We start from the raw sequence: 72,089 nt of genomic DNA on the forward strand, positions 1-72,089 counted from the left end.
GTGTGCATTTACATAGTAATTAATGTTCTGTGATGAGCTGTTACACACATGTTCCAGATCAATACGGTAAAAATATTTGTAATAAAGCTTTTCTGAATGAATCCTGAGATCCAAGGCTGTCAGGATAGCTGATGATTACTTGAATTGCAGTGATGAAGACATACCTTGTTCTTATACACAAACATTAGCAATTTTACGAAACCGGACAAGAGGAGAATATATAATGTTAAGTATATTAAAGTATCTGAAATCAGCAAAGAATTTCTTTTCACTCAGAGCAGAGGTAGAGAAGCCTCACAGGCAGTCGATCAGCGAGCAGTTAGCCGGTGCCCTGTCTCCCCCTGGTGAAGCTCTCAGGCACCACTTTCAACTTCTTTCCTATTTTAGTCTGAGAGCTGTGTGGAATGTGCAAACCCTACCAGAGAGCCCACACCAACACACTCAAGTCTCTCACGCGAACCTGTCGCTCTTCTTTCCTCCTCAGACTTCAACCGGCTGCTGTTCAATCGGTAAGTAGTCTAATAACGCCTTTTCCTCTCGTTAAGCAGTGAGAAGTTGTAGCTATGAGACATTTCTCTTTAACTACAGGACTGTCCCTAAATCTATTTTTACATATGAGCTCTCCCTGGAACGGAAAACAAAGCAGCTGATACTGTTACTGGACAATTCTGTGCCATTTTTAGTTTTGAATAATGTGAATATTCTGAGAGCAGGAGTTACTCTGTGTGGACAACATATCCAGCTAAGTGCACGTATAGCTGCTGACCCACATAATGTATTTAGATTACCTTTAAATGTCCAAGCGGTTAAAGCCATTTAAATCACCTTCATTGTTGTAGGTTCAAGCTGGAGATGTAAGCTCTCCCTGACAGCTGAGGTTTATCCCAGTTGTCCATTTAAAGTTAGAGAGATGCATTAGACTCAATATACTCCACTGGTTTTAGTTGTTAACAAAACCTCAAATGTGTAGCAGTGTAACAATTTTTGCATTTTTCCTAATAATTGTTTAAAATTTATTTTTAATAGTCTGTAAGCCCAGAACAATTCATCATGTTCCACTCACATTTCTCCAACCATGCCCCTGTGCTCAAGGTGACTCTGCAGCAGGATGTCTTCAACTCCAGAGCCACCCCTCCTATTCTCTACATTGCCCTTGTTCCCTTCATCCACTCCACTAGTCTCGACTGTGGAACCCAACGGCACCTCTTGCCATGAGTGGGAGCAGACCCACCACCTGCTCTTCCATCTGGGGTACTTGTCTCTGCTGCTGGGCCTGATCATCCCTACCACCCTGGGTCTGCACATGATTCTGCTGCGCCTCCTCCTGATGACAGGTCCGTTTATGGCATTCATGCTGATGGCATTCCTTAGATAACACTGCCACACAGAACAGTGGGGGAAATGAAAGTTATCATAGCTCAAACAGATCTTTACTCTAATCGAAAATGCCCTGTATATTAAAATTATTAGTAAACTATTAGCAAAAGTTAGTAGAGGATTTGGTTCAGTATAGTTCACCTTTAAAAGATTATTTTAAAAGCTGGTCTGTATAAAGAAGGATCTCATCAACAGAGCTGAGGCCCTAAAAGGCTCTGATAAAAGCAGGAGGATGGGGGATGGAAAAAGCACTTCCAACATGTTTATCTTCTGCTTGGAAGGAGAGTGGAGACAGGAAGCAGCAGGCATTATGGGAAATGTGGTTGTTCTTTGGACAATTCATTTGTTTATATTGCCCTTTGGTTTAAGCCAAGCTAATCTCAGAGGAAAAGAAAGGAAGAAGAGGGGAAGTAAACTAGTAGATCTACAGCAGTTGAGCTTGTAGAGCAACTTTTGTACACATAAATACTGCAAGCATATGATTCACATCACTTTCATACTCAAATCATTCGCTCACTACAGTGATCCAGGGTTCATAATTTCCCTTTAATTTGTCCAGTGTTGTTCAGATGCAACATTTGAACCACTGTCAAGTGAGTGAACAGAAGTGATCATCTTGATATAATGCAATGTGTAACAAACTCTGTGAAAATTGGTTTTGTACAGGTTTCCATATATTCTGTTGCCTTTTTATGCACTCTGTATTGTGAACGGAATTTGTACTCGTTTTTATAGGACATTGCATTTGTTAGTTGTTGCTTTAAAAAAAGAAATCAGAAGTTGTAAATAAGTTGCATTATGATTTATTTCTGTTGTAAAAGTTCCAGAATAAAGGTTCCACCAGTTTTTTTTAAAAAAAGATCTAATTCTGAAGTAATTTAAAATTCTGTTTACAGAGAAATAAGTCCTGTTTGTACTGAGGTGCAAGACTGCATCCTTATTTTAAGTTTATATATGTTTTAGTTTGCTGCACAGTGCAGTAGTGGTTAACAATTTTGCCTTGCAGCAAGAAGATCCCTGGTTCAAATCCCGGCCTGAGCCTGGGATCTTTCTGCATGGAGTTTGCATGTTCTCCCTGTGCATGCGTGGGTTTTCTCCGGGTACTCCGGCTTCCTCCCACAGTCCAAAAATATGCTGAGGTTAATTGATCACTCTAAATTGCCCGTAGGTGTGAATGTGAGTGTGATTGTGTGTCTGTATATGTAGCCCTGCGACAGACTGGTGACCTGTCCAGGGTGTCCCCTGCCTTCGCCCGAGTCAGCTGGGATAGACTCCAGCACCCTCCATGACCCGAGTGAGGATAAAGCGGTGTATAGAGAATGGATGGATGGATGTTTTAGTTTTCCAATTGTCATCACTTAGAAGCAAACAACAGTATCATACATTATAATACATGGTTTCCTTAACATGGTAAGAAATGGCAAACACATAAATATCCATCCTTTATCTATACACCGCTTAATCCTCATTAGGGTCATGGGGGAGCTGGAGCTATCCCAGCTGACTTAGGGTGAAGACAGGGGACACCCTGGACAGGTCACCAGTCTATCACACGACCACACAAAGAGACAAACAATCACTCTCACATTCACACCTACAGACAATTTAGAGTCACCAATTATCCTCAGCATGTTTTTGGACTGTAGGAGGAAGCCGGAGTATCCAGTGAGAACCCACGCATGCACAGAGAGAACATGCAAACTCCATGCAGAAAGATCCCAGGCTGATATTCGAACCCAGGACCTTTTAGTTGTGAGGTATCATTTCAGTATACATTCCTGCCCTTATTCCATCTCTTTGCCTTTAACCCTGATAGGATGCGGTCTCTTCATTGCCTGGGCAACTCTGTACAGGTGCAACATGGATGTGATGGTTTGGAACGTGGTATTTCTTGTGGTAAACTTCATGCACTTGTTCTTCCTTCTGTACAAGCGTAGACCGGTGAGTTCCGCTTCAGCCTGCCCTTATTCACATTCTGCCAGTCACTATAGATTCAGGTCATTTATGTGTGCTTCAGGCTTTAGGGAATCAGCATGTATATTTATGCTGAGACTCAGTGTTGAGTTTTCCCACCATTGTCTCTAGCAGAAACTCACATAATTCTCCTGGGGTTGGTCCTGCTGTATGGTAATGAGATGTACTGTATGTAATGGGCCTACATCCAGTCGATAGAATCAGGCCAGGATTTTTTGCAATGTAGCAGGAGACCTGTCCTCGACCCCTGCTCATTCACTGATTCACAAACTCCTTAGTGTATGCTTTCAAAACAGCAACATTACTGAAATTAGCTTTAGCTTCTTGGATTTTCATAGAAATGATGAATTATGGCTGTGATTGCGCTCCATCAGATTAAGATCGACAGAGAGCTGCGGTCAGTCTACAAGCGGATGTTTGAGCCTCTCCACGTGCAGGAGGCTTTATTTCAGAGGCTCACTGGACAGTTCTGCACCATTCAGACCCTGAAGAAAGGTCAGGCGTATGCTGCTGAGGACAAGACCTCTGTGGACGAACGACTCAGCATTCTCCTGAAAGGAAAGTATGTGTTTGTTTGACTTTGGGTGCAACTGCTGTTCTGTGTCATCCACCTGCATGGATTAGTCTCAGTGTCTCACAGACTTAATCTGAATCATCCTGACAGTTAATTTGAGACATTTGGGAATAATTAGAAGGATTTTTAAGATAATTTTCAAGCTGATTTTCGAATAGAATGAAAACAAGTCACTACCATGTTTTTTGAAAATGATTTAAAATTATGTTCAAAAGGAATTGCAACCTTACGGCAACTATTATGAGATTGTATGTTCATCAATATGCACTGTCTCGTCCAAATAAATAAAGACTAAATTGCTTTTTATTTTTAAGAATCAGAATTTTGACTTTAAATTTCTATGAGACAGGATGAAGGTGTCATACCGGGGCCATTTCCTTCACAACATCTATACCAATTCATTCATCGACTCGCCAGAATTCAGGTCAACTGAGATGCACAAAGGAGAGAAGTTTCAGGTAAAGATCAGATGGATAAAAAATAGAACAAACAGTTTTTGCTTAACTGCAGATAGATAGATAGATAGGTAGATAGATAGATGGATGGATGGATGGATGGATAGATAGATACATAGATAGATCGATAGATAGATAGATAGATAGATAGATAGATAGATAGATAGATAGATAGATAGATAGATAGATAGATAGATAGATAGATAGATAGATAGATAGATAGATGGATAGATAGATAGATGGATAGATGGATAGATAAATGGTTTCGTGTCTGACTGACAGGTGACCATCATGGCAGAAGAGAACTGCAAATTCCTGTGTTGGTCTCGAGAGAGGCTCACCTACTTCCTGGAATCAGACACTTTTTTAAATGAAGTGTTCAGATATCTCATCGGCAAAGACATCACCAACAAACTGTACTCTCTGAATGATCCAACACTCAGTGACAAGGTGAGTCTAACTTTGGTCATTTTATGATTTTTTTTTTTTTTTTTTGCTTTGCAACTGCTGAAAGTATTATTGCATTAAGGTCATACTCAGCCATAACAGTCCTGATGACATTGATGAGGATTTTGAATGTGGATGTATTTTAGGCAGTGAAGAAGATGGACCGTCAGCCCAGCCTGTGCTCTCAGCTGTCTATGATGCAGATGAGAAACAGCATGGCGAGCACCAGTGACACTGATGACGTACTTAACCAGATCCTACGTGGAGGATCGGCTGGGTCATGTCGTAAGTCATATACCTCGCAACAAGATGTTTTCATCTGTTTGCATGTCACTGTACCGTTGAGTAGCTTGCAGCAGGAGACCAGAGATTTCACAATGTTCTAATGTGCCCCCATAATAAATACTCATTAGTGTTGAGGTGAGGTGACTGGAGTAAGGTTCTGCTTTGTTGTACTTTGACCTTCAACTAGTTTTTCAAAGCTTTGAGGTGTGTTTTGGCTCATCCTGCTGCAGCATGAATCCTTCTCCATAAAAGATATGTACCAGAGGGTGTAGCACATCCCTGAAGGGTGCTATTTCTTATTGTTCAGTCAATTTAGTGCAGGTGTGCAATTCTACTTGGATCACTACTAAAGGGGCCGTTTTGTCAGGGGTCTTTCTGACTGTAGTTGTGACAAGTGTATGTGGTAATTGGTGAGGCTTGAAGTATGCAGGTTTAAATATCATCCTGGGAATTTTACACAAGGAATTGTTTTACTTCTGGGCAGTACCAGTAACAAAGAAGGCATACAGATTTGCCATTTCATGAAGCAAGAAAAATGGAACTGTAAAGAAAATTCTTTGTACTTTATTATCAATTTATCTAAATCAAGTAAAACAGCCATTAAAACATTGGTTACAAAATACTTTAAAGGGGGAGGTAAACCAAATCAGTGTCAAGCCTACCAGTGGAGAGATGTGGAAGCCAGGGATGTGGGGAATCCCAGGGACAAGTCGCCTCAAATCACGTGAACACAGACACGCACTGGTGAAAATGCCATCATCAGTGGTGCACAGCATTGTACACATTAGATACTACCACCCAGAGACACCACCCCCATCACCTTAAGCTCCCAGATTCTAGTGGTACAAGATGAGACAGTTAGTGAGGATGTAGTATATACAATAAAACACACTACAAAATGACAAAAAAACAACCTATTAAGATGTAACAGCCTTGAATGGTGTTATGCATAACGCAAAGAAGACGCTAAGATAAGACAGATGCAGCATGTCTTCCTTTACCTGTAATGGCAGCAGTGAGGTGCAGGAAGTAGAGGGGTCACTCGGCTTCAGAGAGAAAGTGTTCAGAGAACACCTACCCACTTTTATAGAATACCAACCCATAACAATTGACATCACCTCAAACTTTTTGATGAATTTCTATGTTTATATGAAAATATGACTATGATTTCTGATGAGGTCTCAGACTTTGGAGCTGTACTGTATAGTACATCATAATAATCATTTAGCAGTCTAAAAATGTAAGCATGTGCTGTGTAAGTTGTACATGATTATAGATGCATTTTCTATATTTTATTTATTCATGTTTTGAACATTTTTTTAAAAATTATTTTACACATTTACTGAGCTTCACTGTTGGCTAAATGACAAGACAGTTGCATCATCGGTGTACTTGTTAGGAGGCTATGTTATTAGTAAGACTGTCCTGTAAATAATCTACTAACAGTGTCAGCAACACAAATGAAAGTCACCAGTAAATACAACTTATGAATCTGCATCAGTTTTGATAGGATTAGCTGTAGTATTTGCTCTTCACGTAGACCTAGGAGTAGTAGGGTTGTCTTTCTCTAACAGTCTTCCTCCTGTCCTGCCTCCAGTTGTGACTACTCCCTCAAAATGAGCCATTACCTGACAAATACTGTAAGACCACTTCTTTTATTTCACCCTACTCTCACTTCCTCTACCCCAACTCAAACTGACAGTCCTGATTATATTTTTAATTTCATGTTTTCAAACTGGTTGTGGAAGATTTAACTTTATAAACTCCAAATTCTACCTGTTCTAACAGGGTGTTCCTCTAACCTGCCTGGTCCTGGTAACATCTGATGTAATTATTTCATTTATAAGAGTGACACTGATACAGTGATTAGCTGCTTTACTGCTCTAATATTGGCCTTTTAAGGAGTAGCTTAACACCTGACTGACCCAGGTTTTTCCTCTGTCCTCCATGTATGAAAACATCAATTTTGACCAAAGTCAGCATGCCACTCATGTATATGTCACTGTGGTAAGAAAAGGAGTTACATGCAACAAAGACACATCTATGCTCGTTTCTAAAGATTGTTGTACAAAACAAAAATCCTAATAACGATTTTGCCTACAGTGTAATGCCAACATCAGAACACACAATGTTTTACACGATCTGCATTATAATTCTTTACAGTCATGATTATAACTATTTGCAGTAGTGGACAAAAGTTTACATACATTTGTAGCAACCATGTACAGTATCTTTATATACAACTTTCCTTTGCATGGCCCTGTGCGGAGAGGCAGCATGTTGCAGTTGCTCCTGTCGACTGTTGGCGTTTTTCATATTTTTTAAGACTCCTTTGAACTTGTTTTGTCTCTGTTTTTTTCCAAGTATTCATTGCAAATATTTTTTGCACTTTTCTACAAGCTTTGTTCTGGTTCATCTGTGTACCAGAGAGCCACACAGGCAGGGGTAGGACCGTTGTTTACACCCATGAACAGCTGATGGCAATACTACAGCCTGGCACAAGGCCCGAAATCCCAGAGGAGCTGCACAGGATGTGTCGAGCTTGCAGGGCTGGAGCTTAGCGGAGAACAAAGAAGAGGGAATACAAGCCCTCTGTCCCAGCAGTTATGGGAAATGTGATGTCTCTTGGGAATAAGATGGATGAGCTCTGCATACTTGTAAAGATCCAGAGTGAATACTGTGAGTGTTGTGGTTTTTGTTTCACAGAGACAGGGTGAAAAAGACTCAGCAATGTGTGATTACAGCATGGCTGATCCAGCAGAATTACTACTGCAACAACACACCATCAGTAGGGTAAAACTAACCTGTCTCACGACGGTCTAAACCCAGCTCACGTTCCCTATTAGTGGGTGAACAATCCAATGCTTGGTGAATTCTGCTTCACAATGATAGGAAGAGCCGACATCAAAGGAGGGCTGTTCAGGCTGACAGGAACGTTATTCAGAGTGGTAAGAAGAAGGAAGGTGGCATTGCACTGTTGGTGAATGAGAGGTAGTGTAATCCTATGATTATGTGACTGAACGTTTTTGTGGCCCGGACATTGAATTTTCTCCCATGGTAGTTCACCTCCGCCACTGTTGTTGCTGTTTACATTCCCCTGTCAGCTGATGTGGATGTGGCCTGTGACACTATCCACTCCACTGTGGCAAAACTTCAGGATTAACATCCGAATGCCTTTGTGCTCATAACTGGAGATAACTGGGAAAACAGAAAAGGAAAGAGTCGAACTCTTCTGCAGGAGTTTGGTTCCACAACCCTTGCTGTGTGTAAAGATGAGTTCAGCTACATCTAGCTGGCATCCCTCCACCTCCTGCACCATCTCAGGTTCCTTCACCTTCAGTAAGATGACATTCTGCATCCCCACAACCAATTTACACCACTGGTGGTGGTATTCCTTGGTGCCCGCTCCTGCCTACTGCCTGGTGTGCATAGCACCCAACCCCGATTTTCGGCCCTGCGGGTGGTGAACCCACTGGTCGGTGCTCCGTGTTACTTCTTCAGGCTGTGCCTGACGGAGTTCCACAGGGCCCCAAGACCCTGGCGAGTTCCCCTCCCATGCCTCTAGCAGGAAGCCCCAGTTTCCCTGACCTGCGTGAGGTGGCGACTTCCCTTTCGTCAAGGTTTTTTGGTAATCCTCCTTTTTCACTATCCCATTTACTTCATGTAAAGCACCAGAACAGCACCAGAGCATAACACTATAACCACCATACTTGATATAGGTGCTGGTAGTAGGTTTGGTTAACTTGTGGGTTCAGGCCTCTCCTTATCTCCTCCAAACACATTGTTTGTCACTGTAGCCAAATAGCTGAATTTTTGTTTCATCCACAGAAATTTTGGTTTCATCCACAGAAATTTCCTCCTGAAAGTCTTTTTGTAGTCCATCAGTGATCAGCAACAAACTTTAGTCAGGCTAGTCCTAGCCTGTGGTGATGTAAAACACACTTGACTGTGGACACTGACACCTGTGTTTCAGCAGCTTTCAATTCAATGCAGACTTGCTTCTTGTCAATTCTTGACTGACTCTTGACCATCCTGAACCAGTTGTCTCTCAGCAGCTTTTGCTTTCTTCCTGACTGAGGTAATGGCACAACTGTACCATGCACTTTATATTTAGAGAAGTCATACCACTAGGAATGTTTGATTAACACAATTTTCTACATCACCAAAACTGATAATTGAAGATGCTGTATGTAAATTTTTAATCCAACAGATTTTGTCATATTTCCAGAGGACTTGTAATAAATCAACAGTTGTAGGAGTTACTGGAAACTCGACTGCCTTGATATACCTTTTTATAGGTACAGTATGTGTAAACTTTTTTCCTGATGGTAGGTTAGTCGTTGTCAAATCATCAAAGGTCTTCTGCTCGACCATTTCTGATTTGCTTAAAATTTAAACTGCGGCTATTTAAAATGGTACCTGTGAATTTTAGACTGATGTATTCAGTATTTTCAAAGATAATTAAAAAATAATAATAAAATGCCCGGCAAGTCACATTTAGTGGGGTTTTTTGCGCATGGAAATTTGAAGGTACTTTCCAACAACAATGTCTCTGAAACTATTAAATATAATACCCTAAAATGTTCACTGTTATTTCATTTAATGGCATTGATGTAAAATTAGAAATCCTGGACAAGTAGTTCAAATAGTCTATGACTATGGGTGACTTTTTTTTTTTTTTTAAAGCAATTGAAGCCATCTCATGATCACTGTGTAAAGTATTTGATAAGTTAAAAATCGATTCAAGTGCTTTGATGCACTGGGAATAAACATGGCCTTCACAACTATTGTCACAAGCTGGACTGTGTATAAAGTTACAGTGTGTGTACATGTAGATTTATAGTGATTGCTTAAGTGTTTACTTTTCAAAATTTCTTCAATAAGTATATGAATTCAATAAGTTAACAGTTCACGGTTTCTCCAGAAAGTCGGGTTAGAAACTCCAGAGCTCTGTTGTGCATAGATTAGGCAATCTATGTTTTTGTGGTGCAACTTGACATACCTGCTCAATCAGTTAGAAATGTTCAACAAAAATATATACAGTACCAGTAAAAAGTTTGGACAGACCTTCTCATTCAGTGGTTTGTAATTATTTTAATTATCTTCTACATTGCAGATTAATACTGAAGACATCAAAACAATGAATGGACACATATGGAATTATGTAGTAAACAAAAAAAGTGTCAAACAATATTTCCTGTGCTATGTGTTCTCATGTGTTTATGTACATTAACCCTACCTTTCACATACCAAAAGTCAAACCCAGTCTAGGACAGCCCTCTGGTACTCCCATGCTCAGCCTTCACTCTCCGTGAGACTGTTGACTCTGTCCCCATTTTTCTGTCTGGCATCCTGCCATTATGGGAAATGTAGTACTCAGACATTATGAAGCTTGGGAGTAATAAGTCAAAATTCTTTAACATTTGTAATATGCTTTATCAAAAATATTCATAGTTCAGCATTTTCAATTAATTGATTAGTAGTTGGAGTGTCTTGAGTTTCACAACAGAGAGTTAGTATCTCTTGCTGTAAAAAGTGTCTTTAGAACCTTTTCTCTTGTAAGAAGATTATGATTTTGTGGAAAAACAGATTGCACTATAGACGGGATTATTTGCTCTTGATAGCATTTATGTAAAAATATTGCATTCTTCTGCTTTTTGTCAATATTAGTTTCAACCTTTACCCTGGAGAGTGAAAGCATCACATGCATTAGGTAGAAACAAACAAAATATTTTTGCCTGTTGTAGCTTGGATACAGACTAAAAGCACTAAAAGTGCTGCTCTTCAGAATGCTTTTATTCCAGAAGAGCTACTTGATATTTACTTTGCAGAAGAGTGCTGATTGTTCTAATGCAGCAAGAGATAATGGAAACGCATTCACTCAGCTTTTTCTAGTTCATAGAATCTGTCCATCCATCCATCATCCAACGTTGGATAATAACCTTCAGTGTGAACTGTTGTGATGTGAATGATGGTTGTTCCCCTTAATGAGATATAGCAACTTTTGTACACTGCTGTGTGTTACGTCCCGTAAACCAGACGATGAGGGGAGTAACAAATAGTAAGAATGAATATATACAGAGACAGGGAAAAACTGGGTGCAGCCTCAGCAGAGAGGAATTTATTTTGCTACAAAGGAGAAACAATAGCTCAACACAAAACAGGCTTCACAAATCCAACACTGGGTCTCCAACACGCAGCTCCTCAGTAAGTAGACCCCTGGTCCTAAACAGAATGTGAGGAAACACCAGCTCCCACTCTGGCAGCTGATCTTGCCCACTGGCACTGATGATCAGGTTTTCCTCCCGTTTAACCATCCCGACTGATGGTAAGGAGCCACAGGTGCACCTAGTCACGCCCACCTGGTGTAACCTAGGAACAGGAAAAAATGAGAAGGGAAACACAATCCTACTTACACACCACAGAACGTAACACTGTGCTAGGATGATAGATATTTTCCAATTACTGGGTGCATATGAGCACTTTATATGCTTAAAACACCTAACTGATTCAGTTGTAATATTTTTATTCTAGAAATATCACCTGGCACCAAGTCTTCCTCAAAAATGAAGAGTATAGAAGAAGGCATGGAAGATGACGTTTTTGAGGAATCTGCACATTGTCACCATATGCCCAACACTTTGACTGATGAGGTGTAGCTGGCAAGGGAAGAATACACAAGATCCATGTTCATTAAATAACCTAAGAGATCATGATCAATAAATTGCATGCTCATTATTTAGGCATTGCCAGATATGTTGTGGTTATTTCTAAACTGTTAAAATTGAATAGTTTATCCACCAGAGAGCTTGACAAGTTTTTTTTTTCTCACCTTAAAATATAACTATATGTCTTGCCGACAGTTCTTTGAATGCAGCTCCAGCAAAATGTTTGCTTTTATGTAAAAGAAGAAAAGCAGCAATAAAAAAAAAAACTCCAGTGTTGGTCACAGCACTGTCATAATATTTTATGTCTTCAATTGTATGATAGAATCTTTGTAGTGACAATTTCTTATGGAGAGATTTATTTAACACTGTATTCTTTAGAAAATGAAACATAAACTAGTGTACTTGTGTGTATAATAAGGATTTGGAGAAAGATGCCTTATCCAAATACTATTTGCTGTTTGAAATGTTAAGCTTGAGGCTCAGTTGTCATTGTGATTTTACTGTTGTACCACAATAAATGTCTGTGATCTGTCGTCTCACTCTGTTGTTAAAGAACAGTGAAATCTTTAAGTTGAGTCTGAAGGGTAAGACATACCACTATTTATAGCAGTGCAGTGCCTCTCTGTGGTCCTAACATGCCATCAGTGCTTGGTTCATTACAGTATTTTATGGTTTTCTTTGTGTTTAATGTTGGGAAATGTTTATTTGTTGTGTTTTTTTTAATTCTTATTTTATCCCAACACATCCTTTGCCTGCTCTGGGACTACAGGTGGAAATTACCATTTGTGCTATAACCTGGCATAATGCATCTCTCCCTCAGGGTTAATGTTTATTTGTGCAATGTCCCATGGATCAAATAAATAAAAGAAAGAAAGTAGAGGCCATTGAACTTCAAAGCACAAATCTAATGTGAAGGCTCAGTCTCACTTTGCCAGCCAATTCTAGAGCATGATAGGGAAAAACGTTCTGGCTTGTTTGTATTTTGTACACACATTTATCACAGATGTTGTGGGTAGGGCTTAAGCAAGGATACAACTTTGGTATTAAAATGGTGAAGCTGGGAATTCTTGTTGTGAAACATTTGCCTGCAGGGAAATGGCATGGGTAATGTGCAACAAAAATTAGCAGAGCTGCCTTACTGCATGATCCAAATCCTTGCTAAAACTTTGTTTCAGTTTCATTTTCAGTACTTGCAGCCCAGATGTTGCTGTTGTTGTTTTCCATGATGAAGAAAACAGTAACACACAGAAAGCAGAAGGGTGCAAAATGCCAGTAGTGGCTAATACCATAACCTAAATCTGTTGAGTCATACTGGTGATGTATTAATATTTAAGGATCATCAGCTTGTACAGACTTAAAATCTGTAAGTCATGTGGCTACAGCTAAGCCATAAGTCTAGGTTCCTGGCCCCTAGAAAAACATATATATAATTTTGCCACTGATTGACTCAAGGGATTCTGCCATCAATACATACTACTGCCAATATACCCTATATTGCCAAAAGTATTCACTCACCTGCCTTGTCTTATTTGGATTGGTTAGTGAATACTTTTGTCAATATAGTGTATGTTTTAAACAAATGAAAATAAATCATAGCCATTTGTTTTATTTATTACTTACACAGTCACTCTGAAATGACTACACAGGCTCACATACACACGTGGACAAAATTGTTTGGTACCCCTCAGTTAAAGAAGGAAAAAACCCACAATTCTTCACTGAAATCACTTGAAACTCACAAAAAGTAACAATAAATAAAAATTTATTGAAAATTAAATAATCAAAAACAGCCATTACTTTTGAATTGTTGATTAACATAATATTTAAAAAACAAAACTAATGAAACAGGCCTGGACAAAAATGATGGTACCTCTATAAAAGATTGAAAACTATTTGACCCAGAGTGACATGATTAACTCAGGTGTGTCATTTAATTGACATCACAGGTGTTTCCAAACTCATAATCAGTCAGTCTGCCTATTTAAAGGGAGACAAGTAGTCACCCTGCTGTTTTGGTTGAAAAGGTGTGTACCACACTGAACATGGACAACAGGAAAAGCGAAGGAGAGAATTGTCCCAGGACATCCGAAAAAAAAATTATAGACAAACATCTTAAAGGTAAAGGCTATAAGACCATCTCTAAACAGCTTGAAATTCCTGTGACAACAGTGGCTCATATTATTCAGAAGTTCAAGACCCACGGGACAGTAGCCAACCTCCCTGGACGTGGCCGCAAGAGGAAAAACTGATGACAAATTGAAGAGACGGATCGTTGGAATTGTATCCAAAGAGCCCAGAGCAACCTCCAAAGAAATTAAAAGGTGAACTCCAAGGCCAAGGCCAAGGTACATCAGTGTCAGATCGCACCATTCGTCGTTGTTGAGCCAAAGTGGACTTCATGGGAGACGACCAAGGAGGACACCACTGCTTGAAAAAAACTCATAAAAAAGCCAGACTGGAATTTGCAAAAATGGCATGTTGACAAGCCACAAAGCTTCTGGGAGAATGTCCTTTGGACAGATGAGACCAAACTGGAGCTTTTTGGTAAGGCACATCAACTCTATGTTCATAGGCTCAAAAACCAAGCATATGAAGAAAAGAACACTGTCCCTACGGTGAAACATGGAGGAGGCTCAGTAATGTTTTGGGGCTGCTTTGCTGCATCTGGCACAGGGTGTCTTGAAAGTGTGCAAGGTACGATGAAATCTGAAAGACTATCAAGGCATTCTGAGAGAAATGTGCTGCCTAGTGTCAGAAAGCTTGGTCTCAGTCGCAGGTCATGGGTCTTCCAACAGGACAAACGATCCAAAACACACAGCCAAAAACACCCAGAATGGCTGAGAGAAAAGCGTTGGACTATTCTAAAGTGGCCTTCTATGAGCCAGATCTGAATCCCATTGAACATATGTGGAAGGAGCTGAAACATGCCATTTGGAGAAGACACCCATCAAACCTGAGACAACTGGAGCTGTTTGCTCATGAGGAGTGGGGCCAAAATACCTGTTGACAGCTGCAGAACGCTCATTGACAAATACAGAAATCGTTTAATTGCAGTGATTGCCTCAAAAGGTTGTACAACAAAATATTAAGTTATGGGTACCATCATTTTTGTCCAGCCCTATTTCATAGTTGGTTTTTTTTTTTTTTTAAATAATTATGTTAATCAACAATTCAAAAGTGATGGCTGATTTTTGATTATTTAATTTTCAATAAATTTTTATTTATGTTACTTTTGTGAGTTTTCAAGTGATTTCAGTGAGAATTGTGGGGTTTCCTTCTTTAACTGAGGGCGGGGTACCAACAATTTTGTCCACGTGTGTATCAGTGTCTTTGTCATCAAGGCTAATTTGGTCTGGGTGGGGCTGTGTTTAATCACAGGGGCACATTAAAGAATGACAAAAATGATATTTAAACCACTAAGCATTTTATTTTACTTATATTAAAATTAAACAAACGTTTTTGAGGTTTTTATACAAACAAATTCATCAACTGAAACAATGAGGTTCATCAATGCCACTGTGAAATGTTGTAACATAAGAGCATTTTCTAATCAATCACATGCCAGGGCAAAAGTGGTTGGTTCCTGTCATTCAAAATCCTTTAGAACTACAGTAACAGGATACGGCGGTTGTGCTGTCTGGAAAACAGGTCCTCAAATACATTAGGATCCACGGCCTGTCTGGATTCTATACTCAGGAGTCACACATCATTCCTGGACTCGCTAATATCTGTGTAAAGATGCACAGTAAATATAATTTACAACTACAATTATATACTTAGTGAATGCACCATGTACCATATGCATATATTTTAAAATGCAGGCGATGCATTTGTTTATGTTTTTAACACAAGATTCATATGTCAATGACACAAAAAAATATTTTCAGCAGAAAGCAACATTTTATGGACATACAGTACTATAAATTGTAATGACACTGATTTGAAAATTGCAAATATAAACACATTTTCTACATCACAAACCTGATGGTGCAGTAGGCTACTTGATCCACACCGATCCCCTTTGCTGTCCCATTTGGTTGTTCCTCTTTCTGTCCCTGCATGTTAATGTCCCTCTCTGTGACTTTCATTGCCTCCACTCCATCCTTCTCCAACTCTTCAGGCTATCCTTCTTCCTGCTCCTCAGCTCTCTCAACACCTTTAGATGATCACGCTGCTTTCACTTTTTTAATTTGGGGCAAAAAAGGATGTAATGTCTCTTTCTCGCCTCATGCTTACTGGCCTACAATAAGGAGGCTAGCAGAAGCATCCATCTCATTTAACAAGTAATGTTACCATATACTTAAGCAAGGGTGGACACTGTTCATTACTTTATTCACCAAATGTATTATTTATCAAAATGCAACAGCCAAGACTGAGGTTACGTGGTTAACATCATCACACCACTGGGATATTTGATTGACATTTGCTTTGATGAGTTTGCATAGCAACGCTAAACATGGAGAAGCCAGACATTTACAAACTTGGAGTGGGGAGCAACAGGAATACGGTCATATTTGCAACAAATCACTTTACAGGGTGACATCATTTTGCATGGGTGTGGCTGGTGAGATTTAACCAAACTGCCAAATTGGGGTTCAGTTTCGCTTTGAGCTCAGTTTCTCACAGATCAAGGTGGTACTTGACAGAATTTTTCATAAATTAAAATCATTTTAAAAACTGTATTTTTGTGTTTTCTTGTGCTATGTTTGTCTTATATTACAATAAGTTTGATGATCTGAAACATTTTGACTGTGACAAATATGCAAAATAGAAAGAATCTGTAGGAGGGAAATAAGCAAGCAAGCAAAGTTTATTTATATAGCACCTTTCGCAGAAAGGGAAATTCACAAAGTGCTTCACAATAAAATCAGGAGAATTATTTTTTTTAAATCAGCAGTGAACACAGGGTGAGCACAACCATGTGCACAGAATACAATAACAGCAAACAAGTTGTCACAACACCACCACCTAAATAAAAGCCTGACTGAACAGCCAGGTTTTTATCTGCCTTTTGAAGGACTCCAGAGAGACTAAATGGCGCAGAGACAGTGGCAAAGCATTCCAAAGCCTCGGAGCCATACTTGACAGGCTCGATCCCCTCTACTCCTACAGTACACTGTAGTTGCACCTTATATTTGTGATATTGTCCAGATTTAGATAAAAATACAAAAGTTACTATGATTATTGTTATTTTATTTGTATATGTATTTTGGCATGAATGTTCAAGATTGTCAGGGATTCCACACTTGATCCATTATTGGCACCACTTTTACTCTCATGCCATTCCTACAAACTGGCAAGTTCCTCATTGATGATAGACGCTGTTTACCGATGTTCCCTAAACGCCTCACACGCGCCACGGACACGCCAGCGATGGGGCTGCAGTTCACTGACAGGTGTGAGACCAAAAATTGTTGTAAAAGAATGAAATAAAAACGTTCCACTGTTGAGATTTGACCAACTTGAAATCATGTGATTTTATATACATACACTGTTTTCTATGAGCAGACCTTTCTATACATAGAGTGCATTTTTAAATGTCAATACAACCATAGATATCTATTGAATACAACTGTCGGTCAGCGGCTGCTTTCCGGGTCCGCCCTCTACGTCACAGCTATTTTTCTAGCTCCAAAAAAAAAAATCCAAGATGGCAAACAGGAAGTAGGCAGGCGCATCGCTTCAGAAATCAACGGGTGACGTCATCTTCTACAGTCTGTAGTGTAAGCAGGAGCAACAACACTGACTGGAGAAGTCAGCCTGTCTGCCAGTGAAACGGTTTCCCTTCAGCCAGCGCCGATGGACAACGCCCAGGAGCGACGCAAGCCCACAAGGAATAATAAACGAGGAAGTCGAGGCTTTGTTCCTGAGGTTGGTTCATCGTGTGGAACCTTCACCTATATGGAACGGGCGATGGAGCAGCTTAACGTACAGCTCAACCGGCTGACCCGTTCCTCCGCCGGGCCAGGGACCGTGGAACTCCCGGAAGGTAACGATGTAGGATCTCAAAGGCATTCGCTAAACAGCGTCAGCTTCCACGCTCAAACAGTTTTGCTCACGTGGTAAACTGTGGCACAGCAGTCCACCTCCTCTGCGCTATCAGTGATGTTTTTGGAGGGCCACTGCCATGTGTTCTATTAGTAAAAATACACCTTCTACTCAGTTTAGTGACTCAGCTGACAGTGGAGTGGGTCAGTGCTGTTAATCAGCCTGGACTTAGCAGTGGGGGGACTCACTCGATACTTCCAAAGAATTCTAAAAAGAACTGTGTTACTTTAAGTATTAATGTGTATTGTTTATGTACATGCACTGTGTCTTCTCGGAGTAGATATGTTTGTAGTGTTTTTGTAGTCTGCAGTATGATACGCGCAAGTCTTCAAGAGCTGCCTGACTGATGTGACACATGGCACTGGGAATTAAGACCTGCATGAACCAAATATGCTGGCAAAAGGGTTCATGTATGAAACCTGGCTCTTTAGTTATTAACTGACTAATGTGCATTACAATATTGCAACAAGAGAGCTTTCCTATGAAGTACCCTCGGGCTGTAGAGCAAACAAGGAAAGAGGAAACTGTTAAAGAAATTAAAGCCAAAGTAGATGAGAATTAGCCTAGCCACGCTATGGGAGACGCCAGTGTTTACAAACAGTGACGTCACGAAGGCACGTGATAACCGCGCTGGTTGGCAAGAGGAACCAGAGGAACAATGGCTGATGATAACAATGCGAAACTATCCTTCCGTGAAATTGTCCGATTATGCTCAATCCTTATCACCTGGAGGCCCGACAAATATACGTAAGCTGAGATATCAGGGAAACAGTGAAACCTTGCCAGATCCCTACAATTTGAAGACTGGGCGGGTTGACGATCCTTCATTGTGGCCGGACATTTCCTTCACCGACATTTATTTTTACTTAATGACACCGCTGGGCAATTCACCCACCCAAAAATATATAATTATGAATTAAAAATAATATATGTTCTGTTTATCTTTAACAGGATGTCAAAGAAACGTCAGAAGTTGCTGTATGTTTTGTCTGTAGTATGGCTTCTATGTAACAGTAACAGACCCACAGCATTGGTGATCGAAAATAGGAACAATTCTAAAAAACGATCGCTAGACGCATACAGAAACAAATATGGTTACAAATAGGAGGCTGCTGGCTTAAGGAGATGTTATTGAATATGCTTCATTCGACTTTAGTATACTTTCATAGCCTTAAAAGCCGATCTGTAACACATGACAAACACTGAACCAAACCGAAAGTGTAGAGATCGCTTCACGCGAAGGATGCAACACTAAATCAATATCTTTGGTAAATAAGCTCAAAGTTGGACATACTAAACATGCTAAACTGGTTGAATAGTTTACCTGAAGAAAAGTGGGAGCCACAAACACGATCTCTGCTGCTTACTGGGGTACAATTTTCCTGTGATGGCTGAGCCACCGCCATCTTCTCTCTCCTGACATCGGTATTCAGTGAATTTCAAGCCTGATCCCTTCTCAAAACGCTTCGTACAACCAACAACTACACACGCTATTACATTGTGGTAAATACATGTGCAATTTCATTCATGAAAAGCGATAACTTTACGTATTTGTTTCAAACCCGATACCGTTCTCGTAGCAAGCCGTTATGTACTGCCGGTTCTTGCCAACCAGTAGCAATCTTTGCTACCACGTGACCATAGCAAATGACGACACGCTGGCGTCTCCCATACCCATGTTCTGACGGCACCAAGGGTCTAGGGAAGCTCGACAGGGAGGCCAGGCGGGCTAAAAGGTTGTCTATCAAATCCCTCTGCAGCAATTGGGTAGGTATACAACCAATCAACGCAACGAATAGCCTGACGTAGTTCCTAGAGCACCGGCGGATTGTGGCTAAGTCCCATTAGCTTCCCAACCAGCGGAGCCGCGGAGCCAACTGGTATATTAAGGATTTGCCATATCCCGTTGGCATAAGTCCAAATACGTCTTTCTTCTCAATGAAACACTTCAGTGCCGTCCTTTGTTTATCTTTCAAGTTGAATTTCAGTTTCAAATCTTTAGGGCAGTGGCCAAAGCCGAGTTAAAAGATAACTGTTTATTGTGCGCCTTTTTTTTTTTTTTTTTTTGTGCGCCAGTTGTTTCTATCAGAATCGTTGCGCCTCTGTCGTCACTACATTACGCCCACCTTCTGACTCTACACTTCATGGTGATTCTTCCGGCCAGTTTTAGGAGCATCCAGCCTCGATCTTATGGAGGGTAACTAGACCCACCCTGGCAGAGAATTAAATTCATTGCCGTGGGTTGTTCTAGCGCGGCTAGGCTAGATGAGAATGTTATTTGGACTAAAAAAAGATTTTGTATTAGCAGAATATGTCTTTGCTGCCAGATGTAAAAGACAAAGATCTACAGAGACTACAAATTAACAATTGAAAAAGGAAGACACTAAAATTAATGGTACTAGAAGGAAGCACATGTGGTCACTGTTTGACGAGTGATGTTGCGACAGAAATACTTCCTCCAACAATGGAAAAACACTCAGAACTTAGTAACATTCCCTTTAATAAGTTGAACTTGGTAATTTGATTTTAAGTTGTTTTTAAGTTGACTGAGCTCTCAAAATTAAAATATTTATTAGGAGAAGAAAACAGAGAATATCTAGATGCACAACAGTATTGGAACCATGAGGCCAGTTCCTTTATTTTTGCTTTAGACTGAAAACATCTGGGTTTGACATCAAACAATGAATATAACACAAGAGATCAACATTTCAGCTTTTATTCCAGTATTTACATTATGAGTATATTTTCCATTTTCAGACTCCACTGGTAGGGATAAACCTGGGTTTGGAGGAGTTTGGCATGTAGTTTTGTGAAATTTCTTTGAGAATCATCACTACATTAGGTCATTTGGATTACATCAGCATAATGCAGCCATGACCGCATACATAGATGTGTTTGGATAGTGGGATTTTTTTGTTGGACATTTTCATGCATTGACATGGAAGAGATGCTTGAAGAGATTAATTTCACAGTGGAGGAAACTTTGATCAGAACCTCTAGTGGTTATTCCTCAAATGCTCAGTAAAAACACAAAGTAGTGAATACTTTGTTCATCTGTCTTGAACAGTATCATTCAGTTTCTGTTAGTTCATAAAGAATAAAGTTACCTAGTAAAAATTGGTTGTTACCAAATTTTTTGTTTCCGTTTCACAGACATTTTAAACAGATGATCTAATAATCATTTCCAAAGCTGTACATATAGATTAAGAAGTGAAGGAACCATCAACAACCAACTGTAAATGGATGACCTCAAGCTATAGTTTAATTACTCCTCTGTGTCTCCTCCATAGATAATGAAACTGCTGTGTACACACTGATGCCTATGGTCATGGCTGACCAGCATAGGTAAGCATCCATCCTGATGGTACAACATGGGTAATGTATTAGTATACAGTGTAATACTGTATTGCTTCTCAGACTGTGCTTGAGCCAAAATACATGTATTATGGCATATTTATCTACTTTGACAGATAGAAACAAGCCTCATTATGTTTTTACTTTGATTTGCACATCTTTACTACTGCAGAGGTATAATATTGTCCCCTCCAGAAGAAATTAATTTTTCCCAATCCATCCTGTCTCTTAAAGGTCAGTGTCAGAGTTGCTGCTCAACTCCAAGTTTGATGTGAACTACGCCTTTGGACGGGTCAAGAGAAGTCTACTGCATATTGCTGCCAAGTAAGATACAATAATGCTTACACTGTTCTTCTTTTAGAGAAAGCACTAGAGATCGGCGTTATTACCTAACGCCAATCCCTAGTGTGCTAATTTATTGAGATACAAATCAGTATTTACAGTACAATACAATACAATGACTTTATTAATCCCCAAAGGGAATTCAAAATAATAGTAATGTGTATGCATTAACTGTCACATTTAGTCATAAATTTGATTATTATTTTTGAAATAATGTCTTTAGATTTGTCTTTGTTATCATTGCACTGCACAATAAATCATGGATTTGGACCACATGTAACATTTAGGAACTATTGAAAGGAAGATTCTTATCACCTGCTGCTGAGAAAAAGTTGCTTAGGATGGACAACCAAGAATCGCTAAAAAGTAGGTCTGCAATGCATTAGATGCTGCTGAAACAGAAGTGCCACAGCTAAGCACGTTTTTGATTGCTATGGGCTGAGAGGCTGCCATGCAAGAAGCAAGTGCCCCTTTGATTGACGTTTGCTGCTGATCATGTGGACAAAGAAAAGCCTTCTGGAGGAAATCTCTGTGATCGCATTAAAAAAACATAACAATTCAACCACAATGACCAGAAATATGTTTGGAGGAGAGAAGGTGAGGCCTTTAACCCCAAGTACACTACATCAACCCGTCAAGCATAGTGGTGGCAGTATTATGGTCTGGGATTGTTTTGATGCCAGTGAAATTGGTGCTTTACTCAAATTAAATTGTATAATGAAGAAGGAGGATTACTTTCACATTCTTCAGGCCAAATCTAAAATAACCAACTAGAAGGTTTCAATAAGACAATAACTCCAAACACCACATCATAGGTGGTAAAGAAATGACAAAATGAGGCTCGAATTAGGATTTAAGACTGATTGTTAGCTAACAGCGTTGACTAGTTTAGGTGATATCTCAAGCACACAGTCAGAAACAGAAACAGTGATTGGTTGTAGGTTAGTTTTCATGTGCAGTCAAGCTCGATATATATACGTATATTTTAGGGCTGGACCTGAATATCCGGTCGTGACGGTGGTATCTGAATATGTATGTTCCTTTGTCTCCCCATCCCCCTCATTACATCCAGAAATGCCTAAAATTTGCCAAGGAGCACAAACACTGGACTGTAAATGACTGGAAGAAGGTACTCTGGATGGACGAGTCCAAGTTTGAACTCCTCGGTCAACATCGTCATGTTTATGTCTGCAGAAAAGCTGGAGAACGTTTTTTGATGCTAGATGCATTGAACCCACAGTGAAACATGTGGAGATTCCATTATGGTATGGAGTTCTGTTTGTAGAAACAGCATTGGCAAATTAGTACAAATGGATGGCATCGTGAACAAGAAGGTCTACCGCAACATCTTGGTGTATCATGGAATCCCTTCTGGATGAAACCTGATTCTGTGAACCATGGGTCATAGACCAAGAAAGCAATGACCCCAATCATACTTCAAAGCTGTGCAGAGATGACTGGACCAAGAAAAACAATCTGGAGAACTGGAACTGATACTGGCTAAGTCAAAGTCTAGACTTGAATCCTATTGAACAGATCTGAGATTTATTAAATTCAAAAAGAGGAATGCACAAATCTTCATCCAAAGCAAGTCTCTGAGAACAATTAGAACTATTTGGAACTCAGTAACAAAAGAGACTGTTGAAAAGTTCATAACAACAAAGGTAGCAAGAATGCAGCTGTTATCAGGACCAAAGGAGGTCATACAAAATATTAAGATGTTTGGTTAATTTATGTGAGTAAGGACTATTTAGTTGTTCCTGTCTGTAGTAAATAACACTGCAATTTTTATTTTGAAACAAATTTTTGACAGATTTCTAAAATTTATGTTTTCTTGTTTGGTGGTCTAATAAATTTGTTAAGCACTATACATACATACATACATACATATTTCGCAAAATCGAGTTTCTTTGCATATGTACTGATGTCGGCTACTCAGACATTAAGTGGTACTGTGTTGTCTTTATACAGCTGCGGGTCAGTGGAGTGTCTGGTTCTGCTGCTGAAGAGAGGAGCCAACCCAAACTACCAAGACATCTCAGGCTGTACCCCTCTGCACCTTGCTGCTAGGAATGGTATGAGAATACATACATACCAGATTTAATCTCTGTTTACATGTTGGTGATTCCCAGTGAGTTCACTTTTTGGTCATACTGAAGGCCTTTTCTTCCTCAGTGATCATTGCAACACTGTTTTTAAGCATTTAAAATATAATATATTTAAAATCTTGCAGTCTTTTCTTTCCTACATTTTGTTGCTGTGTGCACAAAGACAGAAGTAGAATCCACAAAACTACTCTATACCTCTATTTAAGTTTCAAAAAATGCCTCAGATTACCTTTCATTCCCTTTTAGAAATGCTGCAAGTGGTCATAGTGGGTTAATTTAGTCATATGTACCATTTTTAATTGCTCCATTGGGACAAATAAAGTTGTCTGAATCTGAATTTTAGACAACCCCCAGCAATGATGCCATATTCTGTAATCTAAGATTTACCAGTAATCAGCAGCTGACCAGACAGAAGCACATCAAACTTACCTAACCTTAGAGAAACATTTTAAGGCACAACACAACATTTTAGCTGTCCAGAAGACAAGATTACATCTTTGCTATATTTGTTATGCTTGATTCCACTGTCCACCTAAGCCAGAATACAACCGGACAGAATCAGCATCCACTGATTAGCTTGTTTGAGAACTAATAAAGCCAATGTTACTGTCTGCCCTGTTTGATTTTATACTGGTCAATATGGTGCACATTAAAATGTTTTAGATACATAATAATGTTAAACAATGGACAACACTTTAGGACCGAGCCAAGTGGCCTCACACTGTCTATCTCGTTGAAGCATATACCGATCAGGCATAGCATTATGACCACCTGCCTATTGTTGTGTTGGTCCCTTTTGCTGCCAAAACAGCCTGACCTGTTGAGGCCTGCACTGCTCTAGACCCCTGAAGGTGGGGTCGATGCTCGATTGGATTGAGATCTGGGGAATTTGGAGGCCAAGTCAACACCTCAAACTCATCATTGTGCTTCTCAAACCATTCCTGAACCATTTTGCTTTGTCGCATTGCATGTTGTCCTACTCAAAAAGGCCACTGCCATTAGGGAATACCCGGTTCCATGAAAGGGTTACATGGTCTACAACAATGCTTGGGTACGTGTCAAAGTAACATCCACATCGATGGCAGGACTCAAGGTTTCCCGGCAGAACATTGCCCAAAGCATCACACTGCCTCCATCAGCTTGCCTTCTGCACATAGTGCATCCTGGTGTTGTCCAGGCAAGCGACATACACGCATTTGGCCATCCACACGATGTAAAGGAAAACATAATTCATCAGCCCAGGCCACCTTCTTCCATTGCTCCACGGTCCAGTTCTGATGCTCATGTGTCCATTGTTGGCGCTTTTCGTGGGGCACAGGGGTCAGCATGGACACTATGACTGGTCTGTGACTATGCAGCCCCATATGCAACAAACTGCGATGCACTGTGTGTTCTGATACTTTTCTATCAGAACCAATATTAGCATCTTCAGCAATTTGAGCAACAGTAGCTTGTCTATTGGATTGGACCACACTGGGCAGCTTCGCTCCCCTCGTACATCCGTGAGCTTTGGCTTCCCATGACCTGTCTCCAGTTCACCACTATTCCTTCCTTGGACCACTTTTGAGAGTTACTGACCACTGCAGACCAGGAACACCCCACAAGAGCTACAGTTTTGGAGATGCTGTGACCCAGTCATCCCTCCATCACAATTTGGTCTTTGTCAAACTCACTCTAATCCTTACGTTTACCTATTTTTCCTGCTTCTAACACATCAACATTCACTTGCCTGCCTGATATAGCCAACCCACTAACAGGTGCCATGATGGAGATAATCAGTGTTATTCATTTCACCTGTCAATGGTCATAATGTTATGTCTGATCTGTGTACATTTGGAATCAAATGTAGCTTATCTAACTGTTTCCTCTGGTAAGAATGTAACTGGATAAATCTTTGACTTTAATGTGTCTTTTGAATGCCTTCTGTTTCCACTCGTTTTCTGTATGTTATTGTCAGTTGACTGTAAACATAGGCATGACTATAAAATGACATGAAACAGAGTAACTGTATGCATCGTGACATTAATGCTTAGCCCTTTCCTTCACTGTTCCCTCAGACAGAAGAAGTGTATGGGCAAACTACTGGAATATAATGCTGATGTCAATATCTGCAACAATGAGGGACTGACTGCTGTGAGTTTACTCTAATTCTCTGGTTTTGCTTCATGTGTACTATATTTGTTAGATCACTATAATCATCATTGGTGCGCTCCCTGTGTGACTGTTGTTTAATTCATTTGTGTAGTCAGGATAGTGACAGTGTTCACATTTTTCTGTGCTGCAGATCCACTGGTTGGCAGTAAATGGTCGAACCGAGCTTCTGCATGATTTGGTCCAGCACGTGTCCAATGTTGATGTGGAGGATGCCATGGGGCAGACTGCTTTACATGTAGCCTGTCAAAATGGACACAAAACGGTAAGCAATTTCAAAATATCTTAGCAATTTTAAACCATAGATATGCGACACACATTTTTAGTCCTGCTAGAAGAGCATGGGGATCAATGCATTGCAACAGATTTGGCCATTGGCTTGATCGATCCTTCAGTCAACACATTTGATCAATTCACTGCATCTGTAGGAACCCTGCATTTAGTTCGTGTTACACCCATTTAATAGATAATTTGACAGTGGTGGTGCAACGGTTAAGTTACTGGACTGCTGATCTGAAGGTCAGAGGTTCAAGCCCCCAATACGGCCACTTTTGGGCCCTTGAGCATCCCTCCTGCTCCGGGACGCTATACCATGGCTGACCTTGTGCTCTCACGCCCCCAGTTGGGAGGTTATGCAAAAATCTGAATTTCCCCTCATGGGATTAATAAGGGATTAAAAAAATGTAGTAGTGACGCTATCTTGTGGTTGGCTCACCTACTGCAACCACAGCATTAGCTATCCACTGTGTAGGGTGCATCCGTCATGTGCTCATGGTACGTTAGTGTAACTACTGTTAAGACCAGTTTATGGTTTGTATGGCTGTGTGCACCAGCCAAAAAGTGGACTGTGGACGCAGCTCTGTTCATACTTGAATAGAGCTGTGCCAGCCAGGGCGACTGTGGCTCACTTGGGAAAGTGGGTTGTCCATTAATTGCAGGTTTATTGGCTAGTCACATGACCCTCTATATGTTGAGGTGTCCTTGGGCCAAACAACCCGAACCTGCTCCAGATAGCAGACAAGCACCTTGCATGGCATCTCTGTCGCCATTGTGTGAATGAGAAAGACATGGTAAAGTGCATTGAGTACTGCTGAGGTAGAAAAGCTCTGTATAATTGCAGACCATTTACCAGTTACTTACCTTCATATCAAAGACAGAAAAACACATATGGAAACAGCAGCTGACACGATTGCGATGTATTGGTTGTTATTGCTGAAACGTAAACATAGCCTAGAATTTCTGGAAAAATGAGGACACCTGGCTGTGTTTTGGCTCTGTCAACAGTGCATGTGCAAACTAAGGTCCTCCAAAGTTCGGCAGAGACTACTTTAGTTAAAAGTTTCAATGAATGAATTGAAAAGTGTGGGGTGACCACTAAGTCTTTCCTCATCTCAAGCATTTGTTTAAACGGCACATGCGCTGTTGGTGGGTTTGTCATGTGGATAGTCTGTGCAATCATAAAATCTGGGCTACTCATGGACAGCTGATCAGCACAGACCCTTGCAGACTTTAATGAATGACAAAATTTACATCACGCATACCCTTGCATACACGGAAAGCATGAATTGTCCATTGGAGCTTCAGTCTTACTCTACTGCTACTGAATTGGAATGCAAAAAAATATTGAATTGTGTTGCTAATTATCATTGATCTATTTTTTGTTTTATTCATTATATCAGAAATACTTTATTGATCCTCAAGGGAAATTGCTTATAATGCTTCTATATAAGCAATATAATCAATATTGATTATATATAATCATATACACTTTCCCAGTTTGTGATATAAGTATATGATGTGTCTCCTCAGACAGTGTGTGTCTTCTGGACAGTGGAGCTGATATCAACCGGCCAAACGTCTCTGGAGCCACACCTCTTTACTTTGCCTGCAGGTTATGCCATCAGTAATAATAAAATTGGGAATTTAGAGATTGATCTCAACTCTTTGCACTGTTGCGTAAATCTTAGAGATTAGAGATTCACTGATGTACTTCTTTTAATTTCACAAATGACCTAAAACGAGGGGTCGGTTTTATCGCAGTTGTTAGTTTACATGTTGCTGAATAACGTAAAATATTAGGGATTGCAATTTTCAAAAATGGCAGTACTCAATTTTGCATGTTACTCAAGTTGAACTTAAACTTGTCTTGTGTTAATGTTTAGTCATGGTCAAAGAGACACAGCACAGATCCTGCTGTCTAGAGGTGCCAAATATCTTGCTGACAAAAATGGAATCACTCCTCTGGATCTCTGTGTGCAGGTGACTATTCCAACACAAGTTAAGCTTTCATGCATCATTTTACCTTATTTTACCTCCGTTTTGTTTTGTGTTGTTTTATTGTACTTCCTATGTGTATGGGTTTTTTTTTAAGGGTGGATATGGGAAACCTGTGAAATTCTCATCCAGCACCACACCAGACTGTTCCAGACCCTCATCCAGATGACACAGAATGATGATATTAAAGAGAACATGGTATGATCAGTTTGTTGGTAAGTTTCATGGAAAGTTGTCTGTATACATTTCAGGTGTGTGTGTGTGTGTGTGTGTGTGTGTCTGTGTCTGTGTGTCTGTGTGTCTGTGTGTCTGTGTCTGTCTGTCTGTCTGTCTGTCTGTCTGTCTGTGTGTCTGTCTGTGTTCTGTCTGTGTGTCTGTCTGTCTGTCTGTGTGTCTGTGTGTCTGTCTGTCTGTGTGTCTGTCTGTCTGTCTGTGTGTCTGTCTGTGTGTCTGTGTCTGTGTCTGTCTGTCTGTCTTGTGTGGTGTGTGGTGTGTTGTGTGTGTGTGTGTGTGTGTGTCTGTGTGTCTGTCTGTCTGTCTGTCTGTGTGTCTGTCTGTCTGTCTGTCTGTCTGTGTGTCTGTCTGTCTGTCTGTGTGTCTGTCTGATGTGTCTGTGTCTGTGTCTGTCTGTCTGTCTGTGTGTCTGTGTGTGGTGTGTGTGTGTGTGTGTGTAGCTCAGACAGGTTCTGGAGCATGTCTCTCAGCAGAGTGACAGTCATTACCAGAGGATCTTGACCAGTCTTGGTGAAGTGGCTACTACAAACGGACACAAGCTTCTCAGGTAAAATTGTAAATATTAGAAAAACATATGTTCCTTTTGTTTTTTTAATTATTTGTTTTATGTTTCATATTTAGTAATTTCATAAATAATTCAGATTAATTCACTTTTGCAGTTTATTGTGCTGACTGATAAATTGTATTTTCATCTTCGCAATATGACCATGTGCAATAACCTCATAAGTGACTGCCTGAGAGGAAAGACCCCCAGCCCTCCTCCATTTTTGTTGGGTTTACCAATATATCTGTACCACCAACTGTCTGCATTTCACAGAAAGAATTTTAATATCATACCTGCCATTCTCGCGATTGTATTTTGTACGATTATTACAAATTGATTTCTGTTAAGATGAGTTTATCCTCTGCTCCCTGTCAGCTTGTCCAGCAATTATGAAGCTCAGATGAAGAGTCTTCTGAGAATTGTTCGTATTTTCTGCCATGTATTTCGCCTTGGGCCTTCATCACCTAACAATGGCAACGACATGGGCTACAATGGCAACAAGACACCTCGCAGCCAGGTCTTTAAGGTTAGTAGGTGTGTATACAGTACACTGGGATCTGTGTGCTTCCAAATTGTTTATCAAAACTGAGAATAAGATTTCATTCTTGGACCATTATGAACTGGTTATACTTTTCATTTTCTGATATCTTATGCAAAAATTAAAAATAGCAAAAGCAAAATATCAGTGGTAAAAATAAATGGCACACACACTCCACAAGTATTGCTATGCATTGAATTGACAGCTGAAAAATATCCACAGAATGTAATGCATTCTACGTGGTTGCTAAAATTTCTGCCTTCATTCAGTCCTTAGTATTTAAAACAGCAAAGCGGCCATATTGACCATTACACATTATTATACTGGCTTCTCTTTATTTCCTTTTCACTTGAAAAACACAATACGAATCGATTTCATTGGTTGCAGATGCATGCAAGACAGTTTCACTTTCATTGTAATTAAATGGAGGCAAAAATAATCTGAAGGCATCAGAGATAGGTTTCACTTAACCTGGTAAACTATAATCCAAATCTGTTTGTAGATCGCATGGACATATGTATCTTTGTAACATGGGTAATCCAACTCTTTGAAAGGTCTCTGCAAATTCATCTGACATTAGGTCTTTGAAAGTTCTGATGTCATTCCCAACACTCAGCATCAGTAGTGTCATAATGTTCCAGGTGATGCTTGAAATGACTTCCTGTTTTCTTCTCTGCAGCCACTGGAGCTGCTGTGGCACTCTCTGGATGAGTGGTTGGTGCTTATCTCCACAGAGCTGGACAGGAACAGGAAGAACCCATCTTCCTCCTCCTCCAGCAGTGAGATAGCCTCTCTGCTTTTTAAACAGCGCGAGTCTGATAGCTCTGTTGCCACACCAAAGCTTCCCTCCTTGTTGGACCATCATATCGTCATGGAGGCAGAGGCGTATGGTGATGGAGAGGATGTCATCTCCATGACAGCCAATCGGCTCAGTGCTGTTATCCAGGCCTTCTATATGTGCTGCTCCTCTCAGATGCCACAAGGGTCTGTACTCAGGTTTCTTCCGGCAGCTCTAATAGTATGCAAAAAAGCAAGTATCAGCTATGATCTGACAGACCTTGAGAACTCAGCAATTTACAGTGCTAAAAGGCTGCTGCTGTAGACATTGTTACAAATGCTATACTTCTTCTGACAAAAATACTACTGCAGTCAATTCAGACAGAAATCGAGAAAACTTCAAGAATTCAGGAAACTACAACCTGTATAATATTTTGGCAATTTTTTTTGACAATTTCAAATGATGTCAGATCTGTGAATTTTTGTATTTTTACGCTCAAAAAACATCTTGCCTGGAAAACAATTTTAAGGTTTAAATATCCCCAGAACACAGATTAATCTCATGTTTATTGAAACACATCATGGCAAGTGCTTTAACAGCAAGACAAGTGAGGTCAAGTTTGTATTGTATTCCCCTTCTCATAGTAGTTGGAGCTAAAATGGGTGAGTCCATTGTGAAATGATGACTCTTCGACATCGTTTTCTTTTGTTTTCAGTACAGCATTGATATCTTGTTTCACTTAACCTGCCAAACCTTATCTACTTTGTTTGCTCTCACGTCTCATTGTTTAAGTCCTTCTCCTAGCTGCATAATAATGGGCAATTAAAGCAGTGCTTAATAAAAAAAAAAAAAAAACAGAGGTCTGACATTCTAGCTGAAATGAGCCGTCTTGCTTTCTATTATCTGTTAGCCTTTCATGGCGCTTTCTGTAAGCATTTTGGATAAATTATGTCTTTTATTATGATCTGACATTCTTTTCAGTGTTTATACTGCTGTCTAGCTTTTCTTTCATGAACTATCAACCTCACCTCCCTTTCTTTTCTCACTCAGAATGACATCCCCCTGCTTCATTGAGTTTGTCTGCAAGCATGATGAGGTGCTGAAGTGTTTTGTAAACAGGTGAGCCACGGTTCCTCTACCATACATCACCCTTCTGACTAGGGACGTCATACGTATACACAGAAGTTAAAATATTTTTGATGCTTATGTACAGACACTGGTTTTAGGGAGTCTTGAAGCTGTTCATCTCATGTCAGTGCAGAGACAGAAAGGACCACAGGGGAATCTCAAAAACAAAATATTCTACAAACAAACATAGTAGAATCCATTATTTCCAAGCTGAAGTCAAAACAGACATCAAAAGAGAAGTTTGGAGGCCGTAAAATTTTAAAGATACCCGAGCTGCTTTTTTAGGGACTGACGTTATGGAAGCAAGACTTATAGTGCAAGAGGCCATTGAGCAGGCAGTAGGGGGGACTTTTTTGTGAGGGAACGCCATCAGCTGTTCCTCACCTCCACATCAGGTTCCAGGCAGCATAGCAACAGAAAATGCCATCCACATAATCCCAGGACCCACACAATTGGCTACTTTCCATGCTATTTTCATTTTCAATGAAATGTATTGAAATTATGTTTTCACATATTAGGTAAAATAGGACATGTTATTTTGGGATATTAGGTATTTTTCTCCCAAAATGTGTGGTATAAAATCCAAAAATATACTGCCCCTGTTCTCTGAAACATAAAGTAAGGATTAGTCATCAGATAGACTTGTAAACATTTAAACATTCTAAGTAGATGCATAGTTCAAATTTGGTATCGACATGTATGACAGAATTCCTGGCCTTGGTCAAAATTGACCATATTTAAATAGTGCATGGACAGCATTTATGGGTTGAAATATATTAACCAGTTAGACAGAAGGCAAAGGTCATGCATGTCAGAAGATGTATTGTTCTTTGGGTATAGTCCCTGGTTGTTCCACCAGGTGGAGCCTTCTATTGTTAACACAGTCGTGACCTGAGTCACTTGGATCACTGGCAGTAAATGTTTAAAATTAGCATCCCTACATTTCACACATTATATACTGGTTTTTGACCTGTCATTGTGTTTTCTCTGAATTTAATTGTTTTCTCATTTCCTCATGCAGTGTTTCTTGCTCTTCCTCCCTGTTTTCAGGAATCCAAAGATAATCTTTAACCACTTCCACTTTCTGCTGGAGTGTCCTGAGTTGATGTCACGCTTCATGCATATAATTAAAGGCCAGGTAAGGCATGACGAATGATTTATTCTATTTCAGTGTAAAATTCTACTGAATTTACTACTACTATGAAGCTTCTATGTTTTTAGTTTTTGTTGATGTCAAAAAGGTGAACATTACACTGCATGTTTATTATTGAGGTCATAGTGGATGGTGGTGGTGTACTGGACTGCATTGCCGTTCAAAATGTCCCAAATACTTTGTCCCTCTAATGTATGGGATGGACCAAATACTACAAATCGAGCAATTTGCCTATCATGTCATTTGAAATGCCATTTAAGTATAAAGGACTACTATAGTTACACATATTTATTTATTTGCATTTAAGGCTGTAAATGACAGAACATATCAATTATTACTATTATTATATAGTTACAGCCAAGGTGACTTTTTAACAGGAAAATGTCCTCCTTTGTGTACATTATAATCAAAAGAAATTATGTACACATAATATATACAAGCTTTGTACCCACATAGCAAACTATGGGTGAATCAATGTTGAATCTATGTTGAGACCTAACGTCGAAATTATACAGAAAGCGCAAGGTTTATAAAATGTTGAGTCAACGTTTTCTTTCATAGATTACATGTTTGCAAACATAGATTCAACATTAATTAAACATTGACCTGTCAAACATTTTAATTAAACCAAAATACAATGTAGATTCAATGGCATCTTTTAAACACAAACTTCAATGTTGACAAAATGTTGTTGAATCAACGTTGATCCAACCATCAGTCTTCAACCGTAACCACAATTCAACCTTCTTAACCTCTAATTCAACATTGATTTAACATCTTTTGCTATCTCGGTAAAGTGTGATTTATGGTTGAAAAGCAAACGTTGACTCAACATTTTATCAACCTTGTGCTTTCTGTATAATTTCGACGTTAGGTCTCAACATAGATTCAACATTGATTCACCCATAGTTTGCTATCTGGGTAAGCTTTAACTGGTTTTGTTAACCCGTTTCTTGTTCCCTGAAAAACACATTTTTATATAATCCTAAAATTTACATTATTTTTCAGTCCTGAGTAACCTTACTATTTATTTTATAACCTCTGGCAGTTCACCACTGACCTTTGTACCATTTCATGCTATTCAGTGGACTTGGAACTACTTGAATTTCAATTAAAAGAACGAAAAAATTGGGACATTCTAAAACTTTAGACCAGTAGTGTGTACAAAACAATACAACCTGTTTTTCTCCACGTGTTTGTCATTTGTATTTTTGTCTACTTGTTGTTTAAAAAAAAAAATCGACTTTGGAATTTGCATGGTCCTTAAAATCCAGTCTTAAACAAGCTAATATTGCAGTATCTAATTTTCCAGTTTATTGTTTGGACTGTAATAAGAAACAAATAGTTCCAAGCTGCTGGGTGTCTGTGTTAGCCACACAATCTGGTACAGGCTGCATTAGTACAGGCTGCTGGAAAGTTTTTTTTATTCAAGGTTCTCATTCAGGTCTACCCTGTCATGCCAATTAAGAGTCAGGACTTTCTAAAACGTTGCCATTATTTTAATCCAAGGAATAAAATACCTCAAATTTCTACTGTCACTCTACTGTACGTCATTTGTGTCCGTTGTTCACAAATTAAACTGTGGCTTCAAAGATATTTACCTTCATCTTTATTTGACAAGTCTGTCTTTATGTCTGTTTCCTCAGAGATTTTATGGAAAGTGACTTTGAAAGTCCCCTGTGTTCACTTCAGGGTCATTTTACAGTGTTTCAACCATGGCAATGATACTTGTCTTCAGTTCCATTTATCCAGCTTCATAAAATTTAAAGTGCTATTCTGAGTTGTGTGCTGTTCACTCACTCTTCAGTATTCACATTTGAGCTGCAGCATTTGAGCCTCGTTACCCATGGATTATGGCTTGCCTGGGAGTAGGCACTTGTTTTAATTACAGACTTAAACCTGGTGAATTTGATTTCATCTTCTCATCCCACTCCCATTACACCCTGAGGGCCCTAGGGGAAAAGCCTTTCTCTCCTTCTGCCTCCTATTCCTAGAGAACAAAGGCATATATTATGCAAATATATTCTAGCCTCAACTCTGCATTACATTTGAATATTTTAGCACTGAATGCTTTCCGAGCGATGAGTTGAGACCGAAAAATCCACAGGCTAATAGTTGAAAGCACGGCAAAGTGGTAATTAGTGTAGGAATGTGCTGTGCATTGTGGAATAAAGTCTTTGTTTTCCCTCTCAGCCCTTCAAGGATCGCTCTGAGTGGTTCTATGAGCATCTACTGGCCGGTCAGCCAGATTCAGACATGGTTCATCGTCCAGTCAGTGAGAACGACATCCTGCTCGTCCACAGAGGTACACATTCTACTTACCAACACACACTCCCACTGTTGTATGTATCTTCTTCTACTGTATGTATAAAGACAAGAGCAACCCAAGTCCACTCAGAGCTTTACTTTACACTCCTGCTGCCTGGCTTACACAGGATGAGGTTCTGAAGGTGGATATGTGCCAGTTGCTAGTAGTGTATAAACATTCAATGTCATTTTAGCACCCCACTAATATCAAAACGCTTCTCTGAGCACCACAATACTTGGATTTGCTGTTGCTTCATGCAGGTCCATGCATAGTTTGTTTTGGTACTACAGAAAAGCATGCAGAATGCATGTGGCTCCAATCCTGACCATTTTATTTACTATCTCTATTTAGTATTTTTAAGCACTCTCCTGTTTCTAGTTTTCTCTTTCACCAACAGACTCCATATTTTGGAGTAGCTGTGAGATGGTTTCCAAGTCCACCAATGAGAAACTCAAACAGGGCATTGCTGTTCGCTTCCATGGAGAGGAGGGCATGGTGAGTTTCTCCATTCACATGACACTACATAACTCAGTAATTCAGCTGTCAACAGAAGGACAAGCAGTATTCCATTCCCATGTCCCATAAAATCCAAAGTAGTGAGCTGTATTGCGATTTGTGCTGAATTTGTTGTTGATTTTGTGTTTCAGGGACAGGGTGTGGTTCGGGAGTGGTTTGACATCTTATCCAATGAAATCATCAACCCAGACTATGCTCTGTTCACTCAGTCAGCAGATGGTACATGATGTTTTCCACGTGGCAAGAACATTTAGTGTGACAAGCAGAACCTTTATTATGTACAATAAAGGTGTGTGTGTGTCTGTGTATGATCCACAGGTACAACTTTTCAGCCTAACAGCAACTCCTCAGTAAACCCAGACCATCTGAACTACTTCCGATTTGCAGGTCAGATTCTTGGCCTGGCTCTGTACCACCGACAGCTGGTCAACATCTACTTCACTCGCTCATTCTACAAACACATTCTGGGTAAGGAACACAGTTGTTTGTTCAAATATGGATGATTGATTGACAATACCTACTTGTGCTAAACAATCAGTTCGAAATTGAAATTGAAATTTGAAAAAATGTAAATAGCAAATTGAAAACTCAATTTAGGATGTACGACGTGGGCCTATTTCGGTTGTAAAAATTAGAGTACCTCAGTTATTAAAAAAATTTCAGGTGTTTATTTTTGGCCATTAATTATTTACTGTGTTTTACGCTGTGGTTCAGCTGACATAAGCCCAGTCTCCATCATAATAACCACACCTCACACAGGCTGCAGCATGTCTGACCCAGGGTTTAAACCTTTGTTTCAGTGCTTTAACAAATTCATGCTGTCATCCTCACATGTTCACTCACACGCAAATCTATTACAGTGAATATTTTACTGAAATGTAACTTACAAAAATTCAAATCTTACCTTAAAAAAAACAAAGCTTAACGGTATCTGAAACTTACAATAATGTAAATTTTGTCTGTGTAGCTAATTGACTATGACTTTCAATAAGTAAGTGAGAGTAGTATTTTTTGTTTCAATGATAAAAGAAATATATATAATTGCACAATCCCATACATCTATGAGCATTGTTATGTATATTCAAATTATATTCAAAATTAGTATTTTGTAAAATTGCATGATGTATCTGACGTCTTCCAGATTCAGCATTATATCACCTTTCTGGATCCAATCCTCTTGTTTGTTTTTCTGTACCATGTATAATATGTGTGCCTATGCTTGTGTGTGTGATTTTGTATTTTTCAGGTATTCCAGTGAACTACCAGGATGTGTCATCCATCGATCCAGAGTATGCTAAGAATCTGCAGTGGATTCTGGACAACGACATAAGTGATCTGGGTCTAGAGCTCACCTTCTCTGTGGAAACGGATGTGTTTGGGGCAATGGAGGAAGTGCCACTCAAACCTGGAGGGACCAGTATCCTGGTCACACAGGACAACAAGGTCAGTCACCATGAACACTGTCCTAGGCATGATCTCATCCAGTTTGCACATAAAGCAAAAACTGGTTTGGTTGGTAAAAAGAGAAAAGGTAGTGCTGTATGCTAATACTTTATTTCATTTAGATGTGAATAGAGTCAAACTAAAAAGAAGTATTGCCTTCTTGACTACAAAACTTTGTTCTAATGGTTTAGTTTTAAACAGGAAATCAAACAGTTTGAGTTGGGTTCCGCAGCAGTATACCTGACTGTTTGTAAAAACTGAACTAATTTGTGCTGTAAGAAAACAATACACAAGCTGGTCTGAATGTGCTGTCAGGATGTGTGATCTTGAAATGAAATAAATAAGCCTCTGCTCCCAAATATATTCAGTGTAGGTGGAGAATCTGGGTAGCGATCTGCTGAATGTAAATGAGAGTTTTACAGGAATCGGGTAACTGCAGTTTACTTTCAGCTAATTGTGTATGTGTGATGATGTTTGGACAGAACAAGCTGTGAGAACTTTAGGGATTAAAAAAAACAACTGAACAATTCTAAGTAGAAAAAAAAACATCTAAGTTTTGAGAGCATATTATGTAAAGCCTGGATAAAACTGATGGAACAGACGACGTATAATTTCTTTTACCATGGGCTCTCAGTCTGATACCTGGAAACCTCTTCCGAAACCACGTCACAAGTTTACTCTTCATTTTTTGAGCTGATTGTACAATTGAAATTTAATCTGTTAATGGGAGGGCATTCGAGCTGTTGTTAGGTACACTGTTCCCTCTCTTTCCACACCAGCAGAGTGGTGTAGATGATAGGATGAGCTATAAACTCTCAGCAAGAAGCCAAAAAAGTCTATTTTCCAAATTGTCAAGCTAAAAACTCTCTAATAATCATACTTCTACCTTCTTTATGTGTCCTTTGGTGGTTTATACACTAGAAGACATATCATGAGCAAATAAGCAGTCAACACCATCTCCGAGCATTTCCACCTTTATGCTGCATTGTACCAGTGCCAGTCTCAAACACGTACATTCAGATAGCCCGGATTTCAAACAAATGTAAGAAAGCAGCTTGCTTTTGTTTACCATTGTTCTGTTTCAGAATCGATCCTGGTTTGAACATGTCTGAGTGAATTATTCCAATATTATAGCTTACCTGCAAGCAGAGCTGTAGGTGAGCTGGTGTGCTCAGCCTGCAGAGAAGCACCAGAGAAGTGTGTTTCAGCATGGGATTGTACATTCACAGATCCATGCATGCCACAGTAGGAAAAGGTGTAGAGTTGCAGAGTTGTCATTTCAAGACATGTAGGAATTATTTTCACGGAAAAAAATATGAACATGTAATTTTAATCAACAAAAATGACATTGTAGAGGTTTAACTGATGACCAGTGAGACGCTTATGAATTTAGCAGCAGGTCATGTGTATAAATAAATTGCCTTTGTGTTGGTCTGTCACATAAAATCCCAGTAAAATAAATTCAAGTATGTGCCTGTAACATTAAAAAATGTTGAGAATGTTCAAGGGGCATGAATACTTGCAAAGGACTGTAGAGGTTTCTGTGGTGTCATTGTGCAGCAGGTGGGTTGAAGATGATCTCTCTCCTCCAGTTTTTTTCCCTATGAAATTCCTAATAGGAGTGTAGTACTTGCAGTGTTCCAGCAGATGGTACTGTCCTATAAAGAATAATTCTAGAAAGAATAATTACAGATAAGATAAGATAATCCTTTGTTACTCCCCGTGTCCGGGGAAATTTCCCATGTTACAGCAGCACAATAAACAACAATATACAACAATATAATTATAAGCATAATAATATTCACAGTAGTTCAAGAGTGTAGGATGGAAAAAGTGGCTTATGGAGTGATGTAATGTACAAGAAATGGTGCAAGAACTGTGCAGATTATGTGGTGAAAGAATATGAACTGTTCATCAGTATTTTGTGAAAGACTTTGATCTGGGTGTGTTTGTCTTCTCTAAGGCTGAATATGTCCAGCTGGTGACAGAGCTGAGGATGACGAGAGCCATTCAGCCTCAGATAAATGCCTTCTTACTGGGATTCCACACCTTCATTCCCCCATCCCTCATTCAGCTTTTTGACGAATATGAATTGGTTAGTCGGCCTTCTCCAACCTCTCTGTCTTTCTCTACTTATAGCTTGTTCCCCTGTGCTGTTAAGCACAAAGAAAGTTAAGACATTCATAAGCTACAGTTGCACTTTGTGATATGTTCCTTCATTACTTTGAATACACACACTGTATTCTCCCTTACCACATCCAACTGCCCCAAAAACTCACTGAACCACTATTTTCTCATGTTTGAGTAAGTTAGAAAAAACAGCAGCTGGCGAGTAAGGACATTCGTGAGACTTAAGGCAATACTTTATTCGTGAGCTGTATTTGTAATATGTTGGCTTAGGACAGAACAGGGCAGTCAGAAAGTACTGTGAGGTGGATACACACTGTTGATTTTAGTGTTACAATATGAAAATGTTAGTACTGGCAAATATGCTGAAATGAGATCTTGAATGCAGTACTGGGATGGGAAAAGTCAGATCTGTACAGTACTAAGAATCAGTGCGAATAAAGGGGGTGCTATCCGTAGAAACCAGGTTAGTCATCAAATTGCACTGTGTGTCAGAGGTGGACAGTAGTGTTTGATTAACCCTAAACCTGGTAGTTTCTATGTGTTTTCTCCTCCTTTTTGATTTCCATCTTTCACCGAGTCGCTAGCTTTTCTTAAGTGTGTGTGTGTGTGTGTGTGTGTGTGTGTGTGTGTGTGTGTGTGTGTGTGTGTGTGTGTGTGTGTGTGTGTGTGTGTGTGTGTGTGTGTGTGTGTGTGTGTGTGTGTGTGTGTGTGTGTGTGTGTGTGTGTGTGTGTGCGCGTGCGTGCGTGCGTGCGTGCGTGCGTGCGTGCGTGCGTGCGTGCGTGCGTGCGTGCGTGCGTGCGTACGTACGTACGTACGCACGTACACATACATACATACATACATACATACATACATACATACAGGAACTCCTGCTGTCAGGGATGCCAGAGATCGATGTGCAAGATTGGTGCCAGAACACGGAGTACACCAGTGGCTATGACCCTCAGGAGCCAGTAATCCAGGTCGGCCCTTTTCTGCCACCTTATATGGAGTGAATCTTTTCAGACAAGATGGTTATGTTTCACCTGAATCATCTGAATTTCTGCTAGCATTAATGTTACCACATTACATTTATGTATTACTTTGAAAACAAGATTTACAAGGAAGTGACATACAGGAATATACTTTATAAATGTCTGACTGAAGAACTGATTACTCTCCTCAATTCATTTTGCACCTCAAGAGCGCAAATATTCATCCTATATGATCATTTGTTGTCACTTGGTTTGTCATCCAATTTTAAACAGTACGTTTCTAGTTGTGACGAGAGATAATGTGCTCAGAATCTGACAGCTGGTAAAACATCATTCCACAAAGTGTGTACAGCCAAATGTGCCCGCACATTGGATCTTTAGCATTGTATGTAAAGTGGTATGAAATGGAGTTTACACACAGCTTTTGTTCATTCAAATCTTATGTTATAGTGACAGAGGGATACGTGTAGTATAGCAATGTGCAATAATATAGAGGGTTATGTGCAGCAACAGAGAGATATTTGTAGTTAATCATGTGTAAATATTAATTATTTACTGCTTGGTAGCTTGCCTTGGTCCCCCAGCTTTTGTCTGTTATGTGCATTATGTGTTGCTTGTTTTTCTTCTTTATATGTCTTTGTTCAGTTATGGTATTATGTTCTTTGTAATTTCTTTATTTTTGACCTGCCAATGGGACATGAGATGGAATTTGCCATATGGCTACGTGGAAATATATATCAATACGAACTGTCCCATTTAAAAAAAATAAAACAAAAACAGGTTTTACTTCATTTTGAAAACTACAAAATGTATAATGTGTCCGAAGTTGGATCTAGTTTGGTTCCAGTCAGGTTCTTTCTGTAGCTCCAGTTCAGCATATACCTGCATGCTCTCATGTTCTGTTTCCTGACTCACCTCTCAAATAAATGATAAATGAAGGGAAATATATTGTCAGACCAGCACTTTAAACATTTCATCATCATTTTACATTTCAAAAATAGTTTTTTAACCCTTTAAGCTTCAGTCAATTCCAGCCGTTTTCAGTACAAAAAATCGCTAATATTCTATTTTTAAATAAAAAAGATTACGAAAAATACAGGGAATATTGGACGGGCATCGTGAGGTGCATTTCCTTGAAAATGACCGATTTGGGGATTTTATACGACTTCAGGACATGTTTTGGACAAAATAGTTTACTGGCTTGTGTCATCTGGATGTAAAAGGTTGGATTATGGCCGTTTTTTGTGGACTCTTTTTTTTTGTGTGTAATAATAAACCCGGAAATGTGAGTCGCGCTGTGTGTGTTGAAGCCGTGTATAGAGAACGGATGGATGAATATTCGTTTTTGTCGGACAAATGTGTTTTTCTCACCCGCTGTGGTAATCACATCTGAAAGTGGTTTATACCGGCGGATTCATGAGAATCTAAGCTTTCCATCGGCGTATAGTGTTTGTATAATCGTGTTTGCAGCCGTCGGACATTCTTGAAATTCCTATGCAAATTAGTAGGTGTACCGCCGGCAGTACACTGAAGCTTAAGGGGTTAAAAAAACTAAATAATTCAAAGTAACAGATTTCCTTAAAAAGATGAGAATGATATTAAAGAGCGTGGCTGACTGAGGAGGAATAGTTTAATTCTCCCTAACGATATACAATTTCTGTGTTCCCTGATTCTGTCTTTTTTTTAACCTGTGTTTGGTGTACACTGGTATGACATAGAGCTAATCTGTTTGTGTTTTTTTGCAGTGGTTCTGGGAAGTGGTAAAGAGCTTGACCCAGGAGGAACGCGTTCTTCTGCTTCAGTTTGTGACCGGAAGGTTTCACTGCTGGATTTCCACTATAGTTCTGCATATAAAAAAGTGGCAATGTATAATAAAGTGAATTAAGTGCTATTTTCTCTCAGTTCCAGAGTTCCTCATGGTGGCTTTGCTTACTTGATGGGTGGCAGTGGTTTACAGAAATTCACAGTTGCTGCAGTACCGTACACCTCCAACCTACTGCCTACCTCCAGTACCTGGTAAACACTCTTTGTCTTTTGATTAATTTCTAGTCAGTCTTGTTGTATTTGAAGCTGGTGTCATCCCTGTATAAGATATTATCAGTGTCTCATAGATGATTTATCTCTGGGTTGTTTCCCAGTCAACAGTAGCATTTAGTGCAGTCTTTGCCTTCTATCAGTTTACATTATTACATTATTTTTTACTTTTATAGAACATCATTGCTTGCCACTTATATAGCAGCTCCAGTAGCCTATTCTGTTGGCTGTCAGCCATCAATTCACCATAGAGATATTTAAAAAAAAAATCTTAATTGGATACAGGTACTGTGTTTTCCTCTTAGAAACAAACATTACACACCACAGTATTGTGGGAACTTTGTTGTTTTATATTTCTCAATTGTCCACTGCACCACTTCTATACATGCATGTCTGAGATTTTGTACACTGATTAAAAGTGTAGTTTACACTTGTAATTAATTGGAAATTCTTATTTGAAAATGTGCTAATTTACCACTGTCTGCATTCGCATTGTTACATTGTCATTTCCAGGAATTTTCCTATGAATTGTTAAGTGAGCACTGTTTGGTTTTAACTTGATCACAAAACTGTTCACAGTTTCACTTAAAATGGGCTGATAACCCTGGCTCTGTGCCACACTTGTTACACTGCCTGCAAGGATGCTCAACAGTACTCCAAAATTGTACATTTATTCTCTATGAGAAGGAATGACGTACTCTGTCACCTTCACCCCTCAAGCCCCTGCTGACACAGACATACCGTCATAGTAAATGTCACTCAACATCTTCCACAGTTAAGGGACTTTAACAAAGAGACCTTTGACAGATGTTCCTAAGCACTAGAGGGCAATGTGTTCCCTTCGTGTTGGTGACACTGGGTAGTGATATCCTTGTACACTGATGGTAAAGTTTGAAAACAGGGAGAGGCCTCGGCATGGCAGACAGGTACTTGTTATTGATGAATTTCCTCTTTTAGAAAACAATGACACAGCGACTCTTCTCCAATTCCTAGATATGAGCTGTTAAGACCAGTGTGCCATCACCATGACCCTTGCCAATCAGTCTTTTCTCCCTCTCTGCAGTATCAACATGCTGAAACTCCCAGAATATCCAAGCAAAGAGGTCTTGAAAGATCGGCTGCTGGTAGCGCTGCATTGCGGGAGTTACGGGTACACCATGGCGTAAACGTCTTGCCAGCTCCTGCTGCTATGACAGTCTGCAAGTCATGCAACTCCCACCTCCTCCTCCTTCACAGACCCTTTTTGTAGTCAGATGCTGCTTTTGATATACAAATAAAGATAATCAAAATTGTTCTTGAAGAGCTGCTGAAGAAGCACAACAGACTGAGCAGAGACCACAGGTTCTAGTTCACCACACACATTTACTGATTGAAGCTGGTATCTGGCCATTTCTGCTTTCTGCAAATAATAATTATATAACAGAATTTATTTCATGAACTCCTTATTTAAAACACACAGTATTATAGTATTCCTCATAAAATGCAACCTTACTGAATGCCACAGATCGATTTTGTTCCAGTGGAACAAGCATAGAAAATAATTGATCAGTTTTGAACATGCAATCAGTCAATGTGCATCAAACATATCAGGAATAAGATGCAGGTATATCAGACTGATACTATGGAACAAATCTGTATTTTGTGTTTGCCCTGCCACTTGCCTTCTGTTTCAATCTCCCTATTTTAACACTCCGTGATTTTTTAGTCAGTAGATTTTGTCTGAATAACTCAAATGACTTACCGTCAGGGTCCGGTAAGAGGCCAGTGCCAATATTTTATCTAAGTGGGGTTTTTGTATTACCTCATTGCAGAGAAATCAGAATATTTAGTTTAAATACAGTAAATCAATAACTGCATAGACAAAATGATGCCAACAGCCTCATGTTCTAGCCATATGTTGTACTTGTCATTCAAAAATGAGAGCAGATCTTCCACTGTTGTAGTTTCAGGCCACCCACCAGGAGCTAAACCTGATGGCAAGGATTTTTCTAATGTTGGCTGATGCGGCCCAGATTATAATCTGTATTTGTGTTCATCCCAAAGCTGCTGGATGGCATTAAAAGTGAGGGTTTTGCGGGCCAGTCAAGATCTTACAAAGGAAGCCAGGAAAAGCACTCTGGTTACCCCTGTCTGTGTTGGAACACAAGAGGGTCAAATTCCAATTGGTGACAGAAAATACTGATGTCTAAAATATTGTATGATGCAGTATTAACATTTACCATGACTGACACTGAGCAATCTGAACCTGAAGAAACAGACACAGACTAAAAGTACACCAAAGTATGTGGATGGATTTGTCCATTTAGCTAATGTGCTACTATTTGTTGAGGTTATTTCAACACAAGAAACTCCTGCACACTCACTGCTGTTTGTTCTGTATTATATAAGAGAGTTTGTCAATTTAGAATTAGCTGTATGGGTCCAGATTTAGTGGCTGTAAATGACCAGTCCAGTTACTCCATTAGTGTGAAAAGCAAACAGGCTGCAGAAGTTGACATTGCATAACTACATCATACGCTGGAGCCGACTAGAGCTGGAACTGTGTCAGGACATCTAAATTGCACTTTTAGCTCTGTCCTCTTCAGTTTCCAGCTTTCACCATTTTAGTATGGAACTGTGAAATGTTTGCCAAACACACACATATAACTTAGGCTTTATTTAATTTTATTAAATAGCTGCAAGGATTGAGTGCAGAGCAAACAGGTGAGATGTTGCACACAGGTTCACTTTAAGAATCAATACCTTTTTCTTTCTTTTTTTTTTTTTTTTTTTAGCAAAAAACCCCCCCAAAGATGATTGAATCCACTTGGATGCAGTGACATCACTTAGAGGATAGAACATAACTAATCACGAAATTAAAAAAATAAAGCAACTGATTCAGTAGGTGTAATAATGAAAATAGTTTAGTGTACAAAGCCCATAGGTTACTGCAGATGGTATAGTTGCAGATTATGTTTTTGCTTTTTTGATTACATATTAAATTATTTAGTGTTTGATTGCTAAATAAAATGATCCACCACTAGCAGCGTATTTTGGGTAAAAGCCCAGTGTAATAATGTCTTTTAGGACTCTACAGTGCTTCACTGTTGCCATTTATTGACTTGCTTCATGCAAATTACCAAAGTAAATAATTAATATAAAGGTGCAAAGGGAAAGAGATACTTGGCCCTGGTACTGGCACAGATATGTCACTGATCAAACAGAAGTAAAGACATTGTCAGTGGGTAACAATTTGTATTTGATGGAGAATAGTAGTAAAGGGGGTGCTGTCACTGCAGGAACACAATTTGTTTTCGTTTCTTTTGGGTAATTACAATTATGAAGAAAAACATACATTAACTAAAAGCAAAGTATAGCTGTTTATTGATTTCCAAGCAAACATAAGTTTTATTTCAGTTGTATTTCAGTCTGGACTTATTCAGCTGTGATGGAAAGTGTGTTTGCGAAAAAGAAACCGTTGTACATTACATTGGTGTAGGTAGTGGACTTACTTTCTGGCAATGGTGTTTTCCTTGTTTGAATACACCCCTCCATTCCTGTAGCATAAAGTGCATGTGTCTGTGATAGACTGTGAGAAGTTCATTTTTTACATCACTATTTTGCTGTTATTTGTAATCTTCTTTCATGATAGCCTTCTATTTGTACTTGTCCTTGTTTCACAGAATTTTACAACAAACAATATATATAGTTTGTCACGACAAAAGGGATTGAGGTAACATTATGAATGTATCACACAAACCTCTTGGGTAGTTTTCCTTCTTTCCGTTTTTAAAGGGAGTATACACATTGATTTACTCTTTCATCATATCTGTCGGTATTGCTTTGAATTCAGTATCTGAAATGCTTTTGTAAAGAGATGTTCATGTTTTCTTGTAAATGCAGCCTTCATACATTCTTCTGCAAATGTTTGCAGTATTAAATTAGGTATTTTACCATGAAATATATGTTATGCATTAAAATTTTATCTAATAAAACATGTTTTGATACTCTTAACTGGCTTGATCATGTTGGTAATTGTCAGTATGCTGCAGAGACAAGCTTGTCTGTCCAAACATACTGTAGTCGGATAAAATAAGAGTGAGGTGAAGGTAAAAGCAGCTGATGTGGTTGCCTGCACACAGTATTGTTTGTTTTCCAGCACAGATGTATGTGTACTTTATGTGGCCACAACATGAGCGCTGTGATGGGTCATCAGTTTAGTGCAGCTGCTACTAAATCCCTTTAAAGAAATTTCAGCGTGTTCAGCATCTGCCTCAGCTGTGCCCTAACAGCATATTGCACTGTCTGCAACCTCTGCCCTGCTCTTCGTCCTGTTCCACCTGAGTTATTAAGAAGCTCTAAAAGCGGACATCAGAAGCAAATTACTGCTACACAAACTTTGTTTTACTTCTGATTATTACTTAAAGGAAATGCAAAAATACAGTTTCTCAAATTATTAGAACATTTGAATTTTGAGTTTGAGTAAATTACTGTTGGGAAAACAGTATAAATCGTGTATCTATTGATCTAGTTCAGTACATACAAATGCAATTCTAAGGAAGATTATTGTCTTGAAAGTTGTCCAGAAGACAATCATCGACACCCTCCACAAGGAGGGTAGGCCACAGAGGGTGATTGCAGAGAAGGCTGGCTGTTGGCAGTGTGCAATTCTGTGGGAATTCAACTGTAGTGACTGAGGTCACAGAGGACATGTTTTTGTCATGTAGCTTCCCTAAACTGAACATTGCTGTCAGGATAATCTGTCACACAAACCTGGTTATCAGCTGGGGATTCAACCCTGGGATTCTGAACATGGTTATTAGTGTATTTAAATGAAAGAGGCAGAGTTGGCATCAAGTGACTAACTGTAAACATAGACAGGTCTACTGGCACCAGAGTGGCATGTTTTACAAAACCAAGAGCAAATTGTAAAATTACAGACATAAGATTTTAAGCACATCGGTTTCTGTTTTGGAATTACATTGCCTTACAAAGGCAAAAAAGACCGTGAAACTAGTTTGAAATCGCTTTATGATCACAGTGAAATGGATTTTCTCAACATGCAACCTTCAAAATATCTAAAATATGTTCCATGTAACTTTACAGATCAATACGTGAAGTTGGATCAGATTAATTGACTATTTTTGTTAAACTGTCAATACTCGCCTTTAATGAACCACTGAATAAAGAAGATGTCCTCCATGGTGTGATGTTTAGAAAGATGCATTTTTATTTTGAAGGTCTACTACAGACAGGAACCGGAGGTCACTGAGAGTATGCGGGATATGCACCGTGAGCAGTTCAGTTACTGGTTGTTTGGCCCTGATTAAAGCCACGAGTTAGAACAACGACTCTCGCTATTTTTCTTCAGCAAATATAATGCACAGACATTACATTGGCGACGAGCGTAAAGGCAAGGACAATACACGTGAAGACGTTGCGGAGCTTTTCAAACAAGGACGGGAGAACGGGAAAAGCAAGCTAGTGGGAGCAGGCTGCTTTGAACACAAGCATGGCTGCCCACGCTTCACCTTTTCCACCCTTTGACACAGAGACTGAACCAGGCTCTGTTGGACCTCGTTGGACAAAATGGCTCCAAAGGTTTGAAAACTACATCACAGCAATGAATATTACCGGAGATGCTAGATTAAAAGCATTACTACTACACAATGCTGGAGAAAAAGTGCATGATATTTACGACACCTTGGCAGCAGAGGGCGACAAATACGCGGATACAAAACAGAAACTTTCTGCCTACTTCTCTCCAAAAAAAAATGTACAGTATCAAGTCTATCTGTTCAGAAAGGCCGTGCAAGAACCTGGAGAAAACTTGGACAGTTACCATACCAGACTGAGGATGCTAGCAAAAAACTGTGAGTTTGCTGACACAAGTAAAGAAATAAAAACTCAAATAATACAGTGCTGCATTTCATCAAGGCTGCGCAGAAAAGCATTGAGAGAGCCTGATTTGACTCTGGAAGACATTTTAAACCATGGACGTGCAAGTGAGGTATCTGAAATGCAAGCTACAGGCATGGAAACTGGCAGTGTAGCGACAGTAAATAAAGTGTATCACAAAACTGATAGCAACAACCCACCCAGAAGCAACTGGACACCCAAAAAGCAACAGAACAATCGCTGCAGAAACTGCGGAGGACCATATCCCCATAAAGGTGATTGCCCAGCTAAAAACAAGCAATGCAGGGCATGTGGCAAGATGAATCACTTTGCAAAACAGTGCAGATCGAAAGCAAAGGAAACAAACTACAAACGCACTCGCAAGAAAAGTCAGCCACCACAAACTGTGCATCAAATATCAGATAATGCAACAGGTGAGAAAACAGGACACACGTCTAGCAGTGATGAAGCCTATGTATATGTGGTGAATACAGCCAAGACTGCTAAACTTCCACAAACCACTGTCAGCATGATGGGCACTCAAACACTTGTACTCATTGACTCAGGGGCAACTGCCAACTGCATCAGCGAAGTCACTTACAACAAGCTACTGCCCCGTCCCACACTGAATCCAACCGACACTAAGATCTATCCGTATCGTTCAACACACTCTCTACCAGTGTGTGGCACATTTGAGTGCTGTGTAGAGAAACACAATAAGAAGGCAACATGTACCGTTTTCGTTATCAAAGGAGATGGCTTTAACATTTTGAGCTATGAAACATCCAAAGATTTGGGACTGATCCACATTGTCACAGCAGTGTCCGGCCAAATACAGCGCTCAGTCTCGGATGAGCTGGTTGAAAGCCACCCGGAGCTGTTTAAAGGGATCGGCAAACTGAAAGACTTTCAAGTAAAACTACACATAAACACTGATGTCAAATCAACCTGTCAACCTCACAGGCGTGTTCCCTTTTACCTACGTGAAAAAGTGGAGAATGAACTGCGTAAACTTGAAGCTGATGACATTATTGAGGAGGTCACCGGACCAACACCATGGGTCTCGCCCATTGTAACACCACCCAAACCCAAGGACCCTGACAAAGTAAGAATATGTGTGGACATGAGGCAGGCAAACACAGCCATCGAAAGAGAACGACACATTACACCTACCATTGATGATGTCATACATGAGTTAAACGGCTCAACTGTGTTCTCAAAACTCGATCTCAGAGCTGGGTACCATCAGCTGGAACTGCACCCAGACAGTCGCTATATCACTACATTCACCACTCACCTTGGACTACGGCGATACAAGAGGCTGAGCTTCGGAATATCTTCTGCAGCTGAAGTTTTCCAAAACGCAATCTATCAAACACTTCAAGGACTGAAAGGAGTAAAAAACCTCAGTGATGATATCATTGTCTACGGCACAACCCAACTGGAACATGACAACAATCTCAAAGCTCTGTTCAAAAGACTTAAAGAGTCAGGACTCACTCTAAATCGCGAGAAGTGTGAATTCAATAAGACAAAGCTTGAGTTTTTTGGTTTCATCTTCTCTGCAGGTGGAGTCTCAGCGGATCCAAAAAAGGTCGCCGCTATTCAGGACGCTCCCGACCCGACGACACCCGCTGACATCAAGAGCCTTCTAGGCATGGCAAACTACTGCTCAAGGTTCATTAAAGATTTCTCATCACTGTCTGAGCCGCTGCGCAAGCTTACGAGGAAAGACACCCCGTGGATGTGGGGTCAAGAACAAAAAGCTGCATTAAAGGCTCTCAAGGACAATCTTACAAGCGACACAACCATGTCCTACTTCTACCAAGACAGACAGACTGAACTCATTGTCGACGCGAGTCCAGTGGGTTTAGGTGCAATTCTCTGTCAAAAAGATGAAAAGGGGATGAAGCATATCATAGCATATGCCAGCAGATCACTAAGTGACGTTGAAAGAAGATACTCACAAACTGAGAAGGAAGCACTTGCTATTGTATGGAGCTGTGAACACTTCCACCTGTACATTTATGGACATCCTTTTACATTGGTGACTGATCACAAAGCACTCGAAATCATTTGGAACAACCCGAGATCAAAACCACCAGCCCGGATTGAAAGATGGGGACTAAGACTTCAGCCATACAACTTCAGAGTGGAGTACAGAAAAGGTGCGGACAATCCAGCTGACTTCATGTCCCGCCATCCACTGCCATCACATACAAGTGGAAGCACTCGTGCAAGCAAAGTTGCAGAGGAGTATGTAAACTTCTTCTCCTACTACTCCACACCAAAAGCTATGTCACTCCAAGAGATAAAAGCAGAAACATTGAAAGACTCTATTCTACAGGAAGTCATCGGTCATGTGAGAAACAGCACGTGGCATCAAACAGACAAGTCACAACGTGCCGCTATACTGCAGCAATTCAGACATGTTCGCAATGAATTAACTGTGGCTGACTCTTCAGACATTGTTCTCAGAGACACTCGAATCGTTATTCCAGCTGTCCTGCAAGAAAGAGCAATACACCTCGCTCATGAAGGACATCAAGGTATTGTCAAAACCAAAGCGTTACTCAGAACCAAGGTATGGTTTCCCGACATTGATCGCAAAGCAGAAGCTATAGTTCACAATTGTCTGGCATGTCAAGCTAACACACCTGCCACACAAAAGGAACCATTGCGAATGTCACCACTACCTGAAGCACCATGGCACAGTGTAAGCGCAGATTTTTATGGACCACTTCCCACAGGAGAGTATCTGCTCGTCGTTATGGATGACTACTCTCGCTACCCCATTGTTGAAATTGTGCGCTCGACATCAGCATCTACTGTCATTCCAGTTATTGACAAGGTGTTTTCCATGTTTGGAATAGCCAGGATTTTAAAAACAGACAACGGTCCGCCGTTCAACAGTGACTCTTTCTCAAAGTTTGCAGAATATTTGGGGTTTCATCATCGTAAGATCACACCTCTTTGGCCTCAAGCCAATGCCACCGCCGAAAGATTCATGAGAACTTTAGGCAAAGCACTCCGTGTTGCAGAAACACAAGGCATTCCATGGAAACAGCAACTGAACATTTTCCTGCGTGAATATCGAGCCACACCGCATAGCACTACAGCAAGTTCACCAGCAGAGATTTTGTTCCAGCGCAAAATGTACACAAAACTTCCTTCTTTCAGCCACCAAGCAGACCGAAACTCTGATCTGGAAATGAGAACGAGAGACAATAACGCAAAAGCCAAAATGAAAGAGACTGCAGACGCAAAGCGTCATGCCAGGCCACATTCATTCATCCCAGGCGACACCGTGCTACATCGCCAACCCAAGCACAACAAACTGTCTACACCATACAACATCATGCCTTACATCGTGACTGAAGTCAAAGGTTCAACAGTTACAGCATCTAGGGATGGACACTCCATTGTCAGGAATGCGTCATTCTTTAAGAAGGTTACGTCTGATCTTGAAAATGTGCCTCCTGATCCCGAAGACAATTCTACATCTACTGTCATACCCAAATATCCAGTCAGAGCTAATAGGCGCGCTCCTGCTCATTTGAATGATTACGTCATGCCCACAGTTTAGGTTGCCGTTGCCACTCAATGTGATTGTCTATGGCCATGTGAGATATGTTTGAAGTTCATGTTGATCATTCATGACATTTGGTTATTTGCTTGTTCAGCTAAACCTAATGTTTGCTGATTGGCTAACTACTACCTGTTTAATGTAGGAATATTATAAGTGTATTAAGGGCATCAATACAGTATTTTGCACTAAGTTTAAACTATAAGCTAAATGTGTGAGTTGCAATGGAATATATTCGGTCCATTTGCCATCTGTCTTAAAAAAAAAAGGGGGCGATGTGATGTTTAGAAAGATGCATTTTTATTTTGAAGGTCTACTACAGACAGGAACCGGAGGTCACTGAGAGTATGCGGGATATGCACCGTGAGCAGTTCAGTTACTGGTTGTTTGGCCCTGATTAAAGCCACGAGTTAGAACAACGACTCTCGCTATTTTTCTTCAGCAAATATAATGCACAGACATTACACATGGTTGTTGACAAGGTCATTTTCTGTCAGGACCATATGATGCAACTCATTAGTGGATTTATGAACAGCTATGAGATTCATATCCACATTTAGTAAACAAAGTGAAAACAAAATGTAATGACAAAAGTCAATTACAATCACTGACCCAAGACCAAAAAACAGAATGCTAGGAACAGTATATGTAAAGAGTTACGGCGTAAAGCAGAAACAGGCTGGACAGAACTACTACCAAACCACAGGGCTAGCAGCTACTAAAAGGCAAGAGAGCAACACAAACAATAAAGCAGATCAAGAGAATGTTACTACCACATGCTATTACATTCAAGCAGGTTCGGAAGACCTAGGGGACAGGTGATCCAGGTACGTGTGGGGGTAAGCAGAGACAAACAGAGGATCTGCAAAACTTGACCAGGATGGAGGGTCCAGTGGAATGGTGCCTGTCGTGGCAAGGGGCATGTTCAGAGGAATTCCAATGTGATTTGAGGTGATGATGGAGCAGCTGAGTGGAGAACTACAGCAGAACAAACAAATGTAAGAATCTGGCATGCAAAAACCTGAGGCTAAAGTGTAGCTTGGCCTGGGCCGGCTGGCTGCATCAGGATCAATTTTTTGACATTGAATAGTGGTCTGAACCACAGTTCTTTGGTGAATAGAGATGATCAAGCCCCCTGCGCAGGTGTCTTCATTCCTGTTGATTAGATTGCCACGCAAAATTACAGACATACACACACCTGCACCCAGCCATGCCCACAGACAGGGGTAAGGAGGCAGAAAAAGACTGCTAGCTAATTTGAGGCAGTGGGGCTGACACATGCTGTATGCCCCTGTACAACAACTTTGGCATGATTTACTCTAATATTAACCCTGACATTGTTGTTGGTTTAGTTGTAATACTGTAAACATTACTATCTTTTAATAACAGTTTTTTTTGCTGAAAAATGTTCTTACAATATCCCCTTCCTGCACAGAGATATGTGTAGGTATTTCTAGCTCAGTGCAGAAGGGGGCTATTCATATTTGTAGGTGTGTCACCGGACTAAAGGATGGAGGTGGTCGGCTTTGGTCTGGTGTTGGAATGTGATAACATAACTTGAATCCAGGGATTTAGCCAAAACAGTGAGCAATACCTACAAGAATCACCCAGGTTAACAAAGGATATTATTTGATTTCTAATGAAAGGCTTCAGTACTGGCAAACCCATATACCTGTTGTAACCCTGAGAAAAATACAGTTGGTTTTACTGGTTATTGCACTGTTTGTTCACTTGTTAAGTTTATGTACAATGGTTTCTATAAGAAAGTGATTGAGGTGAACTGTGTTTTGGGGTGGTTGTCATGACTCAGTTTAGCCACCAGAGGGCACTTGGTATACAGGCAGCATGTAATTCTTCAGACAGGCGCATTGCATGCTGGGAAAGAGACACTTGGCTAAGAATGTGGTAATGATATAGCGAAGATCGCTATGATTGAAATTTAAGATATTTTGGAGGATAAAACTGTTCGTTTCTTTGAGTGCGTGTGTCCACATGCTGTCATAAGGAAGTGTTGGACCACTGTGACCGGGGAACTTTGTTCTCTTTTGGTCGTATGCAGAGCCCTAGAGATAGTAAGAGTTGCGACACTCCCATAGGGTGCCATTGTACGCTTTCTTCCAGTCTACTTCCGGGTTGTGGAGGCTTGTTTAGTTCCAAGCACCGCTTCGACAATGATAGCCACTGTTCATTTGCACTCCAGGTCGTTGAGTATATGTGGAGGTAAGTTGATGAAATGCCTACCTCTTTTGAATTGTCAACTGCCTATATTTTATCAGAGGCTCTTTATGATGCATATGCTGAGCTTTATTTGTATTTGCACAGCGTAATTATATATATTTTTTATCTTGGTAGATGACCGAATTTCTGCTACTTTTTTTAGCTCGACTCTGCTGTTAAGATAAGATAAGATAGACTTTATTAATCTCACAAAGGAGAAATTTAACATTACAGGGCTCTTAGAAACAAAAACAAAAACAAAAAACAGGAGTGCAAAAGTCACGAAAGTGCAAGAACAAGATAATAAATATTGCACATACACACGTGGACAAAATTGTTGGTACCCCTCAGTTAAAGAAGGAAAAACCCACAATTCTCACTGAAATCACTTGAAACTCACAAAAGTAACAATAAATAAAAATTTATTGAAAATTAAATAATCAAAAACAGCCATTACTTTTGAATTGTTGATTAACATAATTATTTAAAAAAAACAAACTAATGAAACAGGCCTGGACAAAAATGATGGTACCTCTATAAAAGATTGAAAACTATTTGACCAGAGTGACATGATTAACTCAGGTGTGTCATTTAATTGACATCACAGGTGTTTCCAAACTCATAATCAGTCAGTCTGCCTATTTAAAGGGAGACAAGTAGTCACCCTGCTGTTTGGTGAAAAGGTGTGTACCACACTGAACATGGACAACAGAAAGCAAAGGAGAGAATTGTCCCAGGACATCCGAAAAAAAAATGATAGACAAACATCTTAAAGGTAAAGGCTATAAGACCATCTCTAAACAGCTTGAAGTTCCTGTGACAACAGTGGCTCATATTATTCAGAAGTTCAAGACCCACGGGACAGTAGCCAACCTCCCTGGACGTGGCTGCAAGAGGAAAATTGATGACAAATTGAAGAGACGGATCGTTGGAATTGTATCCAAAGAGCCCAGAGCAACCTCCAAAGAAATTAAAGGTGAACTCCAAGGCCAAGGTACATCAGTGTCAGATCGCACCATTCGTCGTTGTTTGAGCCAAAGTGGACTCCATGGGAGACGACCAAGGAGGACACCACTGCTGAAAAAAACTCATAAAAAAGCCAGACTGGAATTTGCAAAAATGCATGTTGACAAGCCACAAAGCTTCTGGGAGAATGTCCTTTGGACAGATGAGACCAAACTGGAGCTTTTTGGTAAGGCACATCAACTCTATGTTCATAGACTCAAAAACCAAGCATACGAAGAAAAGAACACTGTCCCTACGGTGAAACATGGAGGAGGCTCAGTAATGTTTTGGGGCTGCTTTGCTGCATCTGGCACAGGGTGTCTTGAAAGTGTGCAAGGTACGATGAAATCTGAAGACTATCAAGGCATTCTGGAGAGAAATGTGCTGCCTAGTGTCAGAAAGCTTGGTCTCAGTCGCAGGTCATGGGTCTTCCAACAGGACAACCATCCAAAACACACAGCCAAAAACACCCAAGAATGGCTGAGAGAAAAGCGTTGGACTATTCTAAAGTGGCCTTCTATGAGCCCAGATCTGAATCCCATTGAACATATGTGGAAGGAGCTGAAACATGCCATTTGGAGAAGACACCCATCAAACCTGAGACAACTGGAGCTGTTTGCTCATGAGGAGTGGGCCAAAATACCTGTTGACAGCTGCAGAACGCTCATTGACAAATACAGAAATCGTTTAATTGCAGTGATTGCCTCAAAAGGTTGTGCAACAAAATATTAAGTTATGGGTACCATCATTTTTGTCCAGCCCTATTTCATTAGTTTGTTTTTTTAAATAATTATGTTAATCAACAATTCAAAAGTGATGGCTGATTTTGATTATTTAATTTTCAATAAATTTTTATTTATTGTTACTTTTGTGAGTTTCAAGTGATTTCAGTGAGAATTGTGGGTTTTTCCTTCTTTAACTGAGGGGTACCAACAATTTTGTCCACGTGTGTAATAACAACTACACAGTAGTGTTATACAGTCTGATGGCAGTGGGGATGAAGGACCTGCGGTAGTGCTCCTTCTTGCACTGAGGGTGTCTGAGTCTTGTGCTAAAGGAGCTGCTCAGCTCCACTACAGTCCGGTGCAGTGGGTGGGAGCTGTTGTCCATGATGGATGAGAGCTTGGTCAACATCCTCCTCTCACCCACATCCATCACAGAGTCCAATGGGCAGCCCAGGAAAGAGCTGGCCCTCTTGGTCAGCTTGTTCAGTCTCTTCATGTCCCGCTCTGTGCTGCCCGGGGCCCAGCAGACGACAGCGTAGAGGAAAGCAGAGGCTACCACAGTGTCGTAGAAAGTCCTTAGTAGAGGTCTGCACACTCCGAAGGACCTCAGCCTCCTCAGAAGGTGGAGGCTACTCTGGCCCTTCTTGTACAGAGCATCGGTGTTGTGGGACCAGTCCAGTTTATTGTTGAGGTGAACACCCAGGTACTTGAAGCTGTCCACTGTTTCAATGTCCTGCCCCTGGATGTTCACTGGTGGATGTGGGAGTGTCCTTCTCCTGAAGTCGACCACCATCTCCTTCGTCTTACTGGTGTTGAGGCACAGATGTTAGCTGTGAAGTTATCTCCCGGGATATATTGACGGATTAATTGTTGATGAGTCGCTACCCCTTTTTAATTTTAACGTCTTTATATTATATCAGAAGCCCTTTGTGGTGCATACATTTATCTGTATTTGTGAATATTGGCAGATGACCGACTTTCAGGCATTGCCATGTGCTTGTTAGCTCTTCTTTGAAAGCTACCTAGCTACATCGCTACCTCTTTTTAATTGTCAAGACTATGTCCTTTATATGAGACCCTTTATAATGCATAAACTTATACTTGTAAGTATTTAACAAATATATTTATTAATATCTATCGTATCTATCTATCCGCCAGTATCCCGAGAGCCCTCACTGAAGACACGAAGACCCTCATTGTTTCTCCCATTGTCAATAAAACATACTATTTCATCATCAAAGCATAGTGAGTTGTTATTTTTGAATATATATTTTGTGTATGTCTTAAAATGGTTATAGTGAGTCAACTCCTGCCTCATCAGAAGTGGCTGGACACTATCTGCTGAATGGACTGTTGTTACTCTGCTTTTCAATAACTCCCAGACTACGGGTAAGTGAATCAGAGAAATATAGACATTGTCTGGAAATACAATAATCCAGCTGGGCAAAAATTAACATCTTCAATCATCTTACATTTCTGTGTAAAAGTCGATTTTCCATGCTAACACGAATGTGAAACATTCCCTCCAAAACCCCAAAAGTGTCTTTAATATGTCACCTTACAGCTCAAAATGTAAAACTGACATTTACATACATACTCCAATGAATTAATAATCAAACAAGTACTTGGAGGTGTGATTTTATTCCTTTTTTACCGTGAAATCGCCGCTCTCAGTCCCATAGAAGGAAATGACAGCGCTGCCTGTTTGGAACTACTCAGGCTTAGGACCACTCCGCTGCGAGAGCATGAGTGTCGCAACTCTTGCTATCTCTAGAGCTCTGGTTGTATGGCCGAGGACTCTGGTGAGTTACAGTTAGCATGCTAAGTTGCTAATTCACGTTTGTATTTTTCACTTGGTCATACTTCAGTAACAGTTAATCTTTCTGAACATCTAAAACCAATTGGAGTTAAATGTGAATGAGTCATGGTGTTTTAATAAGCAAGTATGCAACGTTTTGTGTTTTAAATTGCATTTACATTCATGCTTGGTGATTTTTATTGTGCCGTTCTGAATGTCACGTTCAGTGCTGGAATGTGTAACACGTGTGGAAAGTGTAAGAAACATGATTTATGATGAGATAAGGGGATAGTTGTGTAACATGATTGATTAATGCTGTTAATGAATATATTAAAAATATATTAATATATTAATGGGTCTGAAGTTTTATTTCTTTAGAGTAGAATTCACCATTTGAATGTTTTGCTTTCAGTATTGTGGTTACACTTTTACGGAAGCGTATTGCATTCACCTGAAAAAAAAAAAAACCTCTGGTTTTTCTGAGTAATTTTTTTTTTAGCTTGTTTTTCTGACTATTTTTTTCTGTTTTTCAGACTGATTTTTTTATTCTGTTTTTCAGACTAATTTTTTTTCTGTTTTTGGACTAATTTTTTTGTTTTTCGGATTAATTTTTTTTCTGTTTTTCGGACTAATCTTTTTGTCTGATTGTAGAGGGCATTTGAAACAATAGACGCATTCATTTCTTTACTGCGAGCAAACATGGCCAACTTGTTTAATTTGATCAAGTTGTACTTTCATTTGGGTTTAAGACACTGGGAGATAGTGACGTCTTTAAGTCATATAGATGGCATTATCATTAGTTTGTCCACTTTACGCAGGCACCTGAGGACTTTGCACTTGTTTAGGCGGAAAGCCCATTCAGATCTGCTGGACATAGCACTGTTTCTCCAGGATCAGCTGCACGGATATGGCATGTTCCATGGATATAAAATGATGCATTTGAAATGCATTCAGGCTGGCTATGTGGTCACTCAAGACACGATCAGGAGACTGCTGAAGATACTGGATCCACATGGTGTGCGACTGAGGCGCCGGAATCGCCTTCGGCGGCGTATGTACCGGAGTCCAGGCCCAAACTTTATGTGGCATGTAGACTCTTATGATAAGCTTAAACCGTACGGGATCTGCATCAATGGTGCAATAGATGGCTTTTCACGAATGGTGATATGGCTACATGCTTACTGTACAAACAGTGATCCCAAGATAATTGCACAATACTTCATTGATGAGGTGTCATCAAGGAATGGAACTGCTTCCCGCATTCGTTCGGACCTAGGAACCGAGAACTGTTACCTTGAACAAATGCAGATGTTCTTGAGGCACGATCATCTGGACAACTTTTCGCACAGATGTTATCTGTATGGATCGAGCAATCACAACCAGCGAATCGAGAACTGGTGGGGCTTCTTAAGGAAGCAACACGCACAGTTTTGGATGAACCTGTTCCAAGACTTAAAAGACTCAGACTCCTTCTCTGGTGACTTCCTGGACAAAAGTCTCATTCAGTTCACATGCCTTGAAATGATAGAGGTAATATGAAAAGCTAAAATAAAGGGACAGTAATATCAGCATTCAAAGTACTTACGAGTATGAAATGCAATAAAACGTTCCATCAGTATTTTGATGTTTTTAATTGCATAATAGTTTACTACTGCATTTGTTTAAGTTGGAGCTGATTTGAACTACATGGCTAGTTCAATGTATTGTAACATCACCTGCAATTGGAATAGGAAATGCGTGAACTGATTTTCTCACTTTCCATTTTTATTTATATTTAGAAAGAATTGCAGGAAGTTGTTCATCTCTGGAACAGTCACAGAATCCGCCCAAGCAGGAATGCTGTGTCTCCAGGTGGGCGCCCAGTGCTGATGTACACCCTACCCCAACTTTTTGGTGCCAGAGAGTGTCTGCAAGAAGTATCGCAACAAAAGATAGAAGCCTGCCGAGAAGAATGCCTTCAGAGAGGACCATATCCCTGTGATGACACAGTGTTTGAGATTTGCTGCCTTGCCATGGCAGAAAACAGCCTTCATCCACCAACCTCTCCAGAGGAAGCCATTGAGCTTTACTTGTTCTTACGTGCTTACATACAAGCTCAAATTTAATAATCACAACCTGCTCTACTAGATCAAATGACTGGATGTAAGGCACCACACATAAGGGTAGAAAATCATATGGACCATGAATTTCATTGTAAAGGGTGTTGTTTGTAAACAGTAAATAACAGTGAACTCTTTACTACTGGGCATCTCCCCTGGTTTGTATATCCTATTTCTATTCGTTATCATAAAAATACACATCAGAACAAGTGCTGCAAGTCCAATAGCTGTGTATGAAATATCACATCATGTGACATTTTGCGTAAAAGAAATGGAAAATCTGCGTTGCAAAAAGGACAGTCATTGTCAGAATTAAATCAAACAAGTTATAATATCTTGTCCTCACTGGTGTGTATACCAAATTTCTCTCACAGACAAAATACCTGTTAATACCGAGCAGTGTAACCTTTTCTCTTTGATATTTAGTTATTGTTTATTGTAGTATTTAGGAAGTATACCTTCCTGTGTTGTATGTCATTTGCAGTGAAACAATTACATGCAACAGTAGTTGGTAAATATGTATCTAAAACTAGTTGGTGATCATCATGTCATCTCTCAAACATACACAAATAACGTCAACTATTCTTATGTATTTGAATGAAATGTCACGGTCAATGTCACTAAATTTATGTTGAAGTGCAGTTGTTATTAAACTTTCAGCAAATGAAGCATATGATGATCTTTTTGCAGGGTATGCATCTTTACTTGAGTTTAAACACATTTGATAACTTTAACATTTCACAATACAAGCCAACACAATCCATAACAAAGAGTGTGTCCAATTTTAAGATTGTGGAAGGAAATACATCATGCCTGACCAGCAGAACAACATGACTCAACAACAAAACACAATCTGTTTGAAGACAGTTGCACAGAACAAGACAGCAACCTGTGATTCTCTTTGTTTATAAAAACAAAACAAAAAAAAAACAAAAACCCAAGGACCTTTTAATGTAACGGACAGATTCACAAACACTGTCAGTATTAACATCTGACATGAGGTAGAGGTTCAAATTCTATTATGATTTAACAGTGATATTATAATGAAAGTATAATGTAATGTCCAAAGATTCCGACTGGTAACAAAAATGCCATAAATAAAAGTAAATTAACTGTTTCCTTTTAAAATACAAAGAAAATATCCAAAATTTAATAATAAAAAAAGTGCTTATCACATAGGCCCTGAGTTAGTCACATATTCTCCTCACATGCTCTGATAACAGAAAAAGTCTTAAGGCAAAGTAAACCATTGTTTTCCTGATATAATACCACCAAAATATTCACAATGCAATAGAAATAATTTTGCATTTTCTCCTAAACCTACATTGCTGGCACTGATGGGAAGAGAAAAATGTGTCTGTGTTTTTCATTCACTTTTATGCAATGTCCATTGTGTAACAGTTGTTGGACAGGATGGCCTCCATTTCAGCTCGAAGCTCAGGATAGCTGTTGTAAGTTGATGGCAGCTCCACAGTTGGGCCACAAGTATGGGCAATTGGCCGCCGTGCTAGCCCTTCAAAAGAGGTGAATGTGACTTGAATTTCTTTTACACAGATGACATCAGACCCAGTCAGAAATCTCATCAGCTTGCGGAGACCTACTTCATCCAATCCCCTTATGTACTGATGTAAAAATCGCAAACTTTGGTTCTCTGCTGAAGAGGTGGGAGAAGCTGTTATCATCTTAATGACCTTTCGTGTTGTTGGTTTAATGTCCTCATACAGCTTTTTCATATCCTCTACACTGGGGAAAAACTCCCTGAGTATTGGCCCTGCAACCTCTGCAATATTATCCAGTGCATATTTTGGGTGCTGGATCATTTGCTTGTGGGCGACCTGGACAAGCACAGCTCTCAAGTTATCTTGTGTTGGTACTGTTCTTACTCCCATGCGATCCATAAGATCAAGAAGCTCTTCCTCATCATCGCTGACAACAGCCTCTTGCAAAGCAGTGGACAAGAGATCATGCTCAGACTGACTAAGATACAACATCAGAGAGTCAAACAGTAAATCAGGTGAAACAGAGCGTTCACCAAATATGACTGCTGCTGTAAAGGCTTGTGCCAGCCGAAATGGAAAATATCCATGATCCTTCAGTCCTTTGGCCAATATCCTGCCAACAGACTTCCATTCCTCCTCTTGCCATTTTGGGGAGAGTGATGGCACCCTCACATCTGCACCTTCTGCTGCACAATCTAAAAACTCTGTCCAGAAGGCAGCGTATACATCCCTGGACACACCATCAGCATCTGCTCCCATTTCATCAATGAAGCTGTATTTCAAAGAGTAGGTCATCATTGCTTCATCCTTGAACTGGGCAATCAGTTCATCTACGAGAGTCACTCTGTGAAGTTTCACAGTCACATGCAAAAGTTCATAGGCAGGACTTGGTGGTGTAGCAGAAGCTGTGCCAGCATTAATAGGAGTTGAGGTGGAGGTGGGGGTGTTTATTTGTTCGTCTTCTATGGCAAGGATTGGCTCATATATGAGTGTATCATCAAGAGCACCTAAAAACGGCCCACCTGTCAAAGGACCAAAAACGACTTCTGATGTATTACACAAAGATGTAAGGTCAATAATCTGAATAGCTGCAGGAGAGACATCAGCTGACACTGTAGCAGTACTTTGCTCATCATCTTTGACTGTGTGCATTTCATTTTCACTGTTATGTCTTTCCTGTGTCAGTTGCTCGACGTCTTCCATTGTGTGCTTCTCTTGTCCAGATTCTGTTGTGTTTTCATGTTGCTCATCTGTAAGTACATCAGCTCTTTCCTCTGGGTCATCTTCACTGGTCAGGGTCTTTGTGAACAAATAAAATCTTAACAACCCAAATTTGTGGGTTTCATAGTACTCTCCTACACTAACATCCTCATCAACTTGTGCTTCCTGAAAGTCAACTACATCGTGACTGAACTCTTCCCACTTTCCCATCACTGACTTTTCATTATGGAAAAACAGTTTTTTTGCTTGTGACAAAATCTCAATTTTGGTGGCACTCTTGTTAATATCAAGAACTCTGGTTCCTCCACCACTGCGTTTTCTGACTTGTCTGTTATCATGTATCCACCCTAACTCTATTTTTCTGGTTGTCTTCCAGGCTCTCTTATTACTTCTTAGATGCATTTTTTTTGACTGCACGGTATTTTCCCTCTCAAAATCTTGATCGCTGTCTGTGTTGCTCATTGTGCCCATTTTTTTTTTAAGTTTTTCAAATAAGGACAGTCTTTTTGTCTCATTTCCACCTCTTCTCTGTTTGTCCATACAGAAACGCCTTGTGGCAATCCTGTCACCATATGCGGGAATGTAAGAAGCCATAATGGCATCATCTATCTCTCCAATGAGCGAGATGTCGATCTGCAATAAAAACAAAAGTATCTATTAGACATAACACAGCTTAAACCACATTACCTCCAAGGCTATTTACTTCTGTGCTAAATTCCAGGACAAACAATTATAAATGCCTAATGTAAATGATAACACAATGGACAGTATGAGACAGTACATTGTCTCAAACTCAGTCCGCATTGTTGGAAGGGTTGCTTGACAAATGAAAATACTGCTGGAACCACATGTGATGGTTTAAAATGTATAGGTACATGTAAAATCCTTGAAAATACATTAAAAATATAAAAATATTCAAAACTACACAATATCCAGAAAATAATTTAAAATGATTATACTTCTGCAAGAACAAATTTCCTGTGACTTACATGATCCTGCTGCATTTTCTGGATACTCTCCTCAGGAACACCTCTGTTGCGAAGAAATATCCACAGACCATCATCTTGTGGAAGGCCAGAGGTTGAGGATGTAGCCATTGCTGGCACTGCAAAAATGTAGGAAAAAGGCAGAATCTATATAAGTATCTATTGCATCAACAGTTAACACGTTGAAAACTGTCAAGGTCGATTATGTCATGATATTGTCAAATTATATGAAAGCACAAAGCAAGTTTGTTTGAATACATGTTTCATGTCTTGAAGGTCGACCATCGTCATTAAACATTTGAATGTACTCACTCAAATCACCATCAAAACGGATTTATCTAGTGTTCTACTGTGATGAAAGCCTTCACTGGTTATTCATAAACAAAACATTACTCTAATAGTACAGAAAACTAAACTCAGTAGCTCAGAGTTAAGTAAAAGTAGCCTAAGTGTTTGTAGTCTATTATTGTTACTATTCAAATAGTCAATATCGGTATATCAAGTATTCCAGATTGGTATCCAGGTAATCCAGATTACTGATACAGATTAGATTATACAAATATGTGCACAGACGTTTTATGTAGGGTCTTTATACATTGCATATCAGGTATTCATACATGGGAAACAACAAAGGAGATGGAGCCCACAAGCAAACCACAACAACCTCAGAAACTCATGATGCCTCAATGGTGTCAGTAAATAGTGACTAATCTACTGGCTAGTATGTTTGTTTGCATGTTTACTTGTCACATGTTAAACAACTTCTATTTTAGCATCCTTATGTCATGTCTCTCTACTGCAGGGGTCGGCAAGTAGATGTGGCTTCGGGCCAAAATGTTTGTAAACAATCGAACAGCGGGCCAACATGCGGGGGGGTGCGCTCCGATTCCGCAAGCGGGGGGGGGGGGGGGGGGGGGGGGGGGGGCGATACCGCGAGCAGCGGAGCTTCTACAGCCGCCAGTTACCGACCACTGCTCGACTGGTAGCGTAGCCTATACTATTAGCATATCACTTGGCACAAGTAAAAGGAGCCGTTCTTTACGTGTTACATAAAGCCACAGCCTAACAATAGAAGGATACTAGTATCATACCCTATGTGCAACTAATTAGGCTACATGTCTTACCTTAATTGTCCCGGAATTAGTAGAAAGGTGAATATGAGGCATATAGGTAGGGTAAGGAACAGGAGTCGCCATCTATCCGCGGAAGTTGCAGATTGAATGTTCTCGCGGGATTTCGAAGTATCTCGATAATTCAGGAAAAAAATTAGTCCGAAAAACAGAAAAAAAATAGTCCGAAAAACAGAAGAAAAAAAATTAGTCTGAAAAACAGAAAAAAATTTGTCCAAAAAACAGAAAAAAAATTAATCAGAAAAACAAAAAAAAAATTAGCTCGAAAAACAGAAAAAAATTAATCCGAAAAACAAAAAAAATTAGTCCGAAAAACAGAAAAAAAATTAGTCCGAAAAACAGAAAAAAATTAGTCCGAAAAACAGAAAAAAAATCAGTCTGAAAAACAGAAAAAAATAGTCAGAAAAACAAGCTAAAAAAATAAATTACTCAGAAAAACTGGAGTTTTTTTTTTTTTCAGGTGAATGCAATACGCTTCCGTACACTTTCCCCTGATTTGAGAAAATGAAAGATAAAATACTGTGCAGTTTATGATAATTGGTTTCTTTCCTGCTATGGCAGATTGTTTTTTTTGTTGATGCTGGAATTCCATTCCAACACCTTTGACGCCATCCAGAGTTCCTGTTCAGCGTGAAGCAGGATCAGAAAGGATTTGGATTTGTCTTCTTCGTCACTTTCATCATTTCCTTGATATGTGGAGCAGATAAGAGCTGAAGCAAGCACACTAAAACACATTCTACCCGGGTAGTACACAGCACAGCACACTGGACAGACTGACAGACATTGGACTGAGCAGCAATAAGCTGTGAAGGGACATTTTCCTTTTATTTTATTTTTCTGATTTCATTGGGGATTTGCATACGATTGTGATTTTCCGTATTCTGTGCATTGTCAGAATAAACACCTGTGATTATCATTTCAGTAACCTTCGCCTCGCTCCTTGAGTTGAACCTGAGTGAATTAAATGAGTATTATTTGCACTGTGTTATGAGCTACACTCTAGTTACATAGAGCAACAGTAGTAATCAGTTACACTGTCTAACCTTATTCTTGACCACACTACCTAGCTTCCTTGTTCCTCACCCAACAATAATGGAGTGCACACTTCTTCAAACGCAGGGTCTTTGCCATGACAACAACTTCTTCACAACATTAGTATGTCACTGCCATGGCCACAGCTTTTCAAGAGGTTTTCAGGTCTAAGAATACAGAGCAAACGGAAGTCAGGCTTTTTGTCCATGTCACAGTGTCAAAGTGAACAAACTCCACTTTTAGTTTTGTAGATCTTCAGTATATCCGCTTTTCCTATACATCTAGGGTCTTGTAGTGTACAACAGCATAGTGTCATTTTAGTAAGTAACTTCTTTGTTTTTAATAATATTTTCACTTTGCAGCCCTTCATCTTGTCCAGAACAAGGTAAAGGTGCCTGCTGAGGAATGTGTAAACTGTGTACATTTTGAACTGTACTGTATATCCAACCGTACAGTCACATGCAACATCTTTGAAGACAAAGAGCAACAAGGTTTAATTTGCTGTTGGGTTTAAGATAAGGGATAAGATTGTGCCCATTTTCCACTTGTCACTGGTGTGGCCAGTTATTCTAGATGTCTTCATCCCAAGGCTAAGTTCGATCCCAAGATTGGGATCAAGATTGAAAGAAATGCATTTCTGGATACAGTTTGTCCATGCAGAGATGTATTATAAGCCATGCTACTTGTTAGTAATGTGCATAATGTTTACAGATGTATTTGTCTGTGTAACACAATGTGAATCCTTGATACGTTTTTTGAAACAACACACAGCAAAATGACTGTTCATCTTGCCTATTTTTTAAAATTCCTCTCTGGTTGTAGATCCCACACAGGTGATCCTCTCACTACGGATAAATACTTTGTCTGCTAGCTCTGTTTTTTTTTTTTTTTTTTTTTTTAAATTATTGTTCGCTGTCTTCATGACAGAGATGTATGCACTTCGTGAGATTTCCCCCACATGGAGTTATTACCTCTGCATCCACACACGCTGATTACATCAGTTCAAACCTCTGCATTCAGACGCAGGAATACACACTGCTGGTGCTCAACCGCTTTATTCCACAAAGCATCTTGTGCCTGTAATGTTCCTCCTCAGACTTTACTTTCTCCTCTTCCTGTATTCATTTTACAGTATACACAGATACAGTCACATTCTCATTGTTCTACATGCTTCAAATTTTGAACAAGCCATATATTAAGTATACAAATACACTCCCTTCCAAAAATATTGCAACAGTGAATCCAATTCCTTTATTTTTGCTGTAGACTGGAAACATTTGGGTTTAACATCAATGAATATGAGATGAGAGACCAACATTTCAGCTTTTATTTCCAGGTATTTGCATCTGGATCTGATACTTAGATAGCACCTTTTGTTTGAACATACCCATTTTTCATGTGAGCAAAAGTATTGGAACAGGTGTGTCTTTTTACACTGAATATTTAAACAAAAAAATAACACTCAATGTCTATGTTAAGTTTCAGATTTGGGTTTGCCTGTGCAGACAGCATCTATAGTTAGTCATGCTATAGTCATGTTGCAACCAACATAAAAACCATAGAGCTGTCTATGGATGAAAAACAAGCAATTACGAAGCTGAGAGAAGACGGAAAATAAATCAGAGTCATTGCACAAACATTGGCGTACAACCACTTGGAATGTACTGAAGAAGAGTAAAACCACTGGTGTACTAAGTTACAGATGTCGAACATGTAGACCAAGGAAAACAATATTTGGCAACAGAAATATTGTGAGAGCTGTAAAGAAAGAACCTAAAACAACGTAAAGAAAGAACCTAAAACAACTGTTAGTGACATGAACAACAACCTCCAGAGGGCAGGAGTGAAGGCATCACAATCTACTGTTCACAGAAGACTTCATGAGCAAAGTACAGAGGCTACACCAAAAGATACAAACCACTCATTGGCAGGAAGAACAGGAAGGCTAGCAGTAAGCTTTACTAAAGTGATGAAGTTTGGATAAAGAAAGGACATGCTTATGATCCCAAACATACTAGCTCATCTGTGAAACACAGTGGAAGTAATGTCATGGCTTGGGCTTGCAAGGCTTCTTCTGGGATGGGCTCATTAATCTTCATTGACGATCTAAACACATGATGGCAGCAAAGTGAACTCAGGTGTCCACAGAAATATTTTGTCTGCCAGTTTAAAGCAAGATGCACCCAAATTGACTGAAAGATCCTTCTTCGTGCAGGAAGAAGCTAATGATCCAAAACATCCTGCCAAAACAACAAAGGAGTTCATCAAGGCAAAAGTGGAAGATTTTTCACTGGCCATGTCAATCTCCAGACTTAAACCCTATAGAGCTGTATTTCACCTGCTAAAGGAGACTGGTTCAGGTAAAAATGTGGCTGTGGATCCCTATTCTCAGTTCTAAGACTGGACTATGTCACAAAAGTAATGATCTAGCATTAGAGTGAAGGAGTACACAAAGAAAACTGTAACTTGTGCTTTGGATATGGATACCTTTGTTTGTAGCTGCAGTCAATATACAGTATACACCGATCAGGCATAGCATTTTGACCAAATACCTAATATTGTATTGGACCCTTGTGCTGCCCAAACAGCCGTGACCCATCGAGGCATCACTCCACTAGACCCCTGAAGGTGTGCTGTGGTATCTGGCACCAAGATGTTAGCAGCAGATCCTTTAAGTCCTGGAAGTTGTGAGGTGGGGCCTCCATGGATCAGACTTGTTTGTCCAGCACATCCCACAGATGCTCAATTGGATTGAGATCTGGAGAACTGAGGCCAAGTCAACACCTCAAACTGGTTGTGCTCCTCAAACCATTGACAAACCAGTTTGCTTTGTAGCATGGCCTGTTATCCTAGTGAAAGAGGCCACAGTCATCAGGAAATACCATTTCCATGAAAGGATGTACATGGACTACAACACATGTAGACAGTACATGTCACAGTAACATCCAAATGGAAGGCAGAACCCAAAGTTTCCCAGCAGAGCATTGCCCAAAGCATCACCCTGCTTCTGTCGGCTTTCCTTCTTCACATAGTGCATCCTGGTGCCATGTGTTCCCCAGGTAAGAGATGCACACGCCCGGCCATCCATGTAATGTAAAAGAATGTGATTCAGATTGAGCCACCTTCTTCCATTGTTCCATGGTCCAGTTCTGATGCCCGTGTGTCCATTGTTGGTGCTTTCCGTGGTACACAGGAGTCAGCATGGGCTATGCAGCTATGCAACCCCATACACAACAAACTCATGCATTGTGTATTCTGACACTTCTCCGTCAGAAAGAGCATTAACTATTTCAGCAATTTGAGCAACAGTAGCTTGTCTGTTGGATTGGACCACACAGACCAGCCTTCTGTCAGAGCAGAATTTCTGACTTAAATGACTCATATGAGCAGTGTCTCAAAGGTCTTGTGTTCCTTCCTTTTAATCCCAGGGTTTCTGCTACAGTCACTCTGCAGCGGCAGTCCAGTGCTACTAAAATTCCAGCGCTGCTCCTTTAAATTTTTTTTTTTTTAATCGTTGCAGATACTCCACTGCTGCATGTCTCCACCTTCACAGCAGTCTTGCACCCTGTTGGGTACTCGCGAGTACTAAGGTAAACTACAGATAATTGTGGTGCTCTCAGTATCTGTGTGTGTTCATAAGCGGGGAGCCTGCCACCTACAGAAAAAAATCCTAGAGGAAACACTGAATCCTTTTGTAGGTTCCAGTAGAATGTCACATCGAGCTAAAGTGGTGGAAATAGAAAGCAAATAGAGCAGAGTGGCAACAGAAAATTAATGTTCCATGGACTTCTTTTCTGTGAAGAACCCCGAGAGGGTAATTTAGTCATTATTTATTTCATAAATTGTGTTATATTTCCTGACTTTATTTTTTCTGTGAAGAACCCAGAGAGGGTTATTTGGTTATTTATTTCACAAATAGTATTATTTCCTGACTTTTTTTTTCCTGTGAAGAACCTCGAGAGGGTTATTTGGTTATTATTTATTTCATAAATAGTGTTATGTCATTAATAGTGTTATTATTTATTTCCTGACTTTTTTTTCTGTGAAAAAAATATTAATAACCCGGAAAGGGTTATTAATATTTGGTTATGTGTGGCTTTCTGAAAAACAATGTTTACGTTTAGGCACCCCTGCGATCATCACACTTTTTCTGTTACAAACTGACCCTGGACCCCCACCAGAGAAAGGAAAAGTTATGCGGCCCTCACAGGAAAAAGTTTGGGGACCCCTGATGTAGAGTCACAGCCCTTCCTTTAATAAAATGTTGTTAAAATTACATTTACATGTATATCCTATGTTTTTAACAAGCAAAATGGATAATAGAGCCTGTAGAGAGTTACTAAAATGTATAATTTGTAATAAAAAGTCAGATTAGAAACGTCCGGAGCGCACTCATCTTTCCCCATTGACTCTCGTTATAACTTTGACATGCGCAGTTCGTTTCTCTTCAATACAAGAGATAGGAGACAACGGGGGGCAGGCTGACCGCGCCCTGTGCTCAGCTTCAGCAACACAGAGTTCAGGAGTTGCAATGGTGCTGTGGCTCTGTACCAGCTCTTCATGAGCAACAATCTTTAGGACACCTTCTCAGAGACTGTGTCTCTCCTGAAGATTCTCATCACGACTCCAATGACGATAGCTGAATCTGAGAGGTGCTCAGGGGCGGATTGAATGTTATTTCATTTGGTTGTTTGACCAAAGGGCCGGTCCACATATGGGCCGGTGGGCCGGTGTGCTGGTATTTATTAAATAATTTTGTTTATTGGGCACCTGATGCCTGTATAGCTCATTGGGTTAAGCAGGTGACCTATGTACAGGGGCTGGTCTCTGACGTAATGGCCTGGGTTCAAATCCTGCCTGTGGCCCTTTGCTGCATGTCTTCCCCCCCATTTCCTGTCACTCTTCACTGTGACTATCACAATAAAAAGGCAAAAAAATAAATAATTTTGTTTATTTATCCATATGCGGCCGAATGGGATGAGCGTCCAAGCATTCATCAGCCCTGTACAGGCACGCAGGCCCACATGCATCACACACGCACGCTCAGCCCCGCACGGGCCCTGGAGGTGCTTCTAAACACTAAAAAGAATCAAGACCTTCCTCAGGAACACGATGTCGCAGGATCGTCTTAATGCACTGGCCATGCTCTCTATGGAAAAGAAACTTGTCAGGGAGACCCCAGATTTTAACCATAGAGTCATTGAGAAATTTGCATGTCTCAAAGACAGAAGAGCAAAACTTGCATACAAAAAATAATACAGAAGTAGAGGTGCTGGCTTTAATCTCTAAAATGTGAGGATTTACTTTTTTGTTATTTAATAATGTAAATAGAAATGTTAGTTGACACAAGTGGCACTTTAGACTGAAAGCCTGTTGATTTTCATATGTTCTGAAATCTGAGGAATTACTGTTTTTCTTTATTTTCATCGTAATTATTTAATGTTAGTTGACAGAAGCACTTTGGGCTCAAAGCCTAAGATAAGATAAGACATTTTTATTGCTTTGATCTTAAATATGCAGATTTGCTGTTTTCTCATTGTCATGTAAGGTTGTTAATGTAAAAGTTAGCTCACAGAAGCACTGTCTGCTTTAAGCCTTATAGTTAGGTTTTTTTTAAACAAAATGTCCAATGTTTGTTGGTTTCACAGGTATGGATTTGTTTTTGTTTATTTGAGTATGTAAATATAAATATGTTGTTCCAAAGATTTTGCTGGACAGAAGAAGCACTTGGCACTCTTTGAAGCTGGAAAAATGAATTGTTTCTTTTTTTACTTTTGAAGTAAAAAATAGATTTGCATATTTATACATTCTTGATTTGTTTAATTATAGAAAAGGAGATTTTAAGGGTTTGTGTACCAATTACACCTTATCTGGAGCAAATCATATCAAATGCTGGGGAGATAAATTCAAATTCACTAGCTGGTAACATTTACGTGCATTTAATTGTCTATTTGACTCAGCAGCAGTGCTTAGGTGTACCCTCGTAGTGGTGCATAGTAATAGCACATCAAATGGCTGTGAACATAATTTACATCAATTCTTGTATTCCGGTGTTGCCGACTCTGCTATTTGGTTTGGTAAATTAAGTGCGCCCCCCCCAAGAGAAAAATTCACCAGCCGCAACTGCCTTATAGTACCTTATCATTCTAGCAGAACTCTTCACTCTCAAACTCCAGGCTTAGTTGTTGTTCCAAGAATTTCTAAAAGTAGCATGGTTGGCAGAGCCTTCAGTTATCAAGTGCGTCTCCTGTAGAACCAGCTCCCATTTGGGGACTAGGAGGTGGACACAATCTCTATTTTTAAGACCAGGCTTAAAACCTTCCATTTTGACAAATCTTTTAGTTGGGCCTGACTCAGGTGACCCTGAGGGTGTCAGTTAGAGTCTGATGTACGCAACTGACTTCTTCTTCGACGTCCCTTAGTTCTGCCCCTAGTTATGCTGCTTTCGGCCTAGGTTGCTGAGGGACCTCTCTGGATGCACTGAGCCCTTTTCTCATTACCTGTGTATTTACTACATACACACGTGGACAAAATTGTTGGTACCCCTCAGTTAAAGAAGGAAAAACCCACAATTCTCACTGAAATCACTTGAAACTCACAAAAGTAACAATAAATAAAAATTTATTGAAAATTAAATAATCAAAAACAGCCATTACTTTTGAATTGTTGATTAACACAATTATTTAAAAAAACAAACTAATGAAACAGGGCTGGACAAAAAGTTTTTTTCCCCATTAATTTGCCACTTAACAAGCAATGCTGAAGGATTCATTTTTTGTTTACATTTAAATTGTGCACAATTAAAATTGAACCTTCAACAAAAACTTCAGAAATCCCACAGTTTTTTTTTTTGCTGATGGAATGAAGCAATGCTAACAAACATGTTTTTACATCATATGAATACCCTCTACAGTTTATTTTCATGGTGATGGGCGGCAAAGATTTTTATGTTACAATGGTAGCCGTGGTAACGGTCAAAATCCTGATATTTTGACCTGGTTTATGTTTTTCATCTTTTCTTTCAACTATCGCAAGGTCTATGACATGAACCAGATAACTGGAATTCTCTGTATTCT

The 72,089-nt window shown here is 39.8% G+C and overlaps 3 protein-coding genes across 3 annotated transcripts in view; 2 read left to right on the forward strand and 1 right to left on the reverse strand.

The window, feature by feature from the left end:
- bves (blood vessel epicardial substance) overlaps positions 1 to 12,319 on the forward strand; it is a 12,500-nt gene extending 181 nt beyond the window's left edge. The window contains exons 1-8 of the mRNA XM_022215695.2: positions 1 to 509; positions 1,093 to 1,334; positions 3,194 to 3,318; positions 3,726 to 3,913; positions 4,275 to 4,383; positions 4,663 to 4,830; positions 4,974 to 5,112; positions 11,647 to 12,319. The exon at positions 1 to 509 is cut by the window's left edge and continues 181 nt beyond it. Coding sequence (XP_022071387.1) covers positions 1,109 to 1,334; positions 3,194 to 3,318; positions 3,726 to 3,913; positions 4,275 to 4,383; positions 4,663 to 4,830; positions 4,974 to 5,112; positions 11,647 to 11,771 — 1,080 coding nt within the window. The 5' untranslated portion in view covers positions 1 to 509; positions 1,093 to 1,108 and the 3' untranslated portion in view covers positions 11,772 to 12,319. The remainder of the gene's footprint in view (positions 510 to 1,092; positions 1,335 to 3,193; positions 3,319 to 3,725; positions 3,914 to 4,274; positions 4,384 to 4,662; positions 4,831 to 4,973; positions 5,113 to 11,646) is intronic.
- Positions 12,320 to 17,459: 5,140 nt separating this feature from the next.
- Positions 17,460 to 45,831, forward strand: hace1 (HECT domain and ankyrin repeat containing E3 ubiquitin protein ligase 1). The gene is given in 26 exon segments (XM_051957276.1): positions 17,460 to 17,769; positions 21,119 to 21,173; positions 21,417 to 21,506; positions 23,496 to 23,599; positions 25,689 to 25,765; positions 25,917 to 26,048; positions 26,849 to 26,853; positions 27,597 to 27,674; positions 27,946 to 28,042; positions 28,155 to 28,164; positions 28,167 to 28,255; positions 28,732 to 28,838; positions 29,211 to 29,361; positions 30,053 to 30,357; positions 31,202 to 31,270; positions 32,330 to 32,417; positions 34,626 to 34,737; positions 35,138 to 35,235; positions 35,388 to 35,475; positions 35,575 to 35,724; positions 36,503 to 36,699; positions 38,663 to 38,794; positions 39,694 to 39,792; positions 41,550 to 41,620; positions 41,707 to 41,820; positions 42,902 to 45,831. Coding segments are annotated over 26 exon segments (2,811 nt in total). The 5' UTR covers positions 17,460 to 17,579; the 3' UTR covers positions 43,005 to 45,831.
- Positions 45,832 to 57,269: 11,438 nt separating this feature from the next.
- LOC110966885 (uncharacterized) lies at positions 57,270 to 63,057 on the reverse strand. Its single transcript, XM_051956375.1, has 3 exons — positions 62,855 to 63,057; positions 61,029 to 62,498; positions 57,270 to 57,275 (listed from the first exon to the last, which is right to left on the reverse strand). The coding sequence occupies exons 1-3, from the start codon at positions 62,960 to 62,962 to the stop codon at positions 57,270 to 57,272; spliced, it is 1,584 nt and encodes a 527-aa protein (XP_051812335.1). The 5' UTR covers positions 62,963 to 63,057.
- Positions 63,058 to 72,089: the final 9,032 nt, after the last annotated feature.

This window comes from Acanthochromis polyacanthus, chromosome 12, assembly GCF_021347895.1.
Source record: "Acanthochromis polyacanthus isolate Apoly-LR-REF ecotype Palm Island chromosome 12, KAUST_Apoly_ChrSc, whole genome shotgun sequence".
Classification (NCBI taxonomy): domain Eukaryota; kingdom Metazoa; phylum Chordata; class Actinopteri; family Pomacentridae; genus Acanthochromis; species Acanthochromis polyacanthus.

Bases quoted from the DNA above. Each gene is read 5' to 3' on its own strand.
- LOC110966885 (XM_051956375.1), bottom strand. From the start codon at position 62,962: ATGGCTACATCCTCAACCTCTGGCCTTCCACAAGATGATGGTCTGTGG. The intron at 62,499-62,854 runs GTAAGTCACAGG...TTTTTATTGCAG, and splicing joins AGAAAATGCAGCAGGATCAT to ATCGACATCTCGCTCATTGG.